Source organism: Micromys minutus (assembly GCF_963924665.1).
Source record: "Micromys minutus genome assembly, chromosome: 5".
In the NCBI taxonomy this organism is placed as follows: domain Eukaryota; kingdom Metazoa; phylum Chordata; class Mammalia; order Rodentia; family Muridae; genus Micromys; species Micromys minutus.
Window position 1 is genome coordinate 86,140,085 of NC_137974.1, and position 72,089 is coordinate 86,212,173.

Consider the following 72,089-nt stretch of genomic DNA (forward strand, 5'->3'; position numbering starts at 1 on the left):
TGTAGGGTCTTTGTGTGGTTTAGGAATGAGGGTTATTGTGGCTTCAAAAAATGAGTTGGGTAGTGTTCCATCTGACTCTACTTTGTGGAATAGTTTGGGGAGTACTGGTATTAGGCCATCAATAAATGTCTGATAGAATTCTGCACTGAACCCATATGGACCTGGGCTTTTTTTGGTTGGGAGGCTTTTGATGACTGCTTCTATTTCTTTAGGTGTTATGGGATTATTTAAATGGTTTACCTTGTCCTGGTTTAACTTTGGTATCTGGTATCTGTCTAGGAATTTATCCGTTTCCTCCAGATTTTCCAGTTTTGTTGAGTATAGGTTTTTGTAGTAGGAGCTGATGGTTTCTTGAATTTCCTCAGATTCAGTTATTATGTCTCCACTTTCATTTCTGATTTTGTTAATTTGGATATTCTCTTTTTGCCCTCTAGTTAGTCTGGGTAAGGGTTTATAAATCTTGTTAATTTTCTCAAAGAACCAGCTCTTGGTTTTGTTGATTCTTTGAATAGTTCTTTTTGTTTCTATTTGGTTAATTTCTGCTCTAAGTTTGATTATTTCTTGCCATCTACTCCTCTTAGGTATATCTGCTTCTTTTTGTTCTAGAGCCTTCAACTGTACTGTCAAGTTGCTAGTGTATGCTCTCTCCAGTTTCTTTTTGGAGGCTCTCAGAGCTATGAGTTTTCATCTTAATATGCTTTCATTGCATCCCATAGGTTTGGGTATGTTGTGCTTTCATTTTCATTAAATTCTAGAAAATCATTAATTTCTTTCTTTCTTCTTTGACCATGCTATTGTTGAGTAAAGCATTGTTCAGCTTCCATGTGTATGGGCTTTTTGTTGTTTTTGTTGTTATTGAAGAACAGCCTTAGTTCATGGTGATCTGATAGGATGCATGGGAGTATTTCAATCTTCTTATATCTATTGAGGCTTGTTTTGTAATGAACTATATGGTCAGTTTTGGAGAAGGTGCTGAGAAGAAGGTGTATTCTTTTGTTTTAGGATGATTTGTTCTGTAGATATCTACTAATTCCAGTTGGTCCATAACGTCTGCTAGTTTCACTGTGTCCTTGTTCAGTTTCTGCTTCCATGATCTGTCCATTGATGAGAGTGGGGTGTTGATGTCTCCCACTATTATTGTGTGTGGTGCAATGTATGTTTTGAGCTTTAGTAGGGTTTCTTTTATGAATATGGGTGCTCTTGTATTTGGAGCATATATGTTAAGGATTGAGAATTCATCCTGATAAATTTTTCCTGTAATGAGTGTCCTTCCTTATCTTTTTTGATAACTTTTGGTTGAAAATCTACTTTATTCGATATTATAATGGCTAATCCAGCTTGTTTCTTGGGGCCGTTTGCTTGGAAGGTTTTTTCCCAGCCTTTTACTCTGAGATAGTGTCTGTCTTTGTCTCTGAGATGAGTTTCCTGTATGCAGCAAAATGCTGGATTCTGTTTATGTATCCTGTCTGATAGTCTACGTCTCTTTATTGGGGAATTGAGTCCATTTACGTTAACAGATATTAAGGAATAGTGGTTACTGTTTTCTGCTATTTTTGCTTTTAGAGGTAGAATTGTGTCTGTGTGTCTTTCTTCTTTGGTTTTCTTGCTTAGTTATTTTCTTGCTTTTTCTATGATGTAGTTTCCCTCCTTGTATTGGGTTTTCCATCTATTATTATTTGTAGGGCTGGATTTGTGGTAAGATATTGTGTAAATTTAGCTTTGTCCTGGAATACCTTGGTCTATCCATCTATGGTGATTGAGTTTTGCTGGGTATAGTAGCCTAGGCTGACATTTGTGTTCTCTTAGGGTCTGCATGATGTCTGTCCAGGATCTTCTAGCTTTCATAGTCTCTGTCGAGAAGTCAGGTGTAATTCTGATTGGTCTGCCTTTATATGTTACATGACCTTTGTCCCTACTGCTTTTAGTATTCTTTCTTTGTTTTGAACACTTGGTATTTTGACTATTATGTGTTGGGAAGAATTCCTTTTCTAATCCAATCTATTTGGAGTTCTGTAGGCTTCTTTTATGCTCACGGTCATCTCATTCTTAAGGGTAAAGAAGTTTTCTTCTATGATTTTGTTGAAGATATTTACTGTGCCTCATAGTTAATATTCTTCGCCCTCTTCTATTCCTATTATCCTTAGGTTTGGTCTTCTCATTGTGTCCTGGATCTACTGGACATTTTTGGTTAGAAGCTTTTTGGTTTTTGCATCTTCTCTGACTTTGTTGTCTGTTTTCAATGTTGTCTTCAGTCCCTGAGATTCTCTCTTCCATCTCTTGTAGTCTGTTGGAGATGTATGCATCTGTGACTCCTGATTTCTTTTTTAGGTTTTCCATCTCCAGGGTTGTCTCTTTTTGTGTTTTCTTTATTGTTTCTATTTCCATTTTCAATTCCTTCATGTCTTTGGTTGTGTTTTCCTGCAGTTCTTTGAGTGATTTTTGTGTTTCCTCTTTAAAAGCTTCTATTTCTTTATGTGTGTCCTCTTGTACTTGTTTAAGGGAGTTATTCGTGCTCTTCTCGAAGATCTCCATCTTCATCTTGAGGTATGATTTCAGATGTGAGTCTTCTTTTTCTGGAGTGTTTGTCAACCCACTGTTTGCTGTGGTGGGAGAGCTGGGTTCTGATGTTGCCAGGTTGTCTTGTTTTTATTTTTTTGTTTTTTTTTTTTTTTTAACTTTTGAGATCTTTTTCATTTGAAGGTAATCTTAATGCTATTAAAATCACAAATTCTATTTTTATTACCCAATCCTAATTATCTAAAACACACATTGCAAACATACAAATATCTGTTCTCTCCACATATCAGTGCCCACTCACCACGGTTTTGGAAGTGGGGAGAATAGATTCCCCTTAAATTGCAAGTCAGTGGGTGTTTCTTTACAGTTAACTTTAGCAAAATTCATACAAAATAATAATTATCAATGATCTTCTTTACTTGTTAACTCACAAGGAAACACCTTCAAAACTGCATTTTATTAGTTTCTGTACTAAAATGTAGAAAAAGTGAACTATACAAATATTAAAAAGTTAAAAATTTCTTAATTTTTTATTTCTGGTACCACTACCACAATTTACAGGGCAGTATACCTGATGTAATGAAAAGGAAAAGAAAAAGACAAAGCTACAACAGATAGAAGACCTCAGGAATGTCGATCTAACTGACACTACATTGCATTAATCATAGCTGCATTTTTACAAACGGTGGCTGTGACCGTCCTGAACAGGGTTTCCTGTTTAAGCTGCAGTAACTTTTCTGACTGTGGATCCTCGTTCCTCCTGTGGCAGATTGTTACAGTTCCTCTAATGCATTTAGGACGACTGTCTCAGAGTAATCTGCAGCCTTCCTGACAGCTCCTCACTCTCCTGCTAAGAACTGTAGCCGTTTCTGTTTTATTTTAAAACCTTCTGCTTCCATATCCACCACTTCCACCTCCAGATCCATGGCCACCTCCACAGGGACTGCCTGAGCTTCTTCCACCAAAACTGCCCCCTTCATGGGTCCATGATTTGATTGTTGCTGTCCACTATAATTTCCAAAGCCATTATAGTCTCCACCACCACCATAGTTACCTCCACTAAAATTCCCTCCTTCACTGTAACCATCATATCCTCCTCCTCCACCACTGTATCCACCGCCTTGGTTTCCATATCCTGGTCCACCACCTCCATAGCCTCCTCTACTGCTGTAACCAGGGCCACCACCATAGTTGCCACCATCACCTCCAAATCCATTATATCCACCATCACCACCTCCGTAACTACCTCTGCTGCCTCCAACTCCACCGCCACAGCCTCCTCTTCCACCAAAGTTTCCTCCACTGTCGCGCGCCCATGCTTCCCGCCAATAGAAACAGGCGTGCAACAAACAAACAGATTCTTCTGCGGACAACCTTTATTGTACAGCACTCTGAGCAGGGGGCTTCTTGAGCAGGAAACTTCTCTCTGAGCCGGGGACTCCCTACCGGGGTCTACTGTATAGGCGACCTCTCACGTGCAGTCTCCCACATGCGATCTCTCTGCCCAGTCTCTCTCCACGTGGGATCTCCCGCAATCTCTCCTATCGGGTCTCTCTCCATGTGGTATCTCTCTGCCATCTCTCCACGTGGTGTCTCCCGCAATCTCTCCACTATCTCTCGCAATCTCCTCCGTGGGGGAGAAATGCACTGCTATATATGCCTAAGAGACTTGTGTTGCTACCTGATTGGTGCATCCTCCTGTAGCTCAATCACGTGCCCCGAGATTGGGCTGTGACTTATGTGGTTGCCAAGCAACATGAGGGGAAAGGTTTTTGTAGGCTGAACAATGGGCGGGAAGCTGGCGCCATCTATTGGCACCAACGGCTTTCTACATTTCTCCCTTTTCTCTTAAATAAAAAACATAAAACATGGCCGATCAACCATCAGGCTCTTGTTGGACCTTTAGGGTTCAAGACCATGATCAGCAATAATTTTGGGTAAGGCACCTTCCTTCATGCAATGGGAACAAGCCCCGCAGGGTGCAAAGGCTGCCTTAGTGTAGGACACCCATTCCTGGTGCAATGCCTCAAAGGCTCAGGGTGCAAGGGCTATCCAGACACAGACCCATCACTTTTCCTTAAGCATACTAAGCCAAACAGAGGGAGAGGTGCTCATTTCGAGTGCAGCAAGAGCTTGTGCTATGACCACTTTGTCACGTTATTGTTGGGTACGGAGTTTGCACACCATCTAGAGCAGAAACACAGTCTCTCTGCACAAAAGCATGCCAAAATTACTTGATAAGGCAAGAGTTCTATAATCCCCATAACCCTGCTATCTCTGTGTCTAAGGGCAAGTACAGTACATCAAAGGTTTTAATGGTGTAAAACAAACAAGAAAATAGTTATGCATTAAGGCATATGGGCATCGGTTTTGGGAACACCGACAGAATCTTCCAACTCAGTTCCGCTTGAATCGTCATGCAGGACAGGCTCATCTGAAGCAGGTGGAACAGCTTCTTGTTCTGGTAGCACTCGATGTGTTAGACATTCTGGGATCCAAATCGGGCTTTTTTCTTCCTGTGGAAAAACACAAATAGCTCCCCTGGATCGTATTAAAATAGGATCCGGGCCTTTCCAATTACCAGTGAGGACATCTTTCCATTTCACTAGCTCTTTAGGTGGCACAGGCCATTGTCCATGGCGCTCGGCAGCTGAATGGCCATGAGCGTCCAAACTTAAAAAATTTAAAGTAAGGAGTATAGTAGAAATGGCCATTTTAGGCGTAGGGGGCACTTCCTCTATTCCCCTTTTTTGTTTGTTTAAATAAACCTTTAGGGTTCGATGGGCACGTTCAATGATGCCTTGACCCTGAGGATTATAAGGCAATCCTGTCAGGAGTGAAACTCCCATGTGATGGCAAAATTGCTTGAATTTTGCTGACGTATATGCAGGTGCATTGTCCGTTTTTAACACTTTAGGAATGCCCCATGCACTCCACGCTTCAAGACAATGAGCAATAACATGAGAAGCCTTTTCTCCTGATAAAGGAGAAGCAAAAATAACACCTGAGCAAGTGTCAATGGACACATGTACATATTTTAATTTCCCAAAGGAGGGAACATGGGTGACATCCATTTGCCATATTTGGACAGGCTGAATGCCTCGTGGGTTTACCCCTATATGTGGAGTGGTGACAAAGACGCTGCAGCTTCCACAGCGGAGAACTATGTCTCTGGCGTCTTTCCTGGTGATGGAGAAACGCCTGCGTAAGGTTTCAGCTGTCACATGAAACAGAGAATGGAACCGGGTGGCGGCCTCCACAGGGGTCAGGACTGCAAACGCAGTAGCTCGGGTGGCAAGATCTGCTAAATTATTACCTTGTGACATCAGGCCAGGTAGGCCTGAGTGGGCACGAATGTGCGTGATGTAGCAAGGTGAACGTCTGGATAACAGCTCTTGGTGAATTTGCATAAATATGGAAGCAACCGGGCTCCCAGATTTGATTAGACCAGCTACCTCTAGGGAATTAACTGCGTTAACTACATAAGAGGAGTCTGAAACTATATTAACAGGACCAGGGAAAGCACGCAAAACTTCTAGAACAATTTGACATTCAACCAGCTGAGGGGAATTTTGGGCAAACTGTTTGGTTACTACTTTGCCCTCATGCACATATGCACCTAGTCCTGTTTTAGAGCCGTCAGTATATACTATGTCACCTTTTGTAAGAGGAACTGCGCTTGTCACATGGGGAAACACAAGAGGCTGACAGCATGCAAAGGTCAAAATTGGGTTTTTAGGGTAATGGTTGTCAAATGTCCCAGAAAAGGCACATACAAGTATGGCCCAATCATCATTAACAGCAGCCAAAGTCTGTAACTGTTCTGCAGTATATGGAATAACTATTTTTTCTGGATAAGTATCAAAATGAGTAACAGCAGCCTTTAATCCTCGCAAGGCAAGTTTGGCTATGGCCGAGGGATACCATTCAATAGTTTTGGCTGGAGAAGCCTGTGGATGAATCCACAGCAAAGGACCTTTCTGCCATAATACTGCAGTAGGCAGCTTCTCAGTCTGTAAGAGACATAGTTCAAAAGGTTCACCAGGTTGTATTCTGACTAGCTGAGCTTTAGTCAAGGCTTTTTCTACCTCTTGTAAGGCTGCCACAGCCTCTGGGGTCAGAGACCGTGGGGATGTTAACTCTGGATCTCCTTCAAGAATATCAAACAAAGGTTTTAGTTCAGCAGTAGAAATCTTTAGGAAAGGCCTAAGCCAATTAATATCTCCTAGGAGCTTTTGGAAATCATTTAATGTCTGTAAATGATCTCTCCTGATTTCTATTTTTTGAGGTACAACAAATTCTGGGTGAATGACAGCTCCTAAGAACGTTCCCACTTGTGATCGCTGAACTTTTTCTGAAGCTATCGTTAACCCAAAGTGTTGTAAGGACTTAACTAAATCATCAAAGGCTATTTCTAAGTCTTGAACATTAGGGCCACATAATATAACATCATCCATAAAGTGAAAAATAGATAATGCCGAGTATTGCCTTCTAATAGGGGTTAAAGCTTGTTGTACATACAGCTGGCACATAGTAGGACTGCTTGCCATTCCTTGTGGGAGAACTTTCCACTGGTATCTATTATCAGGTTCTACATGGTTTATGGCAGGCAGAGTAAAGGCAAACCTCTCTTTATCTCTGGGATGTAACGGTATAGAGAAAAAACAGTCTTTACTATCTATAATAATTATCTCCCACAGCTTGGGTAAAGCTGATAGAAGCGGGAGACCACGTTGAACAGACCCAAACAGTTGCATTTGTGCATTAATAGCTCTGAGGTCATGTAAGAGTCTCCATTTGCCTGATTTCTTTTTTATAACAAAAACCGGGTTTCGGCACCACTTGTCGCGCGCCCACGCTTCCCGCCGATAGGAACAGGCGTGTAACAAACAAACAGATTCTTCTGCAGACAACCTTTATTGTACAGCACTCTGAGCAGGGGACTTCTTGAGCAGGAAACTTCTCTCTGAGCCGGGGACTCCCTACCGGGGTCTACTGTATAGGCGACCTCTCACGTGCAGTCTCCCACATGCGATCTCTCTGCCCAGTCTCTCTCCACGTGGTGTCTCCCGCAATCTCTCCACTATCTCTCGCAATCTCCTCCCTGGGGGAGAAATGCACTGCTATATATGCCTAAGAGACTTGTGTTGCTACCTGATTGGTGCATCCTCCTGTAGCTCAATCACGTGCCCCGAGATTGGGCTGTGATTTATGTGGTTGCCAAGCAACATGAGGGGAAAGGTTTTTGTAGGCTGAACAATGGGCGAGAAGCTGGCGCCATCTATTGGCACCAACGGCTTCCTACACTCCACGACCCATAAAGTTGCCAGATTCACCTCCACGACCTCTCTGAGATCCAGCAGACTTCACCTCCTGTTTAGAAAGGGCCTTTTTCACTTCACAATTATGCTCATTAATAGTGTGGTATTTCTGAACAACAATTTTATCATCTGTGTCATGATCATCAAAAGTTACAAAAGCAAATCCTCTCTTTTTCCCACTCTGCCTGTCTTCCATAACTTCTATGGTTTCAATCTTGCCATACTTTTCAAAGTAGTCTCTCAGATTATATTCTTCCGTATCCTCTTTAATACCACCAACAAAAATTTTCTTCACCGTTAAATGGGCACCAGGCTTCACAGAATCCTCTCTAGAAACAGCTCTCTTTGGTTCCACCACACACCCATCAACCTTGTGTGGCCGAGCACACACTGCAGCACCCACCTCTTCAACACAAGAGTAGGTCACAAAACCAAAGCCTCTGGAATGCTTTGTTTGAGGATCTCTCAGAACCACACAGTCTGTACGTATGCCCCATTTCTCAAAATGTTCTCTTAAACTGTCATCTGTGGTTCCAAAGCTCAGCCCACCAATGAACAGCTTCCTCAGCTGCTCTGGTTCCACTCAGCACACCAATGAACAGCTTCCTCAGCTGCTCTGGTTCCTTAGGATCACGGCCCTCCATTTTGAGACCGGACTCGCCTCTTCCAACTGGAGTTCAATATGAGACCGAGAGGAAGATGTCTTGGTTTCCGTTGCTTAAGTTCTTTCGTTTTCCTCTTGCTATTTTGTTGTCTGTGATTATACGTGTTCTTGTTGTCAGTGACTGGCACCCGTCTCTCCCGTGGACCTGAGAGCTCATGGGCTCAGGAAGAAAACTGCTTCTGAGTGTTCAGCTTTTAGTGGGCAAGCAGTGAGTTCTGGTAGCAGTGACTCAGCTCTGTCTTTGTGGGCTAAGGTGTGGGAGCTCTTGTGAGGCTGTTCTGGTATCTCAGTCCTTTGCCCACGGGTCCTGAGTACTACCGGCAGGGACCTGCCTCTTTTTCTAGGTTAAAATGGACCCTTTTCCAGATAGCACAATACTTTCCACTCTCTGAGAACTCCTGGTGTGCTCTCGCTCAGCCCACATGCCTGGTTCCCCTCTGGTCCAGGTGTAAGAGGCCTGTAGAGTTGAACTTCAAGCACCGCCTTTACTGGGGCAGACCGGGGCTCCCACTGACAAGGGCCTGTGCCTTACTGTGGGCTTGTGTCTAGTCTGTGAGTCCGGGCTTTCTGGGCGAACCCCAAGTCCCTCTGCCAGAGTTCCGGCCCTACTGTGGACCACAGGGGCAAGACCTCCACAAGCTCCGCCCAGCCCTCTCTGTGCCCTGGTCACTCACAGCACAATATCACCAGGCCTGTGTCTCCGAGAGGGGTTTTGTACAGCAGTGATGACACAGAGCAGCCCTTGCTTACACATCATCTTGTCAGCATGGTCAGCCTCCCTCCTTGATGGTTTCCATCTGTGGTAAATGTGCGTGCCCGGTTGTTAGAGCTGATGTTCACTTTCCTCACCCACCAAAAGCAGGTCAGGACCTTGATGATAACTCATAGAAACTATTTTCTGATGGAGGGGCTGGGAAGCCTGCTCTCATTTTTGATCACCATCTGAAATTGAATACACTTCTGTGCTCACTTCCTTCCTTCACATATTACTGAAGCAGTTTTGAAAATCAAAGCCACAAATTTGGCTATTCTCAGATTTCACAAATACTGTCCACGGGAACTGATTCCAGCTGTCCATCTTTTTTCTATTCATGAGGTTTTACAGACTTTGGTGAAAAAAAATTAGGTTCTGTACTGTCTGGTTTTGTGTCAACTTGACATGAGATCCAGCTGTAAGGTATTTTTCTCAACTAGTGATCTAGTGGGGAGGGTCCAGCCCATTGTGGGTGGAGCCATCCCTGGGCTGGTAGACCTGGGTTCTATAAGAAAGCAGGCTGAGCAAGCCAGGGGAAGCAAGCCAGTAAGTAACATCCCTCCATGGCCTCTGCATCAGCTCCTGCTTCCTGACCTGCTTGAGTTCCAGTCCTGACTTCCTCTGGTGATGAACAGCAATGTGGAAGTGTAAGCTGAATAAACGCTTTCCTCCCCAACTTGCTTCTTTGTCATGATGTTTGTGCAGGAATAGAAACCCTAATACAGGTACTGTCTCAGTTACTGTTCTTTTACTGTGTAGAGACTATGGCAACTTGAGATGGAAGCATGTAATTGGAGGGCTGGCTTACAGTTTCGGGGGGGGTTAGTCCATGAACATCATGATGGAAAGATGGTGGCAGGCAGGATGCTTAAGCAGTAACTGAGAGCTCACAGTTGGTCTGTAAGCTGTAGGCAGAGACAGAGAGAGGGGGTGGGGAAGGATTGAGCCTGGTGTGGGTTCCTAAACATCCAGGAAGTCCAGGACACAATGAGAGGATCAAACCTAAGAATAACACATATAGAAGAGAGCGAAGATTCCCAATTTAAAGGGCTAGTAAAGATCTCCAACAAAATTATAGAAGAAAACTTCCCTAACCTAAATACAGAGATGCTCACGAACATACAAGAAGCCTACAAAACTTCAAATAGATTGGACCAGAAAAGAAATTCCTTCTGTCACACAATAAAAACAGCAAATGCACAAAACAAAGAAAATATTAAAAGCAGTAGGGGAAAAATGTCAAGTAACATATAAAGGCAGACCTCTCAAAATTACACCAGACTTCTCAACAGAGACTCTAAAGCTAGAAGATTCTGGAGAGATGTCATACAGATTCTAAGAGAACAAAAATAATGGTCCAGGCTACTATACCCAGCAAAACTCTCAATTAACATGGATGGAGAAACTAAGATATCACATGACAAAAACAAGTTTATACAATATATTTCCACAAATCCATTCTACAAAGGATGATGGTAGGAAGCTCCAACACAAGGAAGCAGAAAATGAACAGAGACACAGTGAAACTAATAGAAGTTATGAACCAAAGGAATTTAACAGACATATAGGCATTTCATCCTAAAACAAAAGAATATATCTCCTTCTTAGCACCTCAAAGTACATTCTACAAAATTGACCATATGATTGGTCACAAAATAGCATCAACAGATATAAGAAGATTGAAATAATCTCATGCATCCTATAAGATCACCATGGACTAAGGTTGGTCTTCACTAACAACAAAGGTAACAAAAAGCTCATATACACATGGAAGTTGAACAATGCTCTACTCAATGACAACTTGGACAAGTAAGAAATAAAGAAAGAAAGTAAAGACATTTCACAATTTAATGAAAATAAAGGCACAACATACCCAAAGTCATGGGACACAATGAAAGCAGTGCTAAGAGAAAAACACACAGCTCTGAGTGCCTCCAAAAGGAAACTGGTGAGATCAAACACTAACATCTTGACAGCACAGCTGAAAGCTCTATAACAAAAAGAAGCAAATGCACCCAAGAGGAGTAGACAGCAGGAAATAAACTCAGGGCTGAAATCAACCAAGTAGAAAGAGAAAGAACTATACAACGAATCAACAAAACCATGAGTTTGTTCTTTGAGAAAATCAACAAGATAGATAAACCCTTATCCAAGACTAACCAGAGGGCACAGAGACAGTATCAAAATTAACAAAATAAGAAGTGAAAAGTGAGACATAACAACAGAAACTGAGGAAACTAAAAAAAATAAATAAAAAATCATCAGATCCTACCACAAAAACCTATACTCAACACAACTGGAAAATCTGCATGAAATGGACAATTTTTTAGGTAGATACCAGGCACCAAAGTTAAAATAAGGATCAGATAAACCATCTAAACAGTCCAATAACCCCATTTAGAAGTAGTCATTAAAGTTTCCCAACTGGGGGGGGAAAAGCCCAGGACCAAATGGATTTACTGCAGAATTCTATGAGACCTTCAGAGAAGACCCAATTAATACCAATACTCTTCAAAATATCCCACAAAATAGAAACAAAAGAAACACTAACCAATTCCTTCTATGAAACCACAATTATGCTTACAGCTAAACCACCCAAAAACCCAACAAAGAAAGAGAACTTTAGAGCAATCTTCCTTATGAACATAGATGCAAAAATACTCAACAAAATTCTCACAAATCCCAAAACCCATTGAAAGTGATCATTCACCATGATTAAGTAGGTGTCATCCCCAGGATGCAGGAATGGTTCAATATAATCCACTATATACACAAACTAAAGAAAAAAAAACACATGATCATCTCATTAGATGCTGAGAAAGGATTTGACAAAATTCAACACCCCTTCATGTTAAGTCTTGAAAAGATCAGAAATTTAAGGCCCATATCTAAATATAGTAAAAGCAATATACAGCAAACCAGTAGCCAACATAAAACTAAATGGTGAGAAACTTGAAACAATCCCACTAAAATCAGGAATTAGACAAGGCTGCCCACTTTCCTCTTACCTATTCAACATAGTACTGGAAGTCCTGGCCAGAGCAATTAGACAACAAAAGGATGTCAAAGGGATACAAATTGGAAAGAAAGAAGTCAAAATATCACTATTTTCAGATGATAAGACGGAATACTGAACTGATCCCAAAAATTCCTCTAGAGAACTCCTACAGCTGATAAACAACTTCAGCCAAGTGACTGGATATAAAATTAACTCAAACAAATCCGTAGACTTCCTCTACTCAAAGGATAAGCAGGCTGAGAAAGAATTTAGAGAAATGACACCCTTCACAATAGTCACAAAGAATATAAAATACCTTGGTGTGTCTCTAACCAAGTGAAAGACCTGTATGACAAGAATTGTGAATCTGTGAAGAAGGAATTTGAAGAAGTTTTCCATTCTCCTGGATTGGCAGGATTAATAGGAAAAATAGCCATCTTGCCAAAAGCAATCTACAGATTCAATGCAATCCTTATCAAAATATCAACTCAATTGTTTGTAGAGTTGGAAAGAACAAGTTGCAAATTCATTTGGAACAGTAAAAAAACAGGATAATATAAACAATTAACAACAATAAAAGAAATTCTGAGGCAATCACCATCTTTAATCTCAGTAGGGATAAAAACTGTGTGGTACTGGTACAGAGACAGGCAGGTAGATCAATGGAATAGAAGTGAAGACCCTTGATCTATATAATACAGCTAGAGGTATTAAACTAAAACCCTTTGAAGACTTTTAAAATTGACTAAGTAAAACCCCAGTGGTTCATATGGTATTCGTCATTCTGCAGCCTGAGCTCTTCTTGGTCTACTAAGCATAAGACAGAAGGCATAAAGTTCTAGGAGCTTAGCCAGACAAGGACTTCTAAAGCCTCCGCAGAGGGGACAGCCTGGCCAACACCTCCTGAGTGGGCTGTGGGGGTCAGCTCTCCTGCAACACTTCAGCAAGGGGTGGGGCAGTTCACCCAAGTCCCAGGGCCAACACTGGCAAGCGAGCTCTACAGCACCCATGCCACCAGGGCCAGCTCTCAGACTCTTCCCAGGTTGGGGGTGGGTGACACACCCATCCAGTCTTAAGGTGGCTGGTGAGAACAGCACTTTGAGAAGTGTCTTACACTCCCAGCCCGGACTCAGTAGCAGGAAATTCCAGTTTTTCATGCACTTTTTTTTCCAGGCCACCCAGTGTTAGATGTGACCTGACAATAATAAAGTAACTGATTTGTATGTAAAAATCCTCTCTCTCTCTCTCTCTCTCTCTCTCTCTCTCTCTCTCTCTCTCTCTCTCTCTCTCGTGCACACTGTGTACTGTTTGCTTTTATTCTCTACTCTTTGTTCTTCCCTCCCACCTCCCACAGGACCCTTCCCACATTCATCTCTTCTGTTGTTTTGTGACCCACTAAGTTTAACCTGGCTCCTCAGGTGGTTATAAGTTTGGGGTCCTCTGGAGCCTGGCGGGCATGTCAGTGGTTACACACCTGCCGACCAAGAGCATCTCCTCACACCCAGTCCAACAGGGAACCCATCGGTCCCTCCTTGATCTATGTTTGGCTATTGACAGGTCTGGTCCTGAACTCAGGCAGCTCGAGCTATAAGATTCTACATCGCTAGCTTTTTGCTGCGTGCAAGGTGGCATTCAAAGCCCCATTTTGCAGCTCTTACATCCTTTCTGTTCCTTCTTCCATGATATTCTCTGAACCTTAGTGAGGGTGGCATACATGTTTACGGCTGAACATTTAATTGTCATGTCCTCTAAGCCCCAGGTGTGGGCCTGGAAGTGGCGGTATGTGTCTCTTAATACACTTGTCCTTGCGACAAACTGAGAAAGCGAACTTGACTTTTGAAACGAAGGCACCATCTGTAACTCCTCTCCAGTGATTCAGCACGGTCTCTGGCCTCTGCCGAGGAAGCTGGTGGCCAGCAGTAGTGCCAGTGCAGGGATGGCAGCCTACACAAGGAACATCTAAATTACTGGGGAAAGTTCCAGACCTTCTTCATCAGATGGCAGTTTGAACGAGAATGTTCTCCATAGGCTGTGATGTTTGAGTCCTTGGTCCCCTTTGGTATTGCTGTTTGGGGACATACAGGCAGCTCAGCCTTGCTACAGGAAATCTACCACTGGGTGTGTGTCTCACCTTCCTTTGCTCTCTGCTTCGTGTTTGCTCTGGGAATGTGGCCTCCCAGCACTCTGCCTGCGTCTGGCCACAGTGCCTTTCCGCCATGCTGTACTTTGAGCCCTCCAGACTTGTAAATTAGAATAAATTCCTCCTTAAGTTGCCTTGGTCATGATGTGATACCACAGCAATAGAATAGTTAATATCTATGTATGCACACATGTGTAATACGTAGTGCATATGTGTGCCTTGTCTTTATAACAACACAATATTGATCCAGAGATCAACAGACCACCGGTGATAACCTCATCTTTGTTCTCCACTTCATCCTGAAGAGAAGAGCCTGTGCATCCGATTCACAGATGTTCAGCTGCTCTGCTTGTTTGTATAGGGACTTTGTTCTTCACTTAATGAGCTCTGGAGATAGCAGAAGAGTGGTCCAATGTATTGCAGCTTCTATAGGGCCAGTGAAAGCACAGACCAGGGACAGGATCGGAGTCATCATGGTGTGTTGAGCCACTGGTGCTGTCCAGTGAGCAAGAACACCGTAAGTCTTCTTGTTGAGAATAGTAAAGGCACAATCTCTTCAGATTGTTATATATGTGTGTGTCTGTGTGTTTGCATTGATGTGTTATAGAGAGACACATACATGTATATGTAGATTTGCATTGTTGTGAGAAAGGTTAAAATGAGAGGAAAATACTTAAGTAGGAACAAGAGACTGTGTGTGCTAAAGTTTGTCCCCATTTGGGTTAGCGATGATCACGTCCGTTTTGGAAAAAGGACTGTCAAGAGTAGACGTTGCTGCTCAGGTTTAACACAGTGTGGGAAACCAGGAAAAGATGTCTCACTAGGAGTTTGTGTTCCAAAGAGGCAGCCCGTCCTTCAGCCTGGAGGCACTCTGTGAGGTGCCTAAGTTGCCTAGACACTCAACGAAAATTAAATTAACGTATTAAGACACTGAAGGGAAAAATGCAGCTTTAGATATAAGAGAACACAGCTGTGTTTGAGGCCTGACGACCGTCCCGACTTGAGTTATTTTGAAAGTGTTTTGTTTTGGTAACATATCTGGCAAGCCCGCTTCCCCTTTGCTTTCATGGCCATGCGAATTTCAGGGAGAATTTACTCCATATGTTCCGTAGTCAGTTTCACTTGACTCATGCTAGCATTACTTCATGTTTGTGAAAGCAATTCGATTGCCAAGAATGCTGTGTTTCCTAACAAACTCTGACAAGTCCTGTCCCCTTGGGAACTAACGTTATTGTTTTCCCTTTTCACCCCAAAATTCTGAGAAATCTAAAAAGAAATATGTTGATCATTACGCTAGTGTTTAGCTACAACTTGGGGGTGATAAGTGTCCAAACCTCTGAGATAAATGAGATGCTACTAACCGTTGCTCACTTGGTTTTCCTGTTACATAACTGTCCCCAAAGATACTGACCTTGAAGTGGGGTCACTGCACTAACTGAACTCTTGGAAATTCTCCACATGCTCTCCCAGCATGTGAGTGACAAGTTCTGGGGTGTTTATCCCATTCCTAATTCAAATGCCTCCTCACTATTCCCCAAGGTGGCTTTGGCCACCACGCTGATTATTGAACTGGGTGTGCACTTAACTGGGGAGGTGTCCCTCGGGTGCCCCTGCTGACAGTCAGAACTGGGGATGGTGGATAAGAAGTGAGGAGCAGGAGAAAGAGGACTAGAGAGAGAAAGAAGAGGAGACTCCTTTCCATACAACGTAAACTCAGGAACCCAAAGCGGGCATTCATGCCACCGTGTGCATGGTGTACCCGTGGCGTCCGTGCCGGAGAAGTCAACACCAAAGGTGTAGGGGGAGGAGCTGATACTAAAATATGATTCCCTGATTGGTTCTCGACTGTGTCAATAAAGAAGGCAGAGACACAATCGCTGGGCGAAGGGGGAAAAGGTGGGATTTCCGAGTCCCAGAAGGAAGAGACGGAGGGAAAGAGGAAGATTTGAGCAGGTTTTGGAATGGGCGGTTCACCTACCACCGGCAGTTGGCTGAAATAGGTTAGCTGCTAAGAGCCCAGCATGTGCTATCTGGGTAGTTTTAAAATATTAGAGCTGTCTAGTGCTTTCCATCTGCAGGGCTAAGGTGGGCAGGAGGGGAGAGCAGCGGGGGCCGTTATTGGCAGCTTGGCAAACTGGAAGCGAGGCTGAGCACAGGCCAAGCTCCCAGGAAGGAGGTGGCGTGGGCTGGCCGAGCGTGATCTAGGAGCTAAGCCGAAAGGAACAAGCGAGCGTTAAACTTTACACACAGCAAATATGAGCACAATAACCCAAGAAGCAGTGGGTACCGTGAATGCTTTCCCCGTAATGTAATCAGTACGTCTGGAAGCTGAGAAATTCAGTGTATTAGAATTTTAGGAGGAAGAAACCTGGCAAGATGAGCGGACGGAACTTAAGACTTGCCTCTAATCATCTTATCAGGATTCTGGTGGTCAAAGGAATGTGTTACCTCGTCTCTGGGCAAGTCACTGGGGAACCTTAGCACAAGAAAGGTTAAGAAGTCATTAAATGTCGTCACACCTAAATATAAAGTTGGTGAAGGCAGAAAACAGATACCGCACATTTTCTCTCTTTTCCAGGAGAATAGAGGTGGCGTTACTATTGTCACCAGACGCTCCAGACAGACTGAAGCGTCAGACAGCCACACTTGAAGGAAGTTTTAATATTTATTACTTACAGACAGAGTCACTGTCGCGGTAAATATTAAAATAATTTAACCTTTAATCGGCCCCGCGGTCTCACTCCCCGGACGCTCTAGTGTGGAGCCGAGCGCACGGACTGTCACACAGCCTGCAAGCCGCCCTCTCCACGAGGTTCACTCCGCCCGCCCTGTCCCGAGTGGATACGACCGCCCCAGTGTGTTCCTTTCCTCCACCCCCAGCACAAACATGACTCCAAAGCCCCAGAGCTTTTCAAGCAGGTATATATTAAATTCTCAATTTACAAACCCTCTACACAGTAAGATTACATCCAATGGACAAAGATACAAACTGCCCTTCTACATGAGATAAAAGACCTATAGAATCCCTTAAAATATTCCTATCTACCTATCGCCAACTAAGACCACCTGGATCTAGATCCTCCTTCTCCAGCTCCATCTTGATTCCTCCTCAAATCTCCCTTTCTCTCCTCCTCTTCCGTTTTCCTAGCCTTTTCCCCGCCTACCTCTCCACTGCCCAATCATGTATCACCTTAACAGCAACCCACAAATCAGATTCAAGGAGGGGAGGAAGCCAGGCTCAAACCTGTGATCTCAGCTTAGGTTCTAGAGCCAAGAGGTTTCAGGTGATCCTGTTGCTGTCTGGTGCTCTCTTTCTGGAGGTTGAAGTCCCTCTTTCCAGAGCAGCCTCAAATGGTATCAACAAGGCTCTGCCCTCAGGCCCTCATTAAATAACCAGGACCCTCATTTCTAATGCTGCCTGGGGCTAGGAGTTCATCATAGGAAATCTGAGTGGTGTTATTCAGACCACAGCAAGTTACCTACCCAGAGTGAAGTTAAACGACCTTCGTATTGATCCTCAACCTATCTGATCCCACGTGGGAATAAAGAACTGTTCAATGTCCTAGCGAGGGCACGACTCATCCCCACCCCAGGCGATGTGTTTAAGGACGCAGATAAATGTGTGGATATCTAGAAAAATGCAAAACAACAGAAAGGTCTCAAGCAGAAGAAGGGTTAAGTTTGTCATATCCAAGTCCAGAAGTCAGAGAAAAGGAGGTCTGATCAGACTTGCCATTCACCATGGGTCTATGGTCTGCTACATACCATGCTAATTTTATTTATGATCTCCTTAAGTGTTCCTTAAACTGCTTACACTTAATTAGCTAATTAATTGATCCATTTATTCACTACACAAGATTTTACTAGGTAGCTCAGGTTGGCCTCAAATTCTTGATTCTCCCAAGTTTTGGTGATGGAGGTATATGCCACCAAACCCAGCCTTCTATATATTATTATAACTTCTGTTCTATAGATCATAAAAATGGGAACTGGGGAAGTTAAGTAGCTCACCCACAGTGCACAAGTCATGAGTGGGCTGCGCAGTTTGGTGACAACAGGTGCCTATGTTGGGGAGGTGTCAGATAATGAACTTTGCTGCTGGAGGCTATAGTCAGAGGCTCCCTGACAGCACTGTCATTTGGGGCTCTCTGGGTCCCCGTTTCTTTAGAGGAGAAGCTTTAATCTTTCATACATACATTGTCTTTAACTACGAGCTTCCACCTCAGAGAATGTGCTAATTTGAAAGTCTAAAAGAACATTTTATGATGTTCCCAGAACTTATTAACATTGAAGTCTGGATCATAAGGTATGTTGGATTCCTTACTTAAGATCTTTCTTTCTGTACCTGAATTTTTGTTTCTGTTTTGTCTGGTTTGAGACATGTGTCCCAGCTGAACTCAAAATTGTCTGCTTCCGTTACCAGAGCATAGGATTCTAGGTTGGGCTGCTAAAGATTCCTATGAGGCTCATGGGTTGAGTTAAATAAACTATGTCCCTTCAGGGGGAAAAACATTTCTTGGACTGTGATATTTCCTCCTTCTAACTGGAAATATTTTATACTTTCAAATATGAAAGTTATTGATCTGATAATGCTTTAAACAATAGATTTAGGTTCGTTATGTGGAATGAACTTCATGGGGGGTATGGAGAACCTGTTTTTCCCCTTTGCTCTTGGCCATGCTTCTGGCCCACGCTGCTTGGCCACACCCATACCGTGGGTTTATGTGTAATCCTTGAAGAGTCTATGTCCCTATCCGAGTATCTCTCAGCTGTTTTCCTCTAATTCAGCAAAGGACATCGAGGTCCTCTGGTCACTGGAGGTCTCTTCTATTGATGGGTCTCCAGCGTATCTCTTCAGCAGAGTCCACTTGGGGCATGGGAAACAGTCCCTCATATTTGCCGCTAGAGGGCGCGTGGACACTTCCCAAACAGCTTCCAGCTATTCAGAGTTACTTAAGATTTCTTTTTTAAACTCCTGATAGACACCATCTCTGTGGGGCAGTCATTCAAGCGTCCCATCTGGCAGAGGGGCAGCCATAACTCACAAGCTTAATATTGTTTAATCTCCAGTTGCAAATATGCTATATTTTTTATTTGGGGAGGGGGAACCGACTTAAGGAAAAAACAGCGCGTGAATGCGCAACCGCAAACTCGGACGTGGTGGCCCTTCCTTCACCTTGGGAATTGGTTGCAGTTCGCAGCTAGATGAAGATGCATGCACACAGAATCGTTCCGGTGTTTTTCATTACACATCCGGAAAGAAAAGGTGGGTAGACAACAGAGGGCATGTTGAATGATCCTAGGCTGTTACTAACTGCTCATTAAGGACCCCACCCAGGAGTGTTCTTGTCAGAGACCCAGTGTGGAGATAATGCGAAGACGTATGTACTACTCTACTTGGTAGCTGGGTCATATTGAAGAGCTACAGTTGGGCCAAACCCAGGGATGTGTAGATTCGAGGTGTTGTTATCCTGTAATTTTTGAGGTTGCACAAACCGTTCAGAAATGATGGGCTCTTCCGTTCGGCTGTCTCTACAAACCACAGTCTAGCCTCCCGGCCCTCCCTTCCGCAGCTCTCCCTTCGGCGAGACGATGCCTTCCTTCAGGTATATCACTAAGCACACGAGTGGATTAAAATCTTATTCTAAAGAGAAAAAGCTAGACCGATGACCATTGTTCATGGCTGTCCTATCACCAGAAACACGTGACCGGGCCACTCCACTGTCCTTTGAGACCAGCTGCAGTTAAATGTCCTAGAAGAAGGAACACAACTGTGGACTTTTGAACTGGCCTCTGTGCTAGGTTTTTTTTTTGTTGTTGTTGTTGTTGTTTTGTTTTGTTTTTTTTTTTTTTTTTTTTGGTTGTTGTTGTTGTTGCTGTTCCAGCAAATCACTGCGGGCAGGGTGCCTTAAAACACGAGCAAAATTCAAAGGTGGTCCGGATAAGGAGAGTGCCGGGGGGCGTGGCTCCATGCATGTGCAAGGCTCTGGGTTCAGATTCCCTGCACACAAACTGGGTGTGTGTGTGTGCACACGTGCATGTGCACACACAGAGAATACACTACACCCTTCTGCACACGCACAAGCACACACACAAGCAGGGGGCTTGCTTTGATGAAATGAATGAAGTAGTCGTAGGGACTTTAGACCTAGAGGGTGTGTTCTGTAGGGAGAAGTCTGTCAAAGAAAGAGGAAGGCCTGAGGTGAGGCATTCATTGTCCATTCTCACGGGGAGATCAGTCTTTACGCTGTGTCCCTGACTCAGAGTCCTAGCCAGACAAGGTTAAATTTGGGGCACTTGACGATGGACCGAGGTCTTCAGATTTGTAGCTGCCATTATTAACAGTCTGTTATCTTGGGAGGCACCTTGAGATACAGAGTCACAGCTGGTCACGAAGAGGGGGCTGCATCCAGGAAACTCCCGGGGGAGGTACGGGAGATGAACACCCTGACCTTGGTCTCCTCCCCTTTTTATTCCAGTCCTTTTTAACCCAACCACAGCAGAAAGCCAGAGGACATCAGCAAAGTGCCACATCTCAGTGTCCCTAGACTCTGGGTGGAAACAGAGTGGGGTGGGTCTGGAAAGGGTAAATGCCCCTCTCTAAAATGACAAATTTCTCCCCGCTCTCTGAGAAAGGATCTCAGTCTTACAAGCAGAAGAAAGAGCGTGTCCCAAACAGATGATGGGGGAGTGTTGATACAGGGGTGAGGAGCAAGAGAAGCCAAGGCGACGGAGACATTAGGATGCTGAGCAGGCCGGTCCTGAACACTCTTGGAAAAGCAGCAACCAGTGGGGTGCTCTTGTCAGAAAGTTTCCCTGTGCTGTGTGGGGCAGGCCATGGTGTTCTCCGTGGCACTTAAGGGAGGGAGCTCTAAGCAGGTTGCTTGCCACCTACCTCCCCCATAGGCCTGACAGGACATCTACTAGAGCCCTTTGTCATGGAGTAATACAGAAAGTATTTCATAAGTGACACTAAAAGGCTTTTGCAAAAAAATCCCCCGTGCCAGAGGTCAGGGGCTACCAAGGAGAAAATGTCTGAGTCCCATGCAGATGTGGAACTTGGCGCCGAGGGGACGCCTGGCACAAAGGCAACCGGTTACTGCAGTCTGTCCGAATGCCTGGGGGCCCCGGGGAAAGAATGTGTCCCAAGGAGCTTAAAACAAGCAAGCAAACAAAAATAACCATCCAAAGAATCTTTCAGAAGTCTTGGCTCGCAGAAGCACTCCAGGACATCACTGGAACACACAGTTGTTAGTGCAAACCGAGTACAGTTTGCCAAGTGGCAGGGGAGCAAACAGCTCGGGATACTTCAAGGACAGACTTTTAAAGTAAGTCTGAAAATGACATACATCTGCTCAGCTGCTCTCCTCAGCTTTGGACAAAACGCAGATGGCCCCTCTCTCTTACCGTAGCTTTGATCTTTGAGACAGTAGCTTTGGTTCTACAGGCATGTGTCTCCAATTTCCTGATCCGGTGAAGTCCCCTATGAGCTGGCACCCTTGGGCATCATCTTTCTGCGTGTTTCCGTGCTCTCACGGTGCTCTGTCAACATTCTACACTCCGCTGAGCTGATAGTCACAAGAGTCACAGTTTCTAGACGACCGCACTGTGCGCTGTTCCACTGCCTGCTGAACATTTCCTCCCCCAGCAGATGCCGAACTGAGTCCTTCCCCGAACAGTGAGAGAGCCTCACCCAGCTCCCCCCTCAACCTTATTACAGAGCTTTTAGTTACTTATTTATCAACTTCCGCACTAGGAGTTTAGTTCCTTGAGTTGAGTGGATGGACGGTGAGGGAATAGATAGGTGATTGGAGGGATGGATGTATGGAGGGATGTATAGACTGTGGCATGCCAAGTGAGAGGGTGGGTAGGTAGATATTAGGTGGCAGATGGATACCCTGCTGCTTGGATAGGTAGATGGATGGATGGATGACAGGTAGGTAAATGGCTGGCCGAGCCTGCCGCAGACAGTCTGCTTTCTCTTCAGACACCAGAACACTGCTGCTTAGACTCCGATCCGCAGACACTGCTAAAAGTTTCTTGGCCCTTTAAAACCAGAGAGAACTGGACAATTAGAGGAAAGCAGAGAGTGATTAGACACGGAGGGAAGGTCACATTTAACCTGAATAATTGTTCCAGAAGCCACAGCTGTGGTGCCGCTCACTTTAGGATGTAAATTTGTCTCACGAAAGTCAAAAGGACAAAAGCCCATTCCTCAATAAATGAATTATGAAGGACTTTCTGTGTGCATGCATGTTCACATGTGCACACAGATGTGTGCTTATGTGCATGTTAAAAACCTCATGTGCACATGCAGCAGAAGCATCTGAGGCACATAGATTCTGCCCTGTGCCTTTTTTGTAGGAACACAATGTTCCCTCTGCAAAAAAAAAAAAAAAAAAAAAAAAAAAAAAAAAAAAACTAAGAAATTTCAAGCACCTGGAAAATCTGTTTTTGTCTGAAATGTCTTAGAACACTTTCTCAAGGATTTATGATGTCTGAGAAATTTTATACTTTGAGACACTTAAAGCCAAGATGGACAAAAGTTGGGAGCAGTTGGGAAAATTCTGCCTCTGCGTGCCATTCTAGCTCCAAATGTGTTATTTAATATGGGTCTAGGAAAATATGTTTTTAAAAAAAACCCAAATTACAGCAAAGTTGCCAGGCGTGGTGATGTGCCTGGAATTCCATCACTGAGAAGGAGCCGGCAGGAGGGTCTCAAGTTTGAGTCCAGCCTAGGATACATCACAAGAGTTTGTCTCAGCAACAAGAAGCAAATAAAATGAGAAAAAATGTAGCAAACTGATTGTACGGAGGAGGAAAACAACCTATAACAGCCACAGGTTAGTCAGGGAACAGGCCAAAGAAAAGCAGGAGCAATATTGAACACAGAACCACGCTATCAGGGTGACAGTGAACCCTCCAGATCCTGATCCTCCAGAGAAGGGCTGAGTTCGAGGGAGTGCAAACCCGACTGTGGTCCCTGAGTTCGAGGGAGTGCAAACCCGACTGTGGTCCCTGAGTTCGAGGGAGTGCAAACCCGACTGTGGTCCCTGAGTTCGAGGGAGTGCAAACCCGACTGTGGTCCCAGCTCTTTCTGGGTCTCTGTCATCTGGCCTTAACATGAAAAGATGACAACACACATTTTATTATGGTTGCCATGACAAAAAAAAAAAAAATGTGGTATGCACACACCTCTCAGCACGGAACTTCTTTTTAGTTAACACAAGGGTACCACAGAACTCGGCGGGCATTGTCTGTGATGGGTCACACTTGGGCTTGTGAACAGGAAAGTTATTTAATGCATGTCATTTAAACATTTTCTTGTCAGCCAGATGTGGTGGCTCGAGCCTTTGATCCCCCAACTCAGGAGGCAGAGCTTTGAGGCCAGCTTGATGTGTGTGGTGAGTTCCAAGCCAGCCAGGGCAACATAGAAAATGAAAACAGAATGGTAGCCATGTTTAAACATAAGCAGATGAAATTAGCTTAAAATAATATGCTTTACTTTATTTAGTGTATCCAAAATACTGGGTATTACCATACATTATGGTATATATATGACTACACCATATCTAAGACAATATGCTTGTATTATATACAATTATGGTATATTATATATGACATACATACACAATATAATATATATTATATGTCATATTACATATGACATATATAGTGTGCTTGTATTATGTTATCTATTGTATATTCATACATATAATATATTGTATATAATAAACACAAATAATTTCAGTATATAATATGTAATTAGCATAGCAAGACATTTTTAGTTTGTTTCTTTCATGCTGGACCTCAGCACTTTATATGTTCAGCCCATCTCAACTCAGATAAGTCACTTTTCATACAAAAGCCAAAGGTCACCTGCAGCCCAGGGGCTACTGAGTTTAACACTGCAGATCTCACATTTGTGCGCATACAAAGTCTTTTAGTTGCTTCTTTTCTGGCAGTCACGCAGATGGATTCCAACTGGAAACATCTCTTCACGCTCCAGCCTTCCTGTCTGACAGAGATGGAAATGCTGGCGTGAGAGTGAAGCCTTCTCTCCTGTGACTCACAGGGTTCATGCTCTACGAATGCCCCTGTGAAGAACGGCTTTGCTCCCCCCACCCCACCAATGCTAAGCCGCAGGAACTGGTAGTACAGGAGTATGCTGCCACTTTACTCAAGAATTCTTCAAAGACTCAGAGGCAGAATTACTCTGCATGGGACCAAGAGAAGATGTTTTCCCACGGTCTTCCTTACATTTAGGATTAGCTTATTACAGAAAGACTCTCCCTCCTCCTCTGAAGGTGGGTGGGTGGGTAGATGGATGGATGAATAATAATTAAACCAGTAGATAATTGGCTGGCTGCCTTATTTTAACTTAGTTTCCCAACAGGAAAAAGGAAAGTTTCCCCTCTTCTGTATTTCATTTCCTTCCCATAAACTTTGGCGGGGCGGCAGTAGGTGGCAGTCTGACACCTTAGATTTTGAATTCAGCTAGTGCAGGACCTGGGGAAGAACAGCTGTCAGCCCTTTCCCTCCCTCTAGTACTGAGGGTAGTGGTCAGGGTCTGGGGAAGAACAGCTCTCAGCCCTTTCCCTCCCTCGAGTACTGAGGGTAGTGGTCAGGGTCTGGTGCTTCCCTGAAATAGGTAACCACAGAAACGTGTTAAAATGACAGGATTAACAGTGACGCGTGCGTTGCTGAGAAGTTTCCACCTCATTTGCGTCTTTGTTTGGCATGTGGGTGCATGTGCCAGGTCACACATGTGACCAGCTGAAGAGCAAGTTGTGACAGTTGACTCCTTCCGGAACTCAGATAGTCAGGCTTGGTGGCAAACACCTTGCCTACTGCTCTCCCATTCCCATCCCCCACTCCACCCCACCCTGAAGGTCATCACCGAATTCACACACAGAATCTATGGTTTTTCCAGTTAGTGGTATATATTCATTATTTTCCCACCCCGTTAGCTTTCTGACAAACTTTGAGGGTTTTGTGAGTGGGCCTGAGCGTTGATTGAGGTACACTGACTGGAAACTCTGGAACTTTGAGTCGTATTACCATTAAGGCGAGGTTTAGAATTCTATGCCATGCACCTGCCTGTGGTGTCCTGATTTCCTGTAGTTACACCACCTCACTGAAAGCCTGGCTCCTGCAGGTAGTGTGGATGAGAAACGTGCCTACACCTGTAGACAAAGCTGAGTTTACAATTTGATGAGAAGCTTTGATTGGTTTTAACTCAACAGAACTGTAGATTGTCCTGAAGCTGTTTATATTTTAATGTTAAATCCATTTCCCCAAGAAGAACTAGCTACTCACCTGACTCCAACTGAACCTTCCCATTTTCATTAGTAAAGTAAAGGAAAGCCAGTGACTGGGCGGGGCGAGGGAGGTGGAGAGGGCTGAGAGGTCGGAGGAGGTCAGGGGGCAGAGGTTAGAGATCATGCCAACATGGAGCTTCCCAAGGACCAGCTGGACCCAGGTGGGATTGACTGGTGTTAAAAGCTATGAGCATTAAGGATTTTACAGGTCTAATATCTCTTATAGAAGGGCAGTTTGTATCTTTGTCTATTTGATGCAATCTTGTTGTGTAGAGGGTTTGTGGACTGAGAGTTGAATATATAAACCTGAGTGAAAAGCAATCAGGCTGTAGAGTTGTATTTATGTGGGATTTTGGGGTACAGAAACACCCCTGGGACAGAAGTGGAGAATAGGCGGTAGAAAACAGCCAGGGAAGGGAGTTGCTTGGACAAGTTGGGCCATGGTGACAGCTCAGACCTCGCGCCAGAGGTACCCGAGGCTCCAAACTAAAATCGGGCCTGAGGAGTGAGACCTCAGGGCTGATAGAGAGATAAAGCCTTTTTATTTTTTAATATTTACTGCAACACAGAACCATTTAAAATTGTTCAGTCATAAAATGAACTTAAAATCAGAAGGATCATCTGATACCAGCCACCCTATGGTTGAACCTTGAAAATACTGAGCTAAGCTACTTAGATGGCGTATTTCACCGTGTAGACTCGGACATGCTAACAGGAGTGTTCCAGGATGAGGTTAACATTGACTCGGTGGACTGGGGCAGTAGGTGTCCCTGCCCACTACGGAGGGACGCCATCTACCTACTGAGAGCCAGAGAGAGAGAGAGAGAAAAGCTACAACACTGGCTTCCTGCCCGCTTGAGCCTGTCTGGTTACAGGAGCTCTACCCACACAGATACCCTGTGTTCTCTTTCCCTCCAGCACCTTGACAAATAGAGATGCAGAGGACAAATCCTATACTCAGTGCTTTCGATACAAAGCTCCCAGAAGGGTCAAAGTCACAGATCAAACAGCAGATTTAACAGCTGGGGTGAGAGGAAATAGATAATTATTGTCTAGTTAGGAGCATTTACATTTTGGATGACAGCTCCATATAGAATAGTCTGGCTCTGAACTCACAGAGATCTGCCTGCCTCTGCCTCCCAAGTGCTGGGGTACCACCATGTGCCACCATGCCCAGTGGATGGCACCTCTGGAGTGGACATGCGGAAAGCTGTGAATGCAAAGGGTATCATTGAGCTAGAGACGGAAATTTAAATGGTAAGATTATATTATATATTATTTTACCACAATTTTTAAAACACAGAGATAGTGAGCAGTTAGCAGTACTTACTTCGCTTACAGACCCGAATTCAGTTCCTAGTGCCCACTTGTACGCTTACAACCATCAGCTGTCCCAGTTCCAGAGGATCCAGTGCCCATTTCTGACCTCTGCAGATGTCAGGCACATACACAGTGCAATACACTCAGGTAAAACACGAGAACACACACAGACACAGAGAGATGGGGGGCGGGGAGGGAGGGAGGGAGGGAGGGAGGGAGGGAGGGAGAGGCTTCTTAAGTGCTTACTGGAATGTTCTGAGCAAAAAAAAAAAAAAAAAAAAAAAAAGTGTTACCGGAGTTAGAGAGCAAGAAAGCCCTGAGGGACTGTGGACCACAGGAAGCCTCCCAGGTCCCTTATATGACATTTCAGCAGCCTAAGGCTGACAGGGAACCAGCACAGGCCTGGAAAGCCAGTGTGAGGCAGGAATCCAGGGCCAGCACAAAAAGGTAAGTAGTTCAAGTCTGTCTTGAGATGTCTTAATGAGCAGGGCACTGTGCTGTAAAACGTGCTGCTAACGTAGTATTAGAAGTCACGGGGCTGCAGTGACGCAGTTAGAATCAGGCCATCGGGGAGAAGACCAAGTCATCCTGTTAGGGACACAAAGGAAGAGACAGAGAAACATGGAGCAAACTAAGCCCACGGACTAGGCCACCCTGAGCCTAGGACAGAACTTGGAAGTGTTAACTGGGCCTCCCACAACACTCACTGGCTCTCAGCTTTGACAGATTGTGAAGGCAGGCCAGACAGTGATCCAGAGCCAGGTGTTCTGCCCAGACTAGTGGACCTGTGCCGTCGGGAATCAAGTCCGATTTCCAAGAACCAAGATGATCTGAGGCAGCTGACTCCCTTCTGTCTGGATGCTCAGAGCCAGGAAGAATGAGGAAGAGACAATGGGGTGAGGCAGATACACAGGAAAACAAGAGGACCAGATGAATGCGATTCTCAGCTGAGTTCTCTACAGGACGACAGAAAAGCGGACACCTACTTGTAATCTTAGCCCTTGGAAGATAGAACCAGGAGGATCGGGAGTTCAAGGCCAGCTCAGCCAAACAGTGAGTATGAGGCTAGCCTGGGCTACCTGCTACTCGTCTTCAACATGAATAGAGGAAACATGGCCTTTAAAAGATTGATTTGGAGATTTAGATCAGAATCGGTAAAGTTCTGCTGTGTGTGCGGGTCTGAGTTCTGATCCCAGCATCCACATTAAAAGCTGAATGTGTCAGTGTGTGTCTGTAACCCCAGAACTGGGAAGGCAGAAACAGAAAGATCTCTGGGCCTTGAGGCCAGCCAGTCTTGCTGAGCTCTGCGTTGAGTTGGAGACTGTCTCAAAGATAAAGTTCAGAGGAAATTGAAGAAGACACCTGATATTAGTTCTGATTGACCCCTACACACTTGCACACCTGTGTGTAACACAGGAACTCACACTCGGCTTACACACAATGCCAAAGATAAAGAGCTAAATAGGCTAATCTGGCATAGAATAATTTTACAGAAAAGGTCAGTAAGAGATAAAAATGGCTGCAGGGGTAGAAACTTGATTTCAGGAACCAGTGCAGGATTCTTATCCCCACTGCTAGAAATCTCGGCTAGAGTCACCCCCATAGACCCTCCGGGACTTCTCCCCATCTCCCCTCTCCTCTCTCCCATGTTCTCCCTAAGTATGACCCCCCTCCGAAACCCTAATCCCACCCCATCCCCTCTCCCAGTTCCCTCCTTGAGTGAAATTCAACCGTCCTCCCTTGGGCTCTCCTTGCTATCTGGGTCTGTTGTTTAAAGCATGATTATCCTGTATTTTCTGGCTAATATCCACCTATCAGTGAGTGCGCACCATGTGCAGCCTTTTGAATCTGGGTTACCTCACTCAGGATGATATTTTCTAGTTCCATCCATTTGCCTGTGAAATTCGTGATGTCCTCGTTTTTTAATAGTGGAATAGTACTCCATTGTGTAGGTGCACCACATTTTCTTTATCCATTCTTCAGTTGAGGGACATCCAGGTGGTTTCTAGTTTCTGGCTATTTTAGTGGGATTGCTTTGAATTTCTCTGGTTTGCTGTATATTGCTTTTACTATGTTTAGGTATGGACCTTGAATTCCTGATATCTCCAAGGCTTTTATCATGAAGGGGTGTTGGAAGGGGAGGGAAGGGAGAGAATGGAAGGGGAGGGGAGGGGAGGGAAGGGTGGTGATTCAGGAAGGTCTGTGTGAGCCGGTGGAAGGTGGAAGAGGCAGAGGTGGACCAAAGCAGAAGGAAACAGAGGTTAGGAGTTCAGGCCACAGATACAGGCAGGACTGAAGTGGACCCAGGCCAGGAAAACACATTCCCAGTCTATTCTAGTTTTTCACTTCAGATATTAATTTTTGGAAAATTACATCTGTTTAAAGTATAAGTTAAAGGCAAGAAAACTATCTGTAAAGGTATCTTATATGTTTCTTTGTGGATTTATTTATTTTTCTCACCATTTTTTCTTTCATTTGTATTTTTCTTTATTAAAATTTCAGGGGTTTTATTTTGGCATAAGGTTTTTTCTCATTTGAATCCCATTTGGATATATTTATTCATTTAAATTATTTCCTAGTGCTGGATGTGGTGGCTTCAAACCTGTTCTCTCAGCACTCAGGACTGAGTTAGGTGAATCACTGTGACTTCAAGGCCAAACTAGACTGCATAGTGAGTTCCAAGACAGGCTGGACCACAGCAGGTTGACAGTGTTGGGGATGGTGATGATGGTGATGATGATGATGAAATAAGTATCCTGATTCCTGATTTTTAAATTGTTTATTCTTTGTCATCTGATCTCAGGTATTCCCTTGTTTCTTCTCTTACAGAGTCCTGAGTACTTACTAATTGGGCAAATATATAGTTTTTGTTGGTGGATTTCATAGAACCTTGATGGTTAGACATGCTGGTGGGGGAAGGGCAAGGCGGGCCGACCTTTTGTAACTGAAACATAGCCCTGCTTCACTGGCTTCCCTGTCTCTCAGCTCTTCCCAGTGCAGTGCCCTGTGGACTTAGGCACACTGGGCCGAGCAGCAGGTTTCCCACACCTCACAGTGACAGAGTCAGAGCTCTGATCTGTGTGACTTGGGGTCCCAGCTGTCACCTCCTAGTTCAGCAAGATTCCCAGGTCTTTTGGCCGAAGGCTAAGTCACCCCACCTACTCCATGTGGCCAGAGACATCCTCAGCTTCAAAAGCAGTGGGTCTGGCACACCTGTCACAGCAGGGGGTCCCATCACACCTGTCACAGCAGGGGGTCCTGTCACACCTGTGGAAGCAGTGGGTCCCATCACACCTGTCACAGCACTTTTGTGTTGCTGTGATCACAATACCCGACAGAAACAGGCTTACGGTTTAAGGGACTAGAATCATCACAGCAGGGATGGTTTGGTGGATGTTTCAGGTTGTGGCAGGGGACACACACACACACACACACACACACACACACACACACGACTGTTGCCGTGGTGACAGGCTAAGAAGCAGAGAGCAGCAAGAACTCAGAACCAGCCTCTAATATGCCAAGGCCTAAACCATCTCCTCAGGGCTCCTCAGACTCCTCAGTGTTGTTTGCTACAAAACAAGCCTTTAAAACACGGGTCTAGCTAACTGGGCTTGTTACGCTTTTTGAAAGGCCTCTACACGGTTTTATTCTTAGTTTACGATAAGGACAATGCAGACATGAAGGTATCACGCTGGGTGTGTGTGAAAGGTTGATCTCAAGCCCTGCCCTGTGCTTCCTCTAAGGATAAGACGGACTTAGCAAAACTTCGGAAATAATGAGATTTTGCTTTCAGAATGCCAGCGCCTCTCACCACCACGGCTGTTTCCCAGGGTTCTCACGCTCCAGCTAGAGTCTACGATAAGGTTTAATATGCTGCTCTTCCTGGTCTGATTTTGTATTCTCTAAGTAAGTTCTTAGATTAGAAAGCCGTTAGGGAATGAGGAATGAAGCGCTAAGCGGAGAAAGCTTTCTCATCCCGTCCTGTGGAACACACAATAATGCCTTCCAAAGATGTCCATGCCTCGGTTCTCAAGTTGTCAGGTTACCTCACGTGGAAAAGGATCTTTGTAGATACGAGTACACTTAGGAAACTGGGATTAAGATATTGTCCTGCCTTCTGAACGTTCCAAAAACCATGAACTAAAACAAACCCTTTTTCCTTGAAAGTTTATTAAAATTATATAAAATTTATTAAAATTATTCATTGTACGCGTGCTCTACTGCATATATACATCCACATCCCAGAAGAGGGCAACTTACCCCTCGTCAGCTTATTACCTTAGGTATTTGGTTATAGTGATGAAAAGCTAACTCAGGTTTATCAGTGGAAGTGCTTACAAAGTTATCATCTGCAGATGAAAACTCCATTTCCTTTCCAGACTCCCACAAAAATGTCCAGGGAAAAGCCCTCTTACAGGCCTGAATGATTTTTTATTTGCTGGCCACAATTTCTGTATTTCTGAACTCAGTTCCTCTTTGGACCGGGTCTGAGTATCCTTTTTGAATGTTCCCTATTTGGTGCCTTTGATTTGGCTGCTTACATGAAAAACATGCCTGCGGGGCTGGAGGGTGCCTCGGTGTTTAGGATCTTCCAGCGGGTCCGATCTCTGTTCCTAGTATCCACATCTGGAGGGTCACAAGCCCCAAAGCCCCTAGCTCCGAGGGTTATTACGCCACCTTCTGGCCTCTTTAGGTACTGTGCTTCCATGCGCATACCCACCCAGAGTCGTTGAATATCCTCTTCCCCCTTTTCCTGTTAACTAAAGGAAAAAGAATTTTGGCTGGAAGATGGCTTGGCAAGAAGGCTGACTCTTTGAAGGATAACTCCTGTGAACTGCCTTGAAAGGAAGTCCACAGGAGACACAGATGCGCATCTGTGCGTCTGTCACAGTCTCTGGGGATCGACAGTGGCCTGGTGTTTATGTCCCTAGAGAGTTTCCATTAGAACACTCCTCTGTAATGTGCCAGCCATTAGTGGTTAGCTATAAACCTTCAGAATTCGGCCTGCCTTTTCTGTTTTCCACTGTTCCTGGATAATGTCATGAATGGGTGAGAAAAAGTGGGGGAAGAGGAACAGGAGAAATATATAGTATTTCTGTATACTGTATATAGAATATATATGACATTTATATATGTAGCATTTTTTTTATTCATCTACGGACGGCACTGCTGGCCCCATACCTTGACTTATGAGATGCCACAATAATCTTGCTCTGTCTGTGGTACACTGGCTTTCACTCCTCTGGGTCCATTCCCAGGCATGCTATAGCTGGTTCATATGGTGTTTCTAATTTTGCTTTGTGAGGATATTTTATCCTGATATCCGTAGTGTCTGCCCAAATTGACATCCCTATCAACAGTTGTGTACATGTCTGCCATCACCCCAAAGTGCAGCCGCCAACATTCTCTTCATTGTGATTTGTTATTTGATGCCACTGAGGTCCCCACTTTGGACAGGGTGAGGTAGAATTCAACACTGCTTTCATTTTCCTTATTTCCCTCCTGACTAAGGATGCTGAGCATTTTACAATTGTTGCTCATTTTGTCCTTGGAGAATTGTCGTTCGTTTGCTCGGTTACTGGTTGGGTGATTTTGTCTTAGAGTGCTTTATTGTTTTTTTCTGACAGTGATTGTGTATCTGAAGCTTGTCTCTCTAGAAGTGCCGGGATGACTGGTACACGCCCTGGTAGCTGTCATGTGTTCTCTACAGGTTGCTGGTGTCCGCCCTGCTCAGTGAACAGTTATTAAATATTTTCTCCCATTCTTCACACTTCCTGGCTGTTTCTACCGCCTTGCAGAAGCTGTATCACTTGAGCTGAGCCCGTTTGTTAATTCCTGCCTTTCTTTCCCCAGCCTTAGGCCTCTGACTCAGGAGGTCACTGCATTCCTTGAATACTGAGGTGTTTGCCCACTATTTCTCTTGGCATTTGAAAGGTTCAGGTTCAGAGTTCAGTTTGAAGTCTTCAGTCTGTTTTGAGTTGACTCTTGTGCAAGGTCAAAGAACCTGGTTTTTATTACTCTGCTTGTGAATATCCAACTTCCCCAGTACCACTTGTCAAAAAGAAAGTCTTTTGTTCTAACTTTGCATTCAGTCAGGAAGATGTAACATCTGGGTTGACTTCTGCATCTCTCATTCCTTTCCTTTGGTAAACGTGTTGCATTTTTATGCCAGTGCCAGGCTGGCTTTGTTACCATGGCTCCTTGATGAACTTTAAAATCAGTTACTGTACTAGGCCCAGCATTGCTACTTTTGCTCAGGATTATTTGGGTCTTTATGTTTCAGAGTGAACTTTAAGCTTTTTTAAAAATCCTGTAATGAACGTACTAGGAATGTTAGTAAGGACCGAATGAAGTCTGCAGTTCCTTTTGGCACCGTAACCATTTTCACCGTGTTGACTACACAGATCACTGAGCGCCAGAGGTCTTCCTAGCGTGAAGCACCTGCTTCAACTTCCTTTCTTCCTTCCTTCCTTCCTTCCTTCCTTCCTTCTTTCTTTCTTTCATTTTTTCCACTGGGTAGGTGTTTTAGACCTTTTGGTCTTTAAGGTTTTTGAAGCTGTGGTAAACAAGATCCTTTTTTTTTTTTTTTTTTTTTCTGATTTAGTATTATTTTTAAATCAAAATGAAGGTGTATGGTGGTGTTGTATTTGCATTTGAGTTTAGAGCCCAGTTTTTCACTCTTTTTTTTTTTTTTTTTGAAACTGTTTTTTTTGGAAAATGTTAACAGATCGTGGGCATCACTCTCTGGATTGGGCGCTGTTTATTAATAATGGAGTTGGCTAGTTGTTTTACAGGAAGCGCCTGTTCTTGATCTTGGGGACGTTGAATTGAGTAATGTTTTCTTTTAAGAAATTCTTGCCTAGTAAGGGTGCAGTTTAGTGGCATTGCAGGCATAGAGCTAGGGAATGGTCTGAAGCCCTGTATAGACCAGACACAAGGACACAGGACTTAGTCACAGCACTCAGGACTTGGGAGGAGGATCAGAGTCAAGGTCATTCTCTGTCTCATAGCAATGTGGATGCCATCTTGGGCTGTGGTCAAAATTAAGGAGGGCAGGCACAAGACAAGGACTATGATTGGACAGTAAGGCGGGGACAGGGTTTTGGAAAGGGGAGAGAAGCTGAGAGAGGAGAAGAAGACAAGATGGAGGAAGATGAGGAGGATCAATCTCTGTGTGGCTTTAATTAGTCACAGGTAGCTATGAATATCTTGTAAGGATAGATTATTATAGGACAGTTTGTCTTGTCTAGGTGGGCAGATTATATCAATTGGATCTGAGTTTATTGTGTGGACGTTTTGCGAAGTGTAAATTACTGATTACGGAGATAAATCCGATTGATAAGTTACAAGATTCTGGAGGTTTTTTTTTTTTTTTTTTTTTTTTTTTGTCAGGGTGGTGAGAATTGTGACAGTGACTTCTGGGGGCAGTTGCAGGGAGTGTGAGCAGAGTTTGGCAGCAGAGAGCCAGGAGGGCAGCTGCCACTGGGACCAGAGAGTAGCTGGGGATAGCGTGGCGTGTACTGGACTGGTCACCACATTTTTAATATTTACCGCAACATTGGACTATTTGAGATTTTATCTAAAACAACAAAAAGAAGAAGAAGAAAAAATCTAAAGCCTTTGCTTAACCTGAGGTCATGCAGCTGGTCCCTCATGAGTAATATTTGAGAAGTTTCACAGTTATTTCATAGTGTAATTATATATTATTGCATACATTAGACCCATGGTACAGTTTAAAGAAATTTTTACATGGTCTAAATATAAGCAAAAGTTCAATTTTGGCTGTGACTCTCAAATGATTCTTGTGCCTTTAAAAATGCCCTTTTAAAAATACCAAATTATCTTTAAATTTCACTAAAAATCAACTCACCTTGTGTATGTGGGGCTATTTTGAACTTCATTTGGTTTTACTAATCTCTGTATCAGATTCTACTGTTTTCATTTTTAAATTTGTCATTATTTTTACTTCTTTAAAAACCAGGGGCTAAACAGATTGCTCAGTGGGTGTTTGTCACAGAGTACAGGGACAAGTCCCCAGAACTCTCATAAATTCTGGGTAGACACAGCAGCCAATCTTCAGTTCCAGCACTCAGAAAACAGAGACAATATCCCTGAAGCAAGCTGGCTAGCCAGACTAAGCATGTTGGCCAGCACTGGCTTCAGTTGAGGGGCCCTGTCTCATTGAATAATGGGGAGAGAAACCAGAGATGGCACCTAATGTGAACCCCAAAACTCTGTTGGAGCACGGATGCACATATACCCCAGACACAGTTGCTCAGGAACATGAGATGCATATACACGTGCATACATCACACACATGCACACAGGACCAAAAAAAAAAAAAAAAAGACTTTTAGGGATTTTATTAGTCTAAGTATATAGAATAGTTATTAATGGGGAAATTGGTCTCATTGGGAATTGTTTTTAAATCCCAAGCAACATTTAATATATGTCTAGAAAAGGCTTTAAAACACTGAGTGGGGATATTTTGTGGAAGTAAACAAAGTTTACATTTCTGAAAAGAAAAACACTATATAACATGAAACAGCAGGAAAACTGACTGCACATTACTTCAAAGAAGGATTTTCTAGTTCATTAAAACTTCGATGACTGAATTTTCCATTAAAACTGTTTTATCCTTCAGGCTCTGCTCTACACTTTGTATTTTCTCCTGTGAGTATTTTGTTCCCCCTTCTAAGAAGGACTGAAGCATCCACACTTTGGTCTTCCTTCTTCTTGAGCTTCACGTGGTCTGTGAATTTTATCTTGGATATTCCCAGCCTTTGGGCTAATACCCACATCAGTGAGTTTATACCATGTGTGTTCTTTTGTGATTGGGTTACCTCATTCAGGATGATATTTTCTAGTTCCATCCACTTGCCTAAGAATTTTATAAAGTTGTTGTTTTTAATAGCTGAATAGTACTCCATTGTGTACTATGTATGTATCCATTCCTCTATGGAAGGGCATCTGGGTTCTTTCAAGCTTTGGCTATTATAAATAAGGCTGCTCTGAACATAGTGGAGCATGTGTCCTTGTTATATATTGGAGCATCTTTTGGGTATATGCTCAGGAGTGGTATAGCTGGGTCTTCAGGCAGTACTATGTCCAAATTTTCTGAGGAACTGCCAGACTGATTTCCAGAGTGATTATACCAGCTTGTAGTCCCTCCAACAATGGAGGAGTGTTTCTCTCTCTCCCTATCCTCACCAGCATCTGCTGTCACCTGAGTTTTTGATCTTAGCCATTCTGACTGTCTCAGGGATGTTTTGATTTGCATTTCCCTGGTAACCAAGGATGTTGTACATTTCTTTAGGTACTTCCTGGACGTTCAATATTCCTCAGTTAAGAATTCTTTGTTTAGCTCTGTCCTCCATTTTTTAAAGGATTGTTTGATTCTCTGGAGTCTAATTTCTTGAGTTCTTTGTGTATATATTGGATATTATCCCTTTATCGGATGTAGGATTGGTAAACATTTTTTCCCAATCTGTTGGTTGCCATTTTGTCTTATTGACAGTGTCCTTTGCCTTACAGAAGTTTTGTAATTTTATGAGGTCCATTTATCTATTATTGATCTTACAACATAAGCCATTGGTTGTCAGTTCAGAACATTTCCCCTGTGCCCACGTGTTCAAGGCTCTTCCCCATTTCTCTTCTATTAGTTTGACAGTGTCTGGTTTTATGTGGAGGTCTTTGCTCCACTTGGACTTGAGCTTTGTACAATGAGATAAGAATGGATCGATTTCCATTCTTCTACATGCTGCCCTTCAATTGAACCAGTACTAATTGTTGAAAATGCTGTCTTTTTTTCCACTGGATAGTTTTAGCTCCTTTGTCAAAGATTAAGTGACCCTAGGTTTGTGGGTTCATTTCTGGATCTTCAGTTCTATTCCATTGATCTACCTGCCTGTCTCTGTACCAATACCATGCAGTTTTTATCACAATTGCTCAGTAATACAGCTTGAGGTTAGGGATTGTGATTCCTCCAGAAGTTCTTTTATTGTTGAGAATAGTTTTTTACAGAAAGGTCATCCAGAGACTGCCCCACCTGAGATCCATCTCATATATAGTCACCAAACCCAGACACTATTGCTGATGCCAAGAAATACTTGCTGACAGTAGCCTGATACAGCTGTCTCCTGAGAGGCTCTGCCAGAGCATGACAAATACAGAGGTGGATGCTATCAACCAACCATTGGGCTGAGAACTGGGTCCCCAATGGAGGAGTTAGAGAAAGGACTGAAGGAGCTGAAGGGGGTTGCAATCCCATAAAAAGAACAACAATATCAAACAACCAGATCCCCCAGAGTGCCCAGGGACTAAACTACCAACCAAAGAGTATACCTGGAGTGACTCATGGCTCCCGCCGCATATGTAGGAGAGGATGGTCTTATCAGGGATCAATGGGAGAGGTTCTGAGTACTGTGAAGGTTCAATGTCACAGTGTAGGGGAATGCCAGGGCAGGGAAAGAGTGGGTGGGTGTGTAGGGAATCACCCTTATAGAGGTAGGGGGAGGGGTAGGATAGGGGATTCCAGAATGGAAACCAGGAAATGGGTGATAATGCTCACTGTGAGGCTGAAAGAAAGTGCAGAAACCCAGTGAAGTACTGCAGAAGGACCCTGGTCCGCACGCAGGCACACAGGGGCTAGACAGCTGTTGGAACATGTCTGCCTGGAAAGGGGCCACTCTCCTGAGATGCCGCTCCTTTTATTTCTGGGGCACTTCCTGAAAATTCTCATTTCAAAGCGACTCTATAGTCAATTATAGGCAGCTTGCAAAGGCCCTGGTTCTGAGAGGAGAAAAGCTGTCCTGTGAACAGCTATGAGGCAGTTAACTTACAGCATGCCTGGGAACCAGGCAAGGGGCGGAACTAGTGGTTCCGGCTCACAGTTCCCAGCTTGCTACGCTCCATGGGTTTAGGAAGAATTTCATAGTGGCAGAAGCGTGTGGCAGAGGAAAGCCCTGCAGAAAGAAGCAGAGAAAAAAAATAAAGGAGATGTGGTAAAATAAAGCCCCACAGACAAGGTTCCTTGTCTACTTCCTCTGACAGCAATGTCCGATAGTGCCCTGGTGTTATTATTAATTCACTGGGCATTAGCCCCTTCATTAGGTCAGCGCCTGAGAGAGAGGCTCTGCAAATGTCACTGCAAATGGCCTCACAGACACACCCTAACTCCTCTGATAGCTAAGGTATTCCTTCACCAAACTGCTAACCACACTCTGATCGCACTGGGAGGTCAAAGTCTGTCTCCCGTGAAGACTCATCAACAGAAATGTTTGCCTAAGTCAGAAAAACTTTCAGATACTGAGAACACATACATAAGGCTTCCTGGGGGCATTGGAAGGTAAAACAGACACAAAGTGTCACAGTCGTCTGTGGGAAATATAGTTATGAGACTTTGAAAAGTTCTAAGCTAAAGCTGTGGATGTGTTACTGGTACCCATGTAGAAAAGATGTTCTCCATTTAACGTGCAATTATCCTGCCTATACCTTGAAAATAAAGTTCAGCTGGGTCCTACTTTCTCCTACTCTTATAATCCCAGGGCTTTCTACCCCTGCCCTCCCCCAATATCTCTGGAGAATTAGCATATGTGCATGGACAATGTCACCTCACATTTCCATTTCTACCTCTGGCTGGTGGTGTCCTCTAAACTTTTCGTTTCTAATTTGCTCTTATCTTTGTATATAATTCTTTCATTGTATAATGATTTCAGCATGTATCCTCATTCTAGAGACAAGAAACTTAAAGATGCCAAAGGCCAAATTGTTCGTCCTTGACAAGAACTCAAATAAGCTCAAGGGTTGGATCTTAATGATACAAAGATAGAACATTTTGAGGGGACAGGGGGAAGCCAGTTGGAAATCCTGGACCTGGGTTTGGAACAACCTAATGGTTGGTTGTTGAAGACCCATCTGGGAATCCTCCAGAGTTCCCCATTCATAGTTCTGACTCGCAGTGGTCTGACGTGAGACGTGTTTTGTTCCGGTGATGTGAGATTGATACACACTCAGCAGAAGCATGTTTTGGGTCTTGGTCTTTTCCCAGGTTGATGACACATGGCAGAGCATTCTCTATCCCTGCCAAGGCAGGCCACTTCCAAGACAAAATTCTCTATAGTACTCTGTGAAGGGAGCTTTTTTTCTTGGAAACTTATTTCATAAATAAAGTGATATGTCAAATATTTTATTTTACAGTAATATGTGCGTTAGGGAAATAACTGTGTTAGATAATATCTCATGTGCTGAGGTTGAATAAAGAACCTCAGGTGTGCTTAGCGTTGTTCTACCACCAAGCTGAAACCCCAACCCATGTGTCATGGTTTGTGTATGCTTGGCCCAGGGAGTGACACAATTTGGATGTGTGGTCCTGTTGGAGTAGGTGTGTCAGTGTGAGCGTGAGCTTTTATACCCTAGTCCTAGCTGTCTGGAAGTCAGTATTCTGCTAGCAGCCTTCAGATGAAGATGTAGAACTCTCAGCTCCTCCTGCACCATGCCTGCCTGTATGCTGCCATGTTCCCACTTTGATGATAAAGGACTGCACCTTTGAACCTGTAAGTCAGCCTCAATTAAATGTTGTCCTGTAAGAGTTGCCTTGGTCATGGTATCTCTTCACAGCAGTCAAACCCTAACTAAGATACCCTGTGAGGTAATCTTGCCCAACTGTAGGTTAATGGATGTGTACTGAACACATTTAAGATAGCATGTGTCCGTTACATTTGGTAAGTGAGGTAAAGATGGAGCATTTTTTGACTTACTGTATTTTCAACCTACGGTAGTTTGATCAAAGCCACAATCCTGTCCAGAGAAACATTGCAGTGAGAATGTGCCCTGGCCTGAGATGCCACAGTTAGAGAAGCTGCACAGCCTGAATCAGACCATGGTCACTCCCACTCCATTCTTGCTGGGTGATATCACACTGTGTTTATTCTATGAGAATAAAAACCAACAGATGCACAAGGAATTTCCAGGCGGTGACATGCACAGTGATGAGAAGAATCGGGAAGAAGCAGAGTGCGGCAGAGAGAGATACGGGATCATCTGGGAGCAGGTGCCCAGAAGGGCTTCCCAAGAAGTTAGTGAGAGCATGAGTAAAGAGGTGAGTGCACTCCAGTCTGCAGTAAGGGCCAGGCTAAAAGGCAGAGGAGGGCTGTGTGAATAAAAGAAGAGGTAGCGTCTGTGTCAGGGAATGTGGTTAAGGAACTCGGGAGATGACTAGCTAAGCTCACTGTCTTTGTGACTGTTTAAAGAACTGGGAAGGGACCTATAAGTCAGACTAGATGGCTTAACTCGAGTAGGGAGTCCAAGACCATGAAAAACAGCAAACCTTTTACACCCACAGAGGGAAGGAAGGGCACACAATGCTGAAAAAAACATGTCTGCTGACTGAAAGACACCTCCAAGAAGAAGCTAGTGGCTTCCCCATCGGGCGTTGGACACAAATAAGAAGACGAGGCTCCCAGCGGGATGTTGTGTGTGGACAGAATCAGACTGAACTATTGCCCTCACTCACAGACGTCTCTGATATTCTCAGAGATTTCCACTGTATTAGTCACTGTGTCAGGGAGGAGAACATTGGTGATGTTTCTGCTTCTACCTGCTGAGTAGATAAGTGCTACCACATCCAGTTTGTATAGTGCTAGAAAGCAAACGGAGCTCTTCATGCAAGCTGGGAAAGCACTCTACCAACAGAGCCATATCCCCATCTCACTTCTGAGCTTTAATGTTGGGTTTCCCTGTACCAATCTCGGCCGGTCTGAACATTGCTATGTAGCCAGGCTGCTCTGGAACTTGGGAAGCCTCCTGCGTTTGCCTTTCAGGTGCTAGGATGATAGGTGTGTGCTGGCACACCCAACTGTCCTCAAGGTAACCATGTGTTGACTTCAAGTGTCTCTTTGTCACTCTCAAGGTCTTGTCACTGACCCTGATGTTCATTGTTTTGACTGACTGACTAGCAGCAAGCTCCAGGAATCTTCTCTCTGCTCCCCAACACTGGATGACTGGTTGTGCTGGCTAGCTTTTATCTGCTTTACACAAACCTAGACATATCTGGAAGGAGAATGCAAGTCTGTAGAGCAGTTCCTTGATTAATGATTGATTTGGGAGTTCCTTGTCGCACGCTCCACGTCCCGACAACAGGAAAAGGCGTGCAACAACAGGATTCTTCTGCGAACAACCTTTATTGTACAACACTCTGAGCAGGGGACCACGTGGAAGAAAAATGCACTGCTTATATATGCCCAGGAGACTCGTGTCGCTACCTGATTGGTGCGCCCTCCAGTAACTCATTAGCATGTCCCAGGAGCGAGCTGTGACGTCTTGGGCTCTGTTTGCTGCATCATCGGCGGGAAGCTGGTGCCATGTTTGGGTGCAGCACAAACGGCTCTCTACAGTTCCTATTTCACCGTAGGGGGCACCAACCCTGTGGAGGTGGTTCTGAGTTGTATGAGTAAGCAAGCCATGAAGAGCAAGCCAGTAGGCAGCCCTCCTCCCTATGTCTCCTCCTTCTCCAAGCTTACATCAGTAGTGAAGACTGAATGAGTCACCCAGATGACTCCACTATCTTCACCCTGACAGTATCTCTTTCTGCATTTAACATTTGGGAAGATACTGTGGAATGACATAGACAATTCAGAGTGAGACGTGCTGGCAATACTTAGAGCTAAACTGCTATCCAACATGATGTTGTAGCGATCGCCTATCTCGCCGGCAAGGAAGATGCGCCACAACAGGATCCTTCTACAGGCGTTTATTGCGGGCTTGATTGCAGTAGCAAAAGACCCCGAGCCCAGAAACCAGCCCTCCTTATATATGCTTAGGAGGACTGTGCCGCCACCTGATTGGTGCATTCTGTGCGCCCTAATTAGCATACTCAGAGTCACCATGATTCAGCAAAAACAGGCAGGCGTGCATGCGCACTTAGGTTGTTTATCTCAAAACTGGCCACTCTCCCTTCGGGCTGGGCGCCATCTTGTAATGGCGAATACAGTGGCTTCCCACATGATGTGATTGTAGACTGACTACCGACCTGCGAAACATTTGCAACAGCTGTAGAAATACATCTTCTGGGTTGTCCCTCTCTCTGTGATCTCGCTGGGATTCTAAGGAGCAGCCTAATAGCAAGCCTCATGATTTGGATGCTGAAATCTGGTCCTCATGGCATCCTGAGTGCCATGGTCTGACTGTAATGTGTGCCATGCAGTGGTCACTCTAATGGTTGGTCCCTGATGACGGCACTGTTTGAAGAAGTTCTGGACATTTTGAAAAGTGGGACTTCACTGGAAGAAGAAGGTCACTGGTGCAAGGCCCTTGAACACGACCTCTGGTTATTCCCTGTCTTGTGTTTCGCTTCCTTGGTGTGACATAGACTGCGGGCCATACCACCTCTGCCATGACGGCCTGGATCTGAATCTATGAGCCAAAATAAATGAGTTCTTCCTGTCAGACATTTAACCACAGTTATGTATAAGTGACCAATGATGAAGCCTCTTACATATCTTTGACTTAATGTATATGTATCTGGCTCATTGTAACTAGTAAGATCGTAATCACACTATCAAACCTTAAAAAAAAAAAAAAAAAAAAAAAACCAAGTACTGACGAAAATGTATTGTATACTTTTATACAAAAAAATGCTTAAAATCTGTACATTTATCTTTGTTTTTTAAAATAAAGTTGTAAAAAAATGTATATGTATCTGAGTGGCCAAATGGGAAGTGGAAGTCAGAGAAGAACTTTCAGTTCTGTTTCTAACTATGTGGGTCTTAGAGATTGAACTGAAACCACATGGGCCCAATTATCTGATATTTTAAGAGATTTTATCGTATTTCAGATCACCTCAGCATCAAATAACCCTTTGCCATACTGTGGCACACAGGAGAGTCTTATAAACATGTTGCTCTTGCAGATTCTTTTATTTTTATTGATTCTTCTCACATACAATGCACATAGCTTCCCCTTTCTCTACACTCCTACTTCTACCTCCTTCTCTCCCAGCTCCGCGTCATCACCCTTATCCACCCCCAGAGAAGAGCCTCCCAGGGACATCAGCTAAATACAACACAGGAAGACTGAATAAGTCCGGGCACAAACTCTCACATCAAGGCTGGGTGAGGCCACCCAGTAGGGGGCAAAGGGTTCCAAGAGCAGGCAAAAGAATCAGAGACATCCCTACTCCCACTCTCATGAGTCCCCTCCCCCCAAGAAAAAACACCAGCCGACAACCGTAACATAGATGCGGAGGACCTAGTGCAGACTCTTGCAGGCTCCCTGTGGGCCTTCATGAGCTCTGCTTAGTCGACTCCTCATGCTGTGCTTTCCCCGTGTCCTGGACAACACTTGCAAATGCCTTTCAATGCATTTAGAAACTTACATATCTGCACAAACAAACAAACACACACACAAAAGGTTTGGGCTAAGTTAATCATATTTCATAAAACTGCTCTAAATGTCTTTCTGTCACCGTCAGAGAACACTCCAAGTCCATATCCGGACTTCTCTGTAGGACTCTTGTATTTGGTGTGGCACTGTCCTCAGTCGATGGCTGGCAGAATTGGGGGACAGTCACTTTCTTTGTGGGTTTGGCTATTAGTAGGCTATTCCAGCAGGTGGCAGCACACTCATGTGCACATTGGCAACAGCATAACTAGGCTCAGTTCATTAAGAAGGCAGAGAAGGAGGGAAAGGAGGAGAGGAAAACAAGAAGGAAGCATGAAATGGGAAGGGGACATAGGGCGAGTTGAAGGGAGATGGATAAAAATACATTGCGTACATGTTAGAAATTCTCAAAGAGTAAAAATATATATTCTTAATAGGCTTAAGTGGACTGAGTATTAGACACTTTTAAATGCAGAAAATCTTCAATGCTAAAAACAGTATTTCACATGAATAATATAGCAAAACATGGTAGAAAAAAAATTTAAGGTCATTTTAGAAATTACTGGAAATCGTGTCTTAATCCCAAACCAAAATGCAAAACGCAGTCAACCATGTGTGTGTGCCTGGGGATGGGGGTGAGGGAGGGGCTGAATTCATTCAGTGTGTGTGTATGTGTGTGTGTGTGTTTGAGGCAGAGTTTCACTGTAAAATTTCAACTGGTCTGGAACTTGCTGTATCTCAGACTTAGCCCTTCTGCCTGTTTCCAGAGGCTGGGATCGCAGGCACGTGTCACCCACACCCACTTGATCATGTTCAATATTCAAAACCTTTTTCCATTGTACTAAAACTTGGTTTCAGGAATTGTGCACAAAAGTTTCAGTAAGTCCAAATTTTGTGTGTGCATCTGAGTTTGGGTGATTGGGAGGAAACTTTTGCTCTTTCTTCTCACTAGATTGACTTAAAATTTAATTCCAGGAATTTTGCACATGGTGCTCCCTGGGGGAAATTGTGTTTACATGTGTCTCTGGTCAAATGGAAACTGTTTCTACCAAACTGGAAAAAGTGACATTCTAAGAAATGGAATTAAAATTATTCACACTGCCAAATTTCTACCAGACCCTAGCTACATTATTTCCTGTGTTATTCTCTTAAGTTTACGTAACGGAACATCACAGAACTGCATGCAGCCTCTTCCTGTTACTTCTGAATGATTTGTTTCAGTTGAGAACGTATAATGTGTGTGGAACATGGTCATACTGTCTCAGAATTGGGGTAAAGACTGCGCGTGCCTGAATACTGGAATTCTAACTCCTAGGGTTGGTTAAGTAAGACCTACATGATGTCATAAACACAGACTTTCTGTCAGATACAAACAAGTTCAGGTCTTAGGCAGACATTAGACATTTTACATCATACTGAAGTCTTCTGTGCCCCACTTTCCTCCACCCCAATGTCAAATAATAAGAATTGCAAAAGGCAAGCACAGCCTAAGTGTTCAAACTCACTCTCTCTCTCTCTCTCTCTCTCTCTCTCTCTCTCTCTCTCTCTCACACACACACACACACACACACACAGCACAGTTACCATGAATTTTTCTAGGTTACATCTAATAAGTTCTAGCAGGCTTATTTCTAATGTATTATTTAAATTATAAAACATATACAAGCTTCTGACTGTAACACAGCATCTTTAGCCACTCGGGCTTCAAAAAGATCTTGAATGAATTCCTTTCTACTTTACTTTTTATCATAAATCCATTAAATCCAATGAGGATGGATTATAGTTAGAATAGGGATAAGGGGTAGAAATCTGAAGTGCCGAACCTAAGAGAAGCTACTTGGAATTCACACACACACGTACGTGCATGCACATGCATACACATGTACACACATACACACACATATACATACACACATGCACACACAGGCACACACACACACACACACACACGTATACATTCGCACAGGCACAAGTGTACACACACGTACACTCACATCCTGGACAAGCTGAGAGAACACAGTCCTTAGATGCTACCTAACTTGATCAAAGCATGGAGATACTGAAATAAAGGTGTGCTGATCTCATAGTTTCTCTAATGGAAACCCTTACTCTTCAGGTGCTTAGGAAGCGACCATGAGGAGAGACGGGTGGAGAACCCACGTTGTAGCTACATAAATAGCAGAAGCCCTTCAAGTGACTGTGAGCCAGGTACACGGTACTCCTTCATACAGGATTGGGCTGAACATGTAGTTTCTAAAAGTCCAAATCCTGAAATGAATTCCTCGTGGCCTCAGCAATACTGAGAAATGCAATGTAAGAACACAATTGTTCAGATTTTCTGTTAAAAAAAAAAGACTTTCTGAATACCTTTAGCTTACATTACAGTTTCTATAACCTGCAAAAACACAGGAGCAGGAATTGGAGTTGAGTAGTTCCCGCTGGTGCTGGATAGGGAATTTCTTGCTTTAGAACTCATTTTAATTGTGATTACTTCAAAGAAGACCTGCTCTGTATTTCACGTTAGGGACTTGTGAGTGTATTGGCCTAAGGCCTGCACAATCCTAGGTGCTGTGGGGGTGGGGTGGGCATAGGCAATGAAGAGGCACTGAGTGGGAGGTGAGCAAAGGCCAAATGAACTCTGAAGAGGCCTGAGGTGTGTCTCGGTGGCATGATGTTTGCCTACTATGTGCAAGCCCTGAGATCAGTTCTTAATAATGAATAAGAAAAAGAAAACTGTGATGGTTTGTATATGCTTGCCCCATGGAGTGGTTGTAGTCCTGTTGAAATAGGTGTGGCTTGGTTGGAGTAGGTGTGTCACTGTGGGTGTGGGCTTTTACACCCTAGTCCTAGCTGCATAGAAGTCAATAGTCCACTAGTAGTCCTCAGATGAAGATTTAGAACTCTCAGCCTCTTCTGTGCCCCGCCTGCCTGGACACTGCCATGTTCCTGCCTTGATGATAATGGACTGAACTTCTGAACCAGTAAGCCAGCTCCAATTAAATGTTGTCCTTATAAGAGTTGCCTTGGTCATGGTATCTGCTCACAGCAGTGAAACCCTAAGACATAAACCCATTGTGAAAGGCTGCTCTCTGTGTCCATTCCTTCTTAGAATCTGTGGAGTCTGTGTGATAGGCCTGAGCTAAATAAACAATGATGGAGAAGGTGGCGTTTACTCTGTCCCCACTGAATTTATAATTTAGTGGACAGCATGACACTAATCAGTTTTTATTGCCAATATAAGCTTGGAAGAGTGACTTCAACTGAAGAATTTCCAGGATCATATTGGACCGTGACCATACCCATGAGATTGTGTTGATTAATGTTAAACAATGTGGGTAGCACCATCCTTAGGTAGGTGGGTCTGGGATGTATAAAGGAGGTAACTGAGCAAACCAGAGAGAGAGCCAGTCAGCATACTTTCTCTGTGGTTTTTCTTTGAGCTCCTGAGTTCACATCTTGCCCTGACTTCCCTCAATGACAGATTATCACCTGAAAATCCTCTCCAGCTTTGTTTTTGTCTGTCTGTCTGTCTGTCTGCTCTGTCTCTCTCTGACTGTCTTCTTCCATTTTGCAGGCTCTGGGGATTGAATTGAATTTACCTGCTAAACTTTGTCTTAGTCTGTGGCTAAACTTTGTCTTGTCTTTGTTCTGTGGCTGTGAAGAGACATCACAACTCTTACAAACGGGAGCATTTAACTGGGGCTGGCTCACAGAGGTTCAGTTATCGTCATGGTAGGGAGCTTGACTGCAAGCCAGCAGACCTGGCAGTGCAGAAGCAGGTGAAGGCTCTATGTCTGAGACACTGGGCCTGGCCAGGGCTTTTGAATCACCCAACACCTCCACCAACAATGCCACGCCTCTTAATCGAATTCTTGCCACTCCCTGATGACTAAGCATTCAAATCTACTGATCTTTACTGGGCCCATTCTTATTCAAACCAAAACAGCCTTCTCACCAGCCTGGATTTAAATTCTTAAATGGTCACTGTGGTGTGTCTGGGGCTTGGAGAAAAGCTGAAAGTGGATGGCCCAGTGGTTTGCTGTTGCTGTGATACATTTCTAAAACAATTTAAAAGGGGAGGGCTTATTGATTTATCCTTAATTTTTTTTGTTGAATATGAAATTATTTTCATAAAATATATTCTGATCAGTTTCTGCTCCTTCATGCCCTCCTAGATCCTCGCCATCTCTCCACCCGTCCAACTCCATGCCTTCTTTCTCAGTCCCTTAAGTAAGCAAACAGGCAAATTTAAAAGACAAACAAGAATAAAACAAAATGAACAAACTAACAACGACAAAAAGAAACAAAGAAAGAGCATGAGAAAAGCATACACACACAAATACACACAGATACACCACACACACACACACACACACACACACACACACACACATTAAAACAGAAAATCAGAAACCATAATACACAAGCAGGCTCGGCTGATTCCATGATAGACTTTGAATTAACAGTTAAGGAGACTTGGTGTACTGGCTGGTTTTGTGTCAGTGTCAAATTGACACAAACTGGAGTTATCACAGAGAAAGGAGCCTCAGTTGAGGAAATGCCTCCATGTGATCCAGCTGTGAGGCATTTTCTCAACTAGTGATCAAGGGGGAAGGGCCCAGCCCATTGTGGGTGGAGCCATCCCTGGGCTGGTAGACCTGGGTTCTATAAGAAAGCAGGCTGAGCAAGCCAGGGGAAGCAAGCCAGTAAGTAACATTCTTCCATGGCCTCTGCATCAGCTCCTGCTTCCTGATCTGTTTGGGTTCCAGTCCTGACTTCCTCTGGTGATGAACAGCAATGTGGAAGTGTAAGCTGAATAAACCCTTTCCTCCCCAACTTGCTTCTTGGTCATGATGTTTTGTGCAGAAATAAAAACCCTGACTAAGACACTAGGCCTAAAAACTGGGCAAGCCCAGGCAAGTCAATTACTAATAGAAAACATTCCAGGCTCCAGTCTTAACGTCCAGGTAATGGAATGTCCCAGCCACCTGGCCTGCAGCAAGGACAATGGGTCAGCAGCAGTTTCCCTACTTCCTCAGCTACTTCCTCAGGAACAGTTCCCAGACCTCCCCAGCACCAGCCCCACACCCTGGTAATGGAATGTCCATAGAGATGGGTCCAACAGATTAACTTAGAGGTCACCTACCCCGGAATTCCCTAATGTGCTTGCAGGCATGCAAACTCACTTGTTATCTTGTGTTTACATACTATTTGAGTCCAGGGTTTCTTTCTCCCGAAATCATAGACCCTTACTGTGGGAGACCTGTAAGGCGAAAACATGCTCAAAGCAATATGGTGCCAAAAAACATCTCCAAAGATATCTTTGAGTTAGTTTGGGGCCTGCCCTTAGTGTGATTAAAGTGTAGCTTGAGGCCATGGATCTTTATAAACTGATAGGGATATCTGGTGGGGGCTGATTCCCTTTTATAGAGTAGCTGGAAACAGTCGCTCTCTGTCATCAAATCTCTGTTAATCTCTAGGGGCTCAGAGTGGTTGGAAAGGCACATTAGTTCTATTACTAGCTGGAGACCCTCATTCTTGGGCTCATAAGCATCAGATGCAGATGCTTCCTACCTGATCTAAGAGAATGGGCAAGAGTAGAAATCAGAGCGAATCAGCAAGGAGATATTCCAGCACCTCAGCTGGAATATGATGTTTAGATGACAGACTTTTCCCAGGGAAGACACCTAGAAAGACATACCTTAGAAAGGAACCCCACAACAGACCACAGTAAAAATTACACCAGTGCCCAACCAATGTGTTTTTATTAGGACTACTAACTGTTGGGATTCTTTAAACCCCACCCCTCAGTTACCTGGTAATAGCCAGTATGTTCTGCCCCAGTTACCTGAGACTATAAAAGGGGCTGCTTAGCCTCTCCTCTCTTGTTCTCTTGGCCTCTTAGTCCCCACCCCCTTGTCCCTCCTCTCCCCTTTCCTTTTCTTCCCTCTCTCCATGTGCTCATGGCCGGCCTCTACTCCTCTACTTCTCTATTTCTCTCTTCCCTCTCTCTCTGCCCCTACATCCCTCTTAACTACCCCCCCATGCCCTGAATAAACTCTGTTCTGTACTATACTGTCATGTGGATGGTCCAGGGGGGGGGGACAAAACTCCCAACATGGGTCCCCCAGAGGCACCATCACACCTTTCCCCCAGGCCTCATCACACCTCCATGGGCCACATCCCTTCCCATTCTCTTCATCCTCTTCCTAACATTGGTGCTTGAAACCCAGGATGTATCTATAAAAAAGAAAACGATGACATCCTCATGTGAGGAGATTCGATTTCCTCATGACCAGACATCTCTTTTTCCTTTCACTAACAAGGACATTTGTGAAGACTTACTTTCAAGGAGCTGGGTGACCCTAAATCAGCTGCATCCCAAAAGGACCAGCTTAACTGGGGTGACCCAGTTGTAGGCAGCTGGGCAGTCAATGCTCCTTTGCTGCTGCTCCAAGTCTCCTCCCCCACAGTCCACTCTTCTTATATCAGGGGCTCTCAAAGGTTTTGAAATTTTCTAACCCCCCCCCCAAGTAACCTGTTGTTTACCCCCTGAGTCTCCTGAGCCACCCTCTTCCTCCTGGAGGGAGAGCTTCAGTTCAGAGGAGTGCCATGCAGCAGATGGTGGCAGCACTAAGTGTGAGCATGAAGGCAGGGCTAACGTGGTAGGGTGAGTGTTGAGAATGAGGGAGAGGCGGGAAAGATGGCCGCTGTCAATCATTCCATCTTCTGATACCTCATGACTCGGTAGATGGAGGAATTTTCTGGGTTGGGGAAAGAACGGATTTGAGGAGAGAAGGGTTCTGTTTTGGAGAAGGTGAAGGGTCAATGAATGTGGATGATCACATGTCCTTATCGTTTGAAAGTGTCCCCCAAGTCTCGAGCAGTAAAGGTCTGGTCTTCAGCCTGGGTCCTACTGAGAGGTGGTGGAAACCAGGTTAGGCAGCAGGTGTTAGACTTTTGAAGGAGATCCTGGGAATATTGCCTCCCAAAGTCCTTCCCTGCCTCCAGATTTTCCTTTTTCTTTATTCCATCTACAGCTATTTAGAAACGTCCACCTCTAAAGCTTTGATTTCTTTAGTTCTGTAGGCTTTGTGTCTTAGTTGACTTGAACCTGGGTTTTAACAATTTGAGAGATGTTCTCAAGAGCTCTCTCAACTCCCCATGCACAGTTAGCTATTCATCTCAGAAATGTTGAAATAGTGCCCAGCTTTGTTGGGGGAAAGCTGGGTAGCTTCATTGGCAAAACCAGGAAGCCATGTGTTAAGGTTTGAATTGGAAATCTCTCTTACTGGCTCATGTATGTGAAGAGACACGTAGTCACAGCTGGTGGTGCTGATAGAAGGTTGTGGAGTATTAGGAGGTTCAGCCTTCCTGGAGGAAGTGAGTCACTGAAAGCAGGGGAGCAGGCCTCGAGGCTCTAGAACCTGGCCCGACAGCCATATTCTTACAAATAAAAGCGTGATGCACGCCTTTGAGAGTAGCTCGCCCACACAGGAACATCCAGGAATGCTGTATTGAAGTATTCCATCACTGTGACACATTACCTGGGGTAGGGGACTGACTCTTCGCTTCAGAAGCTGCAGTCCGTGGTTGCCTGGGTCTGCTGTGGTACATCATGATGGGACGTGGAAGACATGGTGCTTACCTCATGACCGCCCTTAACTCTGCTTCCTGTTCTACTGAGGAGATGTGAAGAAGCAGCTTCCTGCACTCCCACCGCCACAGTACAGCCTGCCACCATTTCCTCCCCACCATAACCGACCATATCCTCTCAAACCATGAGCTCAGTTAATGTTTGCCTTGTAAACCCTTGTGGCTGTAAGTGTTTCTTCTTGTGTGTTTTGATCACAGTGACAGAAAAAGTAAGTGATATGAAAACTTCAGATAAAGTTATATTTGCTTCAAGGGCATTTTCCCTTCATTTATGACAACTTCAATCACATCAGCAAAGACGAAACTGCCATTCTCAGACTTAAAGGAAGTGGCAGAGACAGCCCAAAGCATGTTTCTCACACAGGAAAGGAGTTTGGGATTCATTTTTAACAGCTGGCTGGAGACATGGTTTTGGTGAGTCTATCTGGCTACAGCATTTCTTGCTATTCTTGTAGAGAACTTAACTTCATTTCCCAGCACCCACATCAGGCATCTCATAACTGCCTGTAACTCCAGCTCCAGGGGATTTGGCACCTTCTTCCAGTGTCTGAGGGTACATGCATGCACATGTGAACACACACACATGCACACACACACACACACACACACACACACACACACGGTGTGGGGGGAAGGAGGGAGGGAGAGAGAGGTAAATAAAAATAAAAATAGTTTTTTTTATGTTAAATATTGTACTTGTCAGATTTTCCGTATGATTCTTTTTTTAAAAAAATGTAGTTTTCAGTTCTGTGATGAGATTGGTTCTATATCTTCTCTTGTGAATATCTTTCCTGTGGCTGGAAAGATGGCTCAGTGGTTAAGAATAATGACTGTTCTTCTAGAGGTCCTGAGTTCAATTCCCAGCAACCATATGGTGACTCACAACCATCTGTAATGGGATCAGAAGTCCTCTTCTAGTGTGTCTGAAGATAGTGACGGTGTATTCACATTCACAAATAAATAAATAAATCTTAAAAATAAATAAAGGCATGTGCCACCCACTCTGGCTTTAAAAAAATAAATATCTTTCCTTTGTATTTCTTGAATATGCTTGTAATAGTTGCATTAATATTCATACTTGCTAACTCTAATATCTTGGCCAACTGGAAATGTTTCTGCTGGCTTTTTTTCTCTAGGGCTATATTTATCTGTATCTTCTTATTCTTGGTAATTTTTACTTCTCTATAGAGCTTTGTAAGACACTTGGGAATCTCTGATCTTGAAGTTAGTTAACTGGTTATGAGCAGCTACATTGTGGCTGACCAATTCTATCATGTGCATGCTTGGTTATATCTATATTTGTCTGTCTGTCTATCATCTGTCTGTCTACCATCTGTCTGTCCATTTGTCTGTCTGTCTCCTTCAGTGTGCAAGTGTGTTTCCTTTATTTCTAGGAATTTTTTCCCTTGTAAGGCATGGCTTTTCTGAGTTTTCAAGAGGAACTTTGAAGTATTTATCAAATCCCTCTAACTTCTGATTTTGCTTGCTCTGGATAATCAATGGCTGATACTGCTCTTACCAGCCTTTTTTTTTTTTTTTTTTTTTTTTAAATCATTTCCAGCTACTGGCCTGCCCAATATATGTTCAATTTCAAACTCAACAGAGAATTTAAGAGTTCATATTCAGGTTTTGTTTCTCTGTGATTCCCTCCATTCTAGAATCATGGGTGTCAATACCCATCCACCCAAGTGTCTCTGTATTTCACCCGCTGACAGTGTGCCCCAGTAAAAATAGGGTTTTCCTTTTGAGTTCCTGTCACTCAGTATTTCAAAGGCTCAGGAGGCAGCCTTGGGGCAGAAGCCTTTCGTGTGCACCCACAGTGCTGACAGAGCAGGAAGAACCCACACTAGAGTAGCTTTTGTGTAAAACCTACCTGGCCTTTTCTGTGTTTGTTTGTTTTTTGCTTTCTAAAGCCTTGAAATTACTTTTGGGATCAAAACTGTTAAAATGAGCATTAGAATGATACAGGTGTTATGTTACCAACATACAACCTTTGCAGCAAATATCGTCATGGGTGAATGTGGACAGGTATGTGTTCATAGCTGCTGTGAGGTACGAAGTAGGCAGTCATTAGCAGTCACCTCACCGTCTCATCTTGTCAACCCAGAGCAAGGAGAAAGTGAAGACACAGGAGAGTGTATGGTCATAGTAAGCCAGACAGTTACCACACATATATTCCAAGCCTCTCACTGGATGGGTTTAAATGTTGTTCAAGATAATTAAATATGTAGAGAGAGTGTGTATATTCTGTTATAGCCAAAATGTCATTTCAGATAGTACATTTTGATAGTTAGAAACAAAAACCACAAAATCCCTTGGATATTAACATAATAAACTAGTATTCAAAGAATATTGTTAGTTTTTCTTTAGGGCAAGCTATGGTTTGAAATGATGATATCATTTAAACCAAAATTGTTAAGATGAACAATATCAAAATATACCCCAGTTGAGTAGAAGAGAAGAGGCAAGGAAGGAAACTTGAAATACTAGTGCACAAGCCATTGACAATCAACAGGATATCAGGACTGTTCTGGAAAAGAAAGGATGATGAGCACCATTATAAAATATTTTAGTATGTAGTATAACAAATATAAAAGATATGACTATATTATTCTGCTCAAAACATCATGGACTATAAAAAGGCATAATGGCTTAAACAGTGGGTCGAGAAGAAGGAGGAGGAGGAGAAATAAACATGGTGCTGGTGGGGCCAGTGTGTAGTCGAAGTATTTCAAAGCAGTACCATATAGTATTTGGGAAAATGGAAAGTCACTAAATTAAATAAGACTGAATTTATATTTTTTCTTTCTTTTCCTTTCTCATCTTCTTCATCTTCTTTCAGTTATGGGACTTGAACCTGTGCATGGTAGACAAATACCCTACCACTGATCTATATTCAACCTCTATGTTTTATTTCATATGACAAGATATAATCTAGATGAATGGAAAATACCAATGCCAAAAATATAATTGCAATGCATTCAGGAAAATTCTTGGTCGACATATTCGTCAATTTTAATGTATTTGTGTGTGTGTGTGTGTGTGTGTGTGTGTGGTTTAGGAGAAAGCCACATTAGTATTTTTTTCTTGGTAATCCTTATTCTTGTCAAATTTTTCTTTGTTTCTTTTTATGGTGTTGGATTGAAACTTCAAGCCTCAATCATACAAAGCAAGTACTCTGCCACTAAGCTACACCCCAGTCTCACATCTTGGTCATATTTCACACACTTGTGGGGAGAAGGGGTGGTATTAGTTATCTTTTCAGTGCTGTGATAAAAACAAGAGCAAAACCTGGCCAGAGCAATTTCAGGGAGAAAGGATTTATTCTGTCTGATGGTTCAGGAGGATGTGAATCCCACTGTGGTGGGGAAGGTGCAATGGTAGTAGCCAAGACCAGTTGGTCACATTGCATGGGCAGTCAGGAAGCAGACAGAGAGCCAGGAGATGAAGGGTTCAAATCCTCTATCAAGGTTCTACCTTCTAAAGGCTCTCTAACCTTCTAAAACAGGGTCATTGGCTGGGGACTGGGTGTTCAAGCAAATGAGCTTATAGGAACAGTTCACAGATAAACTGTCACAAAAGGTCTACTTGGAATGATGTTAAATTTCAAAGGGTTTAGTATTGAAATTTTAGCCTGGGTGCAAAGAAAATATTCTATGACTTGTAACATGTAAATGCAAATACAGAACCTTTGCAGGCTCATAAAGGTTGCTTCTATTAAATTCAATTTTATTTATCCCCTTAAAATGTTTAAGGTTAAACCAAGGAGAGTTGAGATGTTCATTTATTAGCCAAGCATCAAGACTCTTGTGTTGATTAGTTTCTTCTCAATTTGTCACAACCTTGAGTCATCTGGGAAGAAGGAATCTCAGTTGGGGAAAATGTCCCTATCAGATTAGCCTGTAAGCAAGACTTTGGGGCAATTTTTTGATCGATGATTAATGTTACTTAATTAATTAATTGGTCCTCTGTGAGGAGTGTTACCCTTAGGCAAGAGGTCCTGGGTTGTATAAGAAAGTAGGGTCAGTGAGCCAGGAGGTGCAAGTGTGTTTCTCCACAGCCTCTGCTTTAGTCCCTGCCTTAAGCTCCGGCACTGACTTCCCTTCATGGTTGACCTTAGCCTGTGAAACCTCCTTTCTCCCCAAGTGCCTTTTGGCCATGGTCTTTATCACAGCAATAGAAACTGAACACCTATATCATATGAATGAAGTACTACAAGTTACAAGAGAAATACTCCTGGATCTTAGCACAGAACAGCACTGTGCTTGAGGACAAGAGCATCTTTCCTGACTGGCTGCCCTCAGAAGATTTCAGTAAGAGCATCTTTCCTGACTGGCTGCCCTCAGAAGATTTCAGTAAGAGCATCTTTCCTGACTGGCTGTCCTCAGAAGATTTCAGTAAGAGCATCTTTCCTGACTGGCTGCCCTCAGAAGATTTCAGTAAGAGCATCTTTCCTGACTGGCTGCCCTCAGAAGATTTCAGTAAGAGCATCTTTCCTGACTGGCTGCCCTCAGAAGATTTCAGTAAGAGCATCTTTCCTGACTGGCTGCCCTCAGAAGATTTCAGTAAGAGCATCTTTCCTGACTGGCTGCCCTCAGAAGATTTTAGTGGCTTTAATGGTTCAAAGACATGAAAGCAAGTTCTTGTTCTCCAGGTCAGGGATGAAGGAACCCCATGCTAAATGCCACCGGTTCCTCTCTTCTTCTAAGGAGTTATTGTCGGCGCTATTTCCCCCGTGGAACTCTTCCAGCCACCTCTGTTCTGTGTAATACTGCCAGTGCACACATGCACAGGAAGGTCAGGGGACAATGGCTGCCAGTGTGCTGCTCTCTTACAAGGCTCTGCTTTGGGGATCAAAATTCCACTTGGTTCTTAACTTGAAAATCTGTGCTCCAAACATGTCCCTAGATGATCTATGATTCATCAGCCCTGGCATAAATAGAGACCTCAGTGGAACACTTGGAGATAGATTGAACAACCTCTGGAAAGACACCGACTCAATGAACAAATTAAAGGTCAGAGTAAACCATAAATGTGGCTCATAAAGTTTCATCGAATTAATTTTTATTTTTATTTTATGTATTTACTTTGGGGAGTTTTGTTGTTTGCTTGTTTTGAGATAATGTTTCTTTGTTTAGCCCTGGCTGTCCTGAAAGCCATTCTGTAGACCAGCCTAGCCTCGAACTCAGAGATCCACCTGCCTCTGCCTCCCAAGTGCTGAGATTAAAAGCGTGTGCCACCACCACCCAGCCCTAAAATGTTTTCAGTTATCTGCCTATCCAGCTCTTTATAGGATATCTCTTCATATCTGTGTATGGAAGATACAGTTTTTCTTTGTGCCAGGGTTTAAACCCACAGCCTTTGCACATAATACACACAAGCTGTATCACTGAGCTATGTTTACAACCTAAAGAAGTCCCTTACTGGACTGAAAACAGTTCTGGCCTGTCTGATTTTCTTTGATGGATAAATAGGAAAGACAAGACAAATAGTTTTCTTCTGTTAACCAAATGGAGCTTCCCATGGTTTAGTTAAAAACAAAAGAAAAAACAAAACAAAACAACAACAAAAAAAAAAAACCCTCTATGGAAAGTTGAAATCGAACCTGAGCAATCTTAAGACTGCTGAGTCCGGGCTGTGATGAGCTATTTTTATTCCTGGCTTAAAGCCATCTGGTTTCCCTTCGAGGGTTCACGTTGGTATTTTTCAGCACTGCTGGTCACATGGCTGCCTTTCCCAAGCCCAGGCTGGTGACCTGGGGAGGAATGTGTCCAGACCCTCCAGGTGTCTTTGACCTCCCATCTCCGGCTGGCTGGCGGGGGAAACTGTGATTGGCACATTGTTGATCCACAGGGCTTAGTAGCCGGCAGAACTCAACTCTCCCGTACCTGATGTCAAACCCTTTCCTCCTTGGGACCTGAGAGTGTCATGGATGAACAGACAGAACCTGGGGTGAACCTAGTATTGACCTTGGCTGTTTGCTGTGAGGCTGCCTAACTTTGCTGCTTTTGCAACACGGAGGACAGTGCCAGGGGGAGGTTAAGGAATGAGGTGCCTGGAAACAGCAAGACTATGCTGGAGGCACGTGGCTTTTAAAGATATGTTTACAAGGCTGACTGGGAAAAAGTGCATCATCTGGCTTTATTCCCACAATTCCAGGAATGGCTTCTTTCCCAGTCCTTGTCACTGGGCACCGCTGTTCGGGTTTAGAAATGGTGGCAAGGAGGAACAGCAGCTGCAGTCACTCCACGCTGCCCTGCTCTTCTGGCAACAGCGGTCTTTTTCTTTCTACTGACTGAATTTTGTCCTGTGGGTCTTTTGGTGACAGTGACCAGCAGAAAGAAAGTGCAATATCAGTGGCACAAATGAGAACAGAGATTGTCACAGACTCAAGAACATTTTTGTACATTGTCACATCTCCCAGCAGCCTTTGCGTTTAGCATGGCAACCACATTCAGAAAGCCTCTTTTCCCTCAGAGGGGCAAGTCTATTTTATATTCTGTGTAGCTAACTTCATGTCAGGAGAGTGTTCTGTTTAAGTGTGTTCTGATGCCAGTAGGAACCACTCTTTATTCTCTGTGTTTCCCCTACAATGATTCCATTATTTATCTCAATACCACTTTCAACAGATAGTCAATGGCCACCAGGCAAGCTCTGTCCTAAGTTCTATACAATATGGTTGAGAACAGGTCTGAGGGTTTTAGTTCAGTGGGTAAAGGTACTTGTTGCTGAGTCTGACAACTTGAGTTTTGTCCAAGAAATGGCCTGACAGAAAGAGAAAATAAACTCCTGCAGTTTGTCTTATGACTTCCACATGCATACTGTAGCATGCTATACCCATAGGCATGCACAAGCGCACATAAATAATGTGCTATTTTTTTAATAACATCTCACTATATAGCTCTGGCTGTCTTGAAACTCACTTTGTAGACCAGGATGGCTTCAAACTCACAGAGATCCACTTGTCTCTGCTTTCCAAGTTCTGAGACCAAAGGTGTGAACTTCCATGTGCAGCTTATGTTTTTAATTGAATACTCTCTGTATTTACATTTCAGATGTTATCCCCTTTCCCCACCAATCCCAAGCCCCTTCTGAAGGCTTTGGGCCTTGCCATCTCTATCTGTGCCCAGAGCTAGGGATATCCACTACTGTCAGGCCCAAAACCTGCCTGCAGAGAACTCATCATCACCCAGGAGCACTCTCATGCCTAAGCCCACAGGCCCATAGGAGGGGGAAGCTCCAGTCAGAGACAACTAGACCAACTAGCATCACAGATAACAAGATTGCAAAAGGCAAGCAAAGAACCTACGCAACATAAACCAAGACAACCTGCCAACATCAGAACCCAGCTCTCCCACCACAGCAAGTAGTTTATATCCCAACGCATCAGAAAAACAAGATTTTGACTTAAAATTATACCTTATCATGATAATAGAGGGCTTTAAGAAGGACATGAGTAACTGCCTTAAAGAAATACAGGAGAATACAGGTAAACAAGTAGAAGCCCTTAAAGAGGAAACACAAAAAATCACTTAAAGAGTAACAGGAAAACACAAACAAAGAGGCTAGGGAATTGGAAAAAACCATCCAGTATCTAAAAATGGAAATAGAAACAACAAAGAAATTACAAAAAGACACAAACCTAGAGATAGAATACCTAGGAAAGAGATCAGGAGTCTTAGATGCAATCATCACCAACAGAATACAAGAGATAGAAGAGAGACTCTTAGGTGCAGAAGATACCATAGAAAACATTGACACAATAATCAAAGAAAATGCAAAAGGCAAAAAGCTCCTTAAACCAAAACATCCAGGAAATCTAGGACACAATGAGAAGACCAAACCTAAGGATAATAGGTGTAGAAGAGAGCAAAGATTCACAACTTAAATGGCCAGTAAATATCTTCAACAAAATTATAGAAGAAAATTTCCCTAACCTAAAGAAAGAGAGGTCCATGAACCCACAAGAAGCCTACAGAACTCCAAACAGATTGAACCGGAAAAGAAAACCCTCCCAACAAATAATAGTCAAAACACCAAATGTTCAAAACAAAGAAGAATACTAAAAGTAGTAAGGGGAAAAAAATCAAGTAACATACAAAGACAGACCTATCAAAATTACATCAGACTTCTCAACAGAAGATTCTGGGGAGATGTCATAAATACCAGCTCAGCTACAATTCCCAGCAAAACTTGCAATTAACATGGATGGAGAAACCAAGATATTACATGACAAAACAAGTTTATACAATATCTTTCCACAAATCCAGCCCTACAAAGGATAATAGATGAAAAACTCCAACACAAGAAGAGAAAACAACACCCCAGGAAAAGCAAGAGAGTAATCTTCTTGCGTCAAACCCAAAGAAGATAGCCACACAAATATAATTCTACTTCTAACAACAAAAATAACAGGAAACAACAAACACTATTCCTTAATATCTCTCAACATCAATGGACTCAATTCCCCAATAAAAAGACACAGACTAACAGACTGGATACATAAATAGGACCCTGAATTTTGCTGCATACAGGAAACGCAGCTCAGTGACAAAGACAGGCATTACCTCAGAGTAAAAGGCTAGGAAAAACATTTCCAAGCAAATGGTCCCACAAAACAAGCTGGAGTAGCCATTCTAATATTGAATAAAATAGATTTTCAACCAAAAATTATCAGAAAGATGAGGAAGGACACTTTATACTTATTAAAGGGAAAATCTATAAAGATGAACTCTCAATCCTGACTCTCTATGCTCCAAATGCAAGGGTACTCACATTCATAAAAGAAGCTTTACTAAAGCTGAAAGCACACATTGCACCTCACAAAATAATAGTGGAAGACTTCAACACCCCACACTCATCAAGGAACATATTATCATGGAAACAGAAACTAAACAGAGACTCAGTAAAACTAATAGAAGTTATGAACCAAATAGATTTAACAGACATATATAGAACATTTCATCCTAAAACAAAAGAATATACTTTTTTCTCAGCACCTCATGGTACCTTCTCCAAAACTGACCATGTAATCAGTCACAAAACAGGCCTGAACAGATACAAGAAGATTGAAATAATCTCATGCATTCTATCAGATCACCATGGACTAAGGCTGCTCTTCAATAACAACAAAGACAACAAAAAACCTACATATACATGAAAACTGAACAATGTTCTACTCAATGATAATTGGTCAAGGAAGAAATAAAAAAGAAATTAAAGACTTTTTAGAATTTAATGAAAATTAACACAAAATATACCCAAACTCATGGGACAGAATGAAAGCAGTGCTTAGAGGAAAACTCATAGCTCTGAGTGCCTCCAAAAAGAAACTAGAGAAAGCATATACTAACAGCTTGACAACACACCTGAAAGCTCTAGAACAAAAAGAAGGAAATACACCCAAGAGGAGTAAAAGGCAGGAAATAATCAAACTCAGGGCTGAAATCAACGAAGTAAAAACAAAGAGAACTATACAAAGAATCAACAAAACCAGGAGCTGGTTCATTGAGAAAATAAGCAACATAGAAAAACCCTTAGCCAGACTGACTAAAGGGCACAGAGCCAGTATTCAATTCACAAATTCAGAAATTAAGAGGGAGACATGACAACAAAAACTTAGGAAAGTAAAGAATTATCAGAATCTACTTTATAAAACTGGAAAAGTATAAAACTCTGTAGATTGTCCTGAAGCAGTTTGTATTTTAATGATAATTCCACTTCTCCAAGAAGGGCTGTCTAGTCACATACTCATGAGGTGACTTCATCTAAACCTTCCTATTTTAATTAGTAAAATAAAGGATAGCCAGTGACTGGGCAGGGTAAGGGAGGTGGAGAAAGAGGATCAGGGGTGAGAGGATGGGAGAGGACCGAGAGGAAACTCCAAGATGGATATCAAAAAGGATGAATTAAACCCAGGGGGTCTTAATTGGCATTAAATGGCTATGAACATATAAGGATTTTATAGGTCTATTTTATATACATACATACACACACACACACACACACACACACACACATATATATATATATATATATATATATATATATATATATATATATATATATATATATTATAGGTCTAACATCTCATATAGAAAGGCAGTTTGTATCTTTGTATATTTGATGTAATCTTATTTTGTAGAGGGTTTGTAGATTGAGAATTGAATACATAAGCCTGTATGAAAAGCTATCGGGCCTTAGATTGTGTTTGTGTTGGGACGTGGGTTAAAGAAACACCCTGGGACTGAGTCAGTAAACAGGCAGTGTAAACTGCCAAGGGAGTTGTGCAGACAAAGTGAGATCATGGGGACAGCTCGGATCGAGTGACAGAGGAATGTGTGGCTCCATACTAGAAATGGTTATCACAGAGTGAGACCGTGGAACTGATAAAGAGATAATCCATTGTTACATTTTAATATTTACTACAACAAAACTGTCTTAGTCCAGGTTTCTATTCCTGCACAAACATCATGACCAACAAGCAAGTTGGGGAGGAAAGGGTTTAATCAGCTTACACTTCTATATCACTGTTCATCACAAACTCAAGCAGGTCAGGAAGCAGGAGCTGGTGCAGAGGCCATGGAGGGATGTCACTTACTGGCTTGCTTCCTGTGGCTTGCTCACCCTGCTTTCTTATAGAACCAGGTCTACCAGCCCAGGGATGACACCACCCACTGTGGGCTGGGCCCTCCCCCCTTGATCACTAGTTGAGAAAATGACTCACAGCTGAATCTCATGGAGGCATTTCCCCAACTGAGGCTCCTTTCTCTGTGATAACTCCAGCTTGTGTCAAGTTGACACAAAACCAGCCAGTACAAAAACTCTATAAAAGCCTATACTCCACAGAACTGAAAACTTTGCATGAAATGGACAATTTTCTAGACAAATACCAGGTACCAAAGTTAAATAAAGATCAGATAAACAAACAGTCCCATAAGAAATAGAAGCAGTCATTAAAAGTCTCCCAATTAAAAAAGCCCAGGACCAGATAGGTTTAGTGCAGAATTCTATCAGACCTTTAAAGAAGACCTAATACCAATATGCTCCAAATTATTCCACAAAATAGAAACAGTGGGAATACTATCCAACTCATTTTTCGAAGCCACAATTACACTCATACCTAAACTACACAAAGATCCTACAAAAAAAGAGAACTTCAGACCAATTTTCCTCGTTAACATTGATGCAAACATACTCAATAAATTTCTTTTAAACCGAATCCAAGAACACATCAAAATGATCATTCATTCATCATGATCAAGTAGGTTTCATCTCAGGGATGCAAGGATAGTTCAATATCTGGAAATCCATCAACGTTATCCACTATATAAACAAACTCAAAGAAAAAAAACCACACAATCATCTTATTAGATGCTGAGAAAGCATTTGACAAAATTTAACACCCCTTTATGTTAAAAGTCTTGGAAAGATCAGGAATTCAAGGCCCATACCTAAACACAGTAAAAGCAATGTACAGTAAACCAGCAGCCAACATCAAACTAAATGATGAGAAACTTGAAGCAATCCCACTAAAACCAGTGACTAGACAAAGCTACCAACTCTCCCCTTACCTATTCAATATAGTACTGGAAGTCCTGGCCAGAGCAACTAGACAACAAAAGGATGTCAAAGGGATACAAATTGGAAAGGAAGAAGTCAAAATATCATTATTTGCAGATGATATGGTAGTATACTTAAATGACCCCAAACATCCCACCAGAGAACTCCTACATCTGATAAACAACTTCAGCAAAGTGGCTGGATATAAAATTAACTCAGACAAATAAGTAGCCTTCCTCTACTCAAAGGATAAACAGGCTGAGAAGGAAATTAGGGAAAAGACAACCCTCACAATACTCACAAATAATATAAAATACATTGGTGTGACTCTAACCAAACAAGTGAAAGATCTGTATGACAAGAACTTCAAGTATCTGAAGAAAGAAATTGAAGATCTCAGAAGATGGAAATATCTCTCATGCTTATGGATTGGCAGGATTAATGTAGTAAAAATGGCCATCTTGTCAAAAGCAATCTACAGATTCAATGCTATCTCCATCAAAATTCCAACTCAATTCTTCATAGAGTTAGAAAGAGTAACTTGCAAAGCTCATTTGAAATAACAAAAAGCCCAGAATAACAAAAACTAATCTCAACAATAAAAGAACATCTGGGGCAATCACCACTCTTGACCTTAAGCTGTATTACAGAGCAATAGTGATAAAAACTGTGTGGTATTGGTAGAGAGACAGGCAGGTGGATCAATGGAATATAATTTAAGACCCAGAAATGAACTCACACACCTGTGGTCACTTGATCTTTGACAAATTTAACGAAAACCATCTAGTGGAAAAAAGATAGCATTTTCAACAAGTGATGCTGGTCTAACTGGAGGTCAGCATATAGAAGAATGCAAATTGATCCATTCTTACATCCCGTGTATAAAGCTCAAGTCCAAGCCGATCAAGGGCCTTCACAGAAAATCAGATACACTCAAAATATAATAGACAAGAAAGCAGGGGAGACCCTTGAACACACGGGCCCCGGGGAAATTTTCCTGAACAGAACGCCAATGGCTTATGCTCTAAGGTCAAGAATAGACAAACGAAACCTCATAAAATTGCAGTAAGGCAAAGAACATTATCAATGGGACAAACTGCAACCAACATATTGAGAAAATATCTTTGCCAATACACAAAGGCCAATATATACAAAGAACTCAAGAAGTTAGACCCAGAGAATCAAATAATTCTACTAAAAATGAGTTGTAGAGCTAAACAAATAATTCTCAACTGAGGAATGTCAAATGGCTGAGAAGCACCTAAAGAAATGCTCAACATCCCTAGTTATCAGGGAAATGAAAATCAAAACAACCCTGAGATTCCACTTCACACCAGTCAGAATGGCTAAGATCAAAATCTCAGGTGACAGCAGATGCTGGTGAGGATGTGGAGAAAGAGGAACACTCCTCCATTGTTGGTGGGACTATAAGCTGGTACAACCACTCTGAAAATTAGTCTGGCGTGGGAGGGAATTAATCAAGTCCAGGGATCTATAGTCAAATATCCACACCCATGTTAGAGTAGCCCTTTCCACAGGAAAGAGCTGTGGGTCCCAACATCACTGACATCTGAAATGCTGAGAACAGAAGAGAGGACTGTGGGTGTGGTGGAACACCTGTGACACTTCCGCCACCAGGGAGACTGAATGGGGACAAGAGTAACCTGCGAGGCCTACCTTGTGTTTATAGAGAGGCTGCATCTCAAACCCAAACCAACCAAACAACAAAAATCAAAAGGAAGGCTTGATTGAGTACTTCCTCAAACACAAGTCTGAATGTCTATAACCAAGTGCATCTTGGCCATTATCACCTACAAGAACACCTCAGAACTGACTGGGAAGCTTACACGTCATAAATGAAAACTGCGCACTGTTTTCCCTAGAGAGGAGTTGACCCCACATACTCTCACCAACTTCCGTGCTAAGCTGGAAAATCTGAAATTCTCGCTACCGTGCAGACTTTGGCAGATCTGGCTTGGGATGCAGGTAGCTGAGTCGGATGCAGACCAGAGAGGAGACAGCAGGGTGGGCTGGCGCTTTAAAGCTTCTGGGCTAGCCTCGGCTTACTTCTTCAACCTGGAAAGTCAGTGCTCAAGCACGAAGTAGGAAAGGTCCTGCCTCCGCGTAGCACCCCCATTGCTGGAGGAGGCTGTCAGACGCACTTTACCTACCACTCAGTGAAAGCACACATTTTCAAAATACAAAGGGGTGATGCTCTGAAGCAAGCAGGGCCCTGTGCAGTGCAGAAGTTGCTTGGCAGCTGCCTGTAGCTCCAGGCTTCAGGCTCTGAGGCACAGTGTTAGCAACGGAGCTTCCTCCCTGAACGTAATTCTCCCGACACAGGAAACCTTCCAACACTCATGGGTAGTGGTCGGTTTCCTTATCTTGGAATAGAGTCTCCAGCTCTTGGACCGACCCTATAATGTCAGCTTTCTCAGTCAGCAAAGGAATAGTAGCAGGCACTGTGCAGGAAATCGGGGAGCAGAGAACCTGACAGATGAGTCCCCGATGGTGCTTAGCTGGTTTTCCTTCCTGGCTCAGAGGAGACAATCCTGGGGCTTTCGGGCACAGTCGGGATTCTCTGCCAAGGGGAAGGCTGTGGAAATACTGTTATATGCATGGCCTTGTCTTTCTATATGTGAGGTGTTGGAAAGGTTCTCCTTTGTCGGGCCTTAGTAAGGCAAATCCAAATACCGCACAGCCTCTGTCTGCTTCTGTCTACCAATGAGACAATTTCTAAACCTGCCTTCTATAATCTACCTACACTGACATTGGGTGTCTGTTCTAGTTTGCTTTTTTTGTTGCCATGGTAAACACAAAGGCCAAAAACAACTTGGGCAGGAAAGGGTTTATGTCAGTTTGTGTGCCCAGGTTGAGGGAAGCTGGGATGGGAACTGAAACAGAAACCTTGGAGAAAAGATGCTTTCTCATAGGGCACAAGCTTACCTAAGGATAATGCTGCCTAAAATGGGCTGTGCTCTCTCACATCAATTATCAATCAGCACAATTCGTCACAGACATGGCCACAGACCAATCTGATCCTGAAACCCCTGAACTGACTCTTGGCTGTGTCAAGTTCACAAGTGAAGCTTACCAGATCCTAAGTCAGCTATGCTGTAGGCTATACTGACTACCATGAATAAACTCGAATGCATATGTGTGTATACATAGAGATTTTAACTTTAAAATATAAGTTGCACATTCAAAGGATACAGTCTTGTTATATAGCCCAGTCTAGCTCATCACGTCTTCCTGCTTCAACATATGTGTGGTATGTGATATGTGTGTTATTTGAGACACAGTTTTATAATCTGAAGTCTAGGAAGACCTCAAACTTATGAGATCAGAAGAGATATTGAGATATTAAAAATAGAAAATATCTGTCAAGGTTTGAATCCAAAAGCCCCACCAGCCCAGCCCCATACACACCACAGGCTCTTGCTGTGAACACTCAGCCTTCTCCACAGCTCCTGACACATTTTGAAGGCGTCTGGCTGGTAGCAAAAGGAAGGTGCCTGTGGAAGTTGCAGGTCTGATCCTGACTTGCTCTTCCTGCTTCTTCGTCAGCCACAGAAACACGCAGCTACCACCACAAGCTTGTGCCACCGCCGTGGACCGAGCTGTTCTGCCACAGCTTCCATGCTAGGAGAGACTGAAACCCCGAGACAAAATGAACTGCTCCTCTCTTAAGTGACTCAGGCATCCAGCCACTGTAGAGCAGAAAATAAGAGAAGGCAAAACAAGCTCAAAAAAAAAAAAATGCACATTTTAACCTTCTGCTAGACTCTGTCACCTGAGGGGAGCTGAAGGCCACCTACACCTCACACTCGTACCCAGGCTGCATCGATCTGTTCTTGTACCCGGAGAAGGGAAGTGGAGACTGGAGGGGCCTGGGGAGGACTTTCTCACTGGTATTGACCAGGATGAAAATTTCCAGGCAACGGTGTGGACTTGTGTAGAGGACTGAGAGATTGCCAGGAACAAGGACTCGGGTGGGGACAGGTCACCACAGTGTGGTGACCTACATTGGCAGGTTGAAAGATCTGGACCCTGTCCTAAAACCACCGGTAGGAGCTGCTGAAGATTTTTCAGCTTGAGAGGAAAACTGTTGTTTTCGGAAAATTAACTTGTTTGAGGCCAAAAAAAAGGAAAGAAATGATTTATTGGTGAAATGATTAAAATGTCAACTGTTATACAGTGAAAACAAGGGCCTCCTAAGGAAAAAGAAAAAAGAAAAACCAAGAGCTGTGACCTCACCAAAAGGAACACACCCTGCTCCCTGCACACACATTATCACTCTACAGAAGCCAGAAAATTAAACAAAGACAAAGTTCCCTTCAACAGACGTGGAAAAAAAGAAGCTGTGGATTTCACATGAAAATACAGTTGCATTTGTGCGATTCACCTGATAGTAGGGTGAGTAGGTGTGGGGACTGAGGGGCCTACAAAGGGAAAAGACCGCTCTTGCCAAGATTTCTAAAGCCACCTGCCAAAGGACAGTAATCCTCTTCTATTTTCTTCTGAGAAACATTTACACTATCATTAAACACACTTACAACAAACCATGCTGGGCCTCCTCCTGACCTATTTAAGGAATCCTTTGACCTTTTTGAAATTTGTTATCTTATCTGCCCATAAATCTCTAAGTCAGCTCATATGCCTTACCTTACTAAGTTCAGAGGATGAAGCAAGGGAACAGGACATTTCTAAAGGCTAAAGAGCCCCCAAAAATCATATATAGAGATAGTTATTTTTAAGACACTTAAACATGACATTTGTCTTACTTTTTACTTTTTTATATTTATTTATTTATTTGCGTAGTGTGTGAGAGAGAGAGGGAGGGAAGGGAGGGAGGGAGGGGAAGCCTGTGAGATAGAGGGAAAGAGAGCATGTGCTATACGAATAGGTCAGAGGTCAGACCAGCCAGGTTGCTCTCTTCTCCCCCCACATGGACCCCAGGGATCCCTTGGGTTGTCAGGCCTGGTGGTGGCCAGCACTCTGCTTACCTGCTGATCCACCTCACACACCCAAACAAGACATCCTTAAGAAACCTTTTTCTCCCTCTCGCACTGAGCTTAAGTCTGTATGACTCCAAACCTTGGCTCACGCTGACTCACTTGCTCATCCGACAGCTCTGTTCTGCAGCAGTGAGTGGGAAAGACCCTGGCTTCAGCAGCACAGGGGTCACTGAACGGAACTCAGCACAGGCACAGCAGAGTGTGCTGTGGCTCGCACAGGAAAAGCCGGTGACTGTGATTACCCTCCTTTGAGTGTGATCTCAGTTTCCTGTGGCTCTCATTTTTCCAAGAAGGAACCTCCACCCACACCAGTGTCTCACTTTCCCAGATGGAAGTCACAGCCTCACATCAATGTCTTGTCTCTAGAAACAAAATTCTTTACTTACAAAAACAACAATTTCTCATGTTTAGTCTCATAATATACTAGCCAAACAGAAGTTTGAGTAACCTGGTCTTTATTTTTAATATTTAAGGGTATTTCCTTTACCTTGGGGAATATATCCACAATGGAATCCACTAAGAAAAAAGAAAGTGTGTTGTTTGTAAGAACATGGGTGAAATGCAGATGGTGATGCTGGATGAAATAGGTCACACAAGAAAAGGCAAATCTAACATTTTTCTCATACATGGAATCTATTCGTTCAAAAATGATATGAAAGGAAAAGGGCCCTATTAAGAAAAGGGGGTTAGAGTGCATTAAAGGGGTGACTAATCCAAACACACTGTGTGCCCATGCGCACGTATCAGAAAGAAAACAATGATTTTATACACGTAACAGTGAAAAGGTGTTTGAATGGCTTGTATTTCTTTACATATTAAATAATAATATCTAGAGACATCTGTGGAATTAACAATACCACTAATTGAAAATATGATACTGCTAGATATGATTGTTCACATTCAATTTCACAAGTATCAAGAACTCTGTCCACAGGATTATAAACTCCAGGTTAATGGATTTGTCAGTTTCACTCCAAATGTAATCATGTTTATGCTCTTTTTGACAGATAAAGAAACTGAGGCACATGGAGATTAATTGACTCATCTATAGCTGGAATCCAAACCAAGAGCCTGGTTTCAAAACCTCATGGTGTGTGTGTGTGTGTGTGTGTGTGTGTGTGTGTGTGTGTGTGGTGAATGTGGGTGTGCATGTGTGTATGTGTATATAAGTGAGACGAATATCTGTGTGTGTGTGCTTGTAAGTGTGTATGTGTGTGTGGTGACTGTGGGTGTGCATGTGTGTATGTGTATATATGTGTGAGATCTGTGTGTGTGCATGTGAGTGTGTGTGTGTGTGTGTGTGTGTGTGGTGAATGTGGGTGTGCATGTGTGTATGTATATATATGTGTGAGACGAATATCTGTGTGTGTGCATGTAAGTGTGGGGGTGGAGCACAAGAGTCCCATGTAGCACAATATGGCACTGAATTTAGATTTATATCCAAATATGGTCTTTAATTCTAGATCCTCTTTATCTCTAACCCACAGCTCCCCTTTTTGGTGTGTGTGTAAACGTGTCATATACACAGGAGGCTGTCATTCAGATCCCCATGATGGTACAGCAGACACTTTAATCCCTGAGCCATATCCCCTGCCCACAAAGCCTTCATTTTTTGTTATATATGATTTTATTGGACATTCTCTATATTTACATTTCAAATGTTATCCCCTTTCGCCCTTCCCCTGGCTTCCATGAAGATGCTACCTTTCCAACTTCCATTCCTTGGCATTCACTACACTGGGAAAACGGGCCTTCACTGGACCAAAGGCCTCTCTTCCCACTGATGCCAGACACTGCTGTCCTCGGCTACATATGCAGCTGGAGCCCTGGGCCTCTCCATGTGTAGCCGTTAGTGCTTTAGTCCCTGGGAGCTCTGGAGAGTGTGGGTCATTGGTATTATTGCTCTTCCCATGGGGTTGCAGACACTTTAAGCTCCTTCAGTCATTTCTCTAGCTCCTTCATTGGAGTTTCTGGGCTCAGTGTGTTGGTTAGCTGCAAGCATCCTCAACTGTATCAGTAAGGCTCTGGCAGAACCTCTGAGGAGGCATCCATATCAGGCTCCTGCCAGTGAGCACTTCTTGGCATCAGCAATAGTGACTGGGTTTGGTGGCTGCATATGGGATGGATTCCCAGGTTGGGCCGTCTCTGGATGGCCTTTCCTTCAGTTGATGCTCCGCATTTTGTCTCTGTATTTCCTCCTGTGAATATTTTGTTCACCCTTTTGAGAAGGACTGAAACATCCACTCCTTGGTCTTCCAACTTCTTGAGCTTCATGTGGTCTGTGAATTGTTTCTTGGGTGTTCTGAGCTTATTGGGTTAGTATCCGCTTATCAGCAAATGCATACCACATGCGTTATTTTGTGACTGGTTTACCTCACTCAAGATGATATTTTCTAGTTCCATTCATTTGCCTAAGAATTTAATGATGTCATTGTTTTTAATGGCTAAGTAGAAGTATTCCATTGAGTAAATGCACCATATTTTCTGTATCCATTCCTCTGTTGAAGGACATCAAGGTTCCTTCTAGTTTCTGGCTATTATAAATAAGGCCACTATTATTATGAACATAGTGGAGTATGTGTCCTTATATGTTAGAGCATCTTTTGGGTATATGCCCAGGAGTGATATAGCTGGATCCTTAGGTAGTACTATGTCCAATTTTCTGAAGAACCACTAAAATGATTAACAAAGTGGTTGTACCAGCTTGCAATTCCACCTATTGTTTTTTTTTTTTTTTTTTTCTTTTTTAATCTTAGGCATTCTGACTTAGGTATTCTGACTGGAATCTGAGGGTTGTTTTGATTTGCATTTTCTTGATGACTAAGGATGTTGAACATTTCTTTAGGTACTTCTAAGCCATTTAATAATATTCCTCAGATGAGAATTTTTTGTTTAGCTCCGTACCCCATTTTTAGTAGAATTATTTGATTCTCTGGAGACAAACTTCTTGAATTCTTTGTATATATTGGATATTAACCCTCTGTTGGATGTAGGATTGGTAAAGTTCTTTTCCCAAACTGTTGGTTGCAGCTTTGTCCTATTGATGGTGTACTTGGCCTTACAAAAGCCTTGCAATTGTATGAGGTCCCATTTGTCTATTCTTGACTATAGAGCACAAGCCATTGGTGTTCTGTTCAGGACATTTCCCCCTATGTCTATGTGTTCTAAGCTCTTCCCCACTTTCTCTTCTATTAGTTTCAGTGTACCTGATTTTATGTGAAGGTCTTTGATCCATTTAGACTTGAGATTTGTACAAGGAAATAAGAAGGGATCAATTTGCATTCTTCTAAATGCTGACCGCCAGTTGAACCAGCATCATTTGTTGAAAGTGCTGTGTTTTTGTTTTATTCTTTTTTCTAATTGAATGTTTTTAGCTCTTTTGTCAAAGACCAAGTGACCATAGGTGTGTGGGTTCATTTCTGGGTCTTCAGTTCTGTTCCACTTATCTGCTTGTCTGTCTCTGTACCGATACCATGCACTTTTTATCACAATTTCTTGGTGATACGGCTTGAGGTCGGGATATTGATTCTGCCCAAAGTTATTTTATTGTTGAGAATAGTTTTCACTATCATGGTTTTTTTTTTTTTTTTTTTTTTTTTGTTATTTCAAATGAACTTGCAAGTTACTCTTTCTAACTCTATGAAGAATTGAGTTAGAATTTTGATGGAGATAGCATTGAATCTGTAGATTGCTTTTGACAAGATGGCCATTTTTGCTACATTAATCCTGCCAATCCATGAACATGAGAGATATTTCCATCTTCTGAGATCTTCTTCAATTTCCTTCTTCAGAGACTGGAAGTTCTTGTCATACAGGTCCTTTACTTGTTTAGTTAGAGTCACAGCCAGGTATTTTATATTATTTGTGACTATTGTGAGGGTTGTCTTTTCCATAATTTCTTTTGACCATTTGGTTGGAAAAAAATTTTCTAGCTTTTTACTCTGAGGTAGTGTCTGTCTTTGTTACTAAGGAGTGTTTTCTATATGCAGCAAAATATGCTGTATCCTGTTTACGTATCCAGTGTGTTGTTAGTCCATGTCTCTTTTTTGGGGAATTGAGTCCATTGATGTTGAGAGATATTAAGAATTAATGACTGTTGTTTCCTCTTATTTTTGTTATTAGAGTTGGAATTATGTTTGTGTGTCTGTCTTCTTTTGGGTCAGTTTATAAAAGATTATAACCATTTGGGTTTCTATCCACTGTCCCTCCCTTATCTCTGCCTTCAGACCAGTAGAAAAATGTAGGCATGCGTAATGTTTCAAAACAGCTGAGCAAATGTTTCTCCCCAAGCCAGTCACAGAACAAAATTTCTATGAATTTCAACCGTGTATACTATGTGCCTGTTTTACTGCCTTGTCATACATTGGCAACCTCTTTAACACCTAAAGTCTAGATGTTGAAAATTTTAGACATATTTGTCTATTATATATAGTTTACA

At 43.1% G+C, this 72,089-nt stretch overlaps 1 protein-coding gene across 1 annotated transcript; it reads right to left on the bottom strand.

The window, feature by feature from the left end:
* Positions 1 to 3,396: 3,396 nt before the first annotated feature.
* Positions 3,397 to 31,746, bottom strand: LOC308421215 (uncharacterized protein; the record flags this gene model as incomplete). The annotated part of the gene is given in 6 exon segments (XM_080917487.1): positions 3,397 to 3,494; positions 3,497 to 3,819; positions 7,823 to 8,420; positions 22,292 to 22,440; positions 30,198 to 30,302; positions 31,580 to 31,746. Coding segments are annotated over 6 exon segments (1,440 nt in total).
* Between the last annotated feature and the right edge of the window lie 40,343 nt (positions 31,747 to 72,089).